The sequence below is a fragment of the Xenopus laevis genome, chromosome 9_10L (assembly GCF_017654675.1).
Source record: "Xenopus laevis strain J_2021 chromosome 9_10L, Xenopus_laevis_v10.1, whole genome shotgun sequence".
Taxonomy (NCBI): domain Eukaryota; kingdom Metazoa; phylum Chordata; class Amphibia; order Anura; family Pipidae; genus Xenopus; species Xenopus laevis.
The window spans coordinates 3,759,412-3,830,592 of NC_054387.1; the positions used below are offsets into that span (position 1 = coordinate 3,759,412).

General features: G+C 40.8%; 4 protein-coding genes across 11 annotated transcripts; 2 read left to right on the forward strand and 2 right to left on the reverse strand.

Annotated features, from left to right (window-relative positions):
* Window positions 1–2,340: 2,340 nt before the first annotated feature.
* Window positions 2,341–18,922, forward strand: pabpc1l.L (poly(A) binding protein, cytoplasmic 1-like L homeolog). Of its 2 annotated transcripts, none has more exons than XM_018234295.2 (15): window positions 2,341–2,490; window positions 4,460–4,676; window positions 6,065–6,258; window positions 6,773–6,888; window positions 6,984–7,123; window positions 7,968–8,062; window positions 9,009–9,146; window positions 9,898–9,993; window positions 11,217–11,483; window positions 12,419–12,506; window positions 12,614–12,736; window positions 14,584–14,717; window positions 16,499–16,592; window positions 17,677–17,807; window positions 18,566–18,922. In XM_018234295.2, exons 2-15 carry the CDS (start codon window positions 4,484–4,486, stop codon window positions 18,644–18,646), a joined length of 1,890 nt encoding a protein of 629 aa, XP_018089784.1. In that variant the 5' UTR covers window positions 2,341–2,490; window positions 4,460–4,483; the 3' UTR covers window positions 18,647–18,922.
* A 2,092-nt stretch (window positions 18,923–21,014) lies between these two features.
* Window positions 21,015–36,690, forward strand: stk4.L (serine/threonine kinase 4 L homeolog). Of its 2 annotated transcripts, XM_018234646.2 has the most exons (11): window positions 21,015–21,267; window positions 24,177–24,257; window positions 25,639–25,767; window positions 27,175–27,289; window positions 28,137–28,301; window positions 28,735–28,902; window positions 31,489–31,626; window positions 32,371–32,499; window positions 33,682–33,868; window positions 34,760–34,911; window positions 36,191–36,690. In XM_018234646.2, the coding sequence occupies exons 1-11, from the start codon at window positions 21,233–21,235 to the stop codon at window positions 36,347–36,349; spliced, it is 1,458 nt and encodes a 485-aa protein (XP_018090135.1). In that variant the 5' UTR covers window positions 21,015–21,232; the 3' UTR covers window positions 36,350–36,690.
* Window positions 36,691–38,561: 1,871 nt separating this feature from the next.
* On the reverse strand, window positions 38,562–45,593 carry kcns1.L (potassium voltage-gated channel, modifier subfamily S, member 1 L homeolog). The gene is made up of 3 exons (XM_041576257.1): window positions 44,650–45,593; window positions 41,635–42,625; window positions 38,562–40,561 (listed from the first exon to the last, which is right to left on the reverse strand). Exons 2-3 carry the CDS (start codon window positions 42,598–42,600, stop codon window positions 40,172–40,174), a joined length of 1,356 nt encoding a protein of 451 aa, XP_041432191.1. The 5' UTR covers window positions 42,601–42,625; window positions 44,650–45,593; the 3' UTR covers window positions 38,562–40,171.
* Window positions 45,594–48,576: 2,983 nt separating this feature from the next.
* matn4.L (matrilin 4 L homeolog) lies at window positions 48,577–70,977 on the reverse strand. 6 transcript variants are annotated; one of them, XM_018234786.2, is made up of 13 exons: window positions 70,905–70,977; window positions 60,395–60,502; window positions 58,681–59,250; window positions 58,348–58,470; window positions 57,712–57,834; window positions 57,253–57,375; window positions 56,820–56,942; window positions 54,935–55,057; window positions 54,509–54,631; window positions 52,703–53,107; window positions 52,170–52,322; window positions 51,494–51,598; window positions 48,577–50,116 (listed from the first exon to the last, which is right to left on the reverse strand). In XM_018234786.2, the coding sequence occupies exons 2-13, from the start codon at window positions 60,471–60,473 to the stop codon at window positions 50,058–50,060; spliced, it is 2,109 nt and encodes a 702-aa protein (XP_018090275.1). In that variant the 5' UTR covers window positions 60,474–60,502; window positions 70,905–70,977; the 3' UTR covers window positions 48,577–50,057. The 6 variants fall into 6 exon arrangements, with proteins under 6 accessions (XP_018090275.1, XP_018090276.1, XP_018090277.1 ...); XM_018234787.2 differs by having other exon boundaries at window positions 70,852–70,976; XM_018234788.2 differs by having other exon boundaries at window positions 60,395–60,526; window positions 70,852–70,976.
* Window positions 70,978–71,181: the final 204 nt, after the last annotated feature.

Genomic DNA, 71,181 nt, shown 5'->3' on the forward strand with positions numbered 1-71,181 from the left:
CACACCTGTATGCACAAAATGGTGGCTCTTTGGAAGAACTAGATTTCACATCAATTTTTTCATAGAATTTACTTTGGGTTAAGGAACATGGAGTGTTTTAGCCCTTAGGATAACTAGGGATGCACTGAATCCACTATTTTGGATTCGGCCGAACCCCGAATCCTTTGTGAAAGATTCTGCAGAATCCTAATTTGCATATGAAAATTAGGGGTGGGTAGGGGAAACCATTTTTACTTCCTTGTTTTGTGACAAAAAGTGTGACAATTTCCCTCCTGCCCCTAATTTGCATGTGCAGATTCTATTCAGCCAGGCAGAAGGATTCGGCCGAATTCAAATCCTACTGACAAAGGCCGGACCCCGAACTGGATTTGATTTTTACCTTTCCGCATGTCAAGGTTGGAACTTGGTGTAGGCAGATGGTGGGGAGCACTATGCACATACATTTTCTGTTGTTCATCTGTCCCTTGTTCCTCCACTGCCTGCTTGAAGTTTACCTCCCCGTAGTACTCCATGTCCAAGGGTGCCTGACTGGCTTGGCCCAGCATTAGGGGTTTGACTGCTATGTCAAACAGAGGTGATATTTGGGGTGAGCACCTATTCACTGTTATATAAATAGATAGAACTTAAGTACTAACCTTGTTTGGATCCTAAGGGGTAGCTTGGTTTCCTTTGGAGAATCCCTGCCATCAACACCTGTAATCTCTAAAACCTAAAGAAGTAAAAATGCATTGAATGTAGGATCCAGTCAAATCCCAGCTCTTTTTCCCTACCCCGGTATTCTGACAAAACCAAACCTTGTAAAATCATGTAAGCTTAAAGCTCTGAATTTGACAATCTCTGGTTTACCCTTAATACATATTTTCATTTTTCTCAGATTTGAATATACACATTTGTTTGGAGACAGGATTCCGCCAACTGCAAAATGTAGGAATTGGGTGCACTTCTGTTATGTTTTGTGAGTCCAGATTTCTAAGTTGTTAGCCCCTAGTACCAAATCCACCACTGCCCCACAAGTTTGTGCATATGAACGCATGTGCAAAAGTGTTTCTTTCAAGATCTGGGGATTTTGTAGAAGCTCCAGAAAAAATGGAGATGCGGCTGGACGGAATGCCGCCCTAGTTCTGCTCCTTTACTGCCTTTCCACAACTTCGGGCCTAGTCCTCCCAATATAATTTTAGGTTGGCTGCTAGTTATTATTTATGATAGAAGGGCTGTAAATTTAGCAGAAAAGGATTCCGGAGGCCCAAAACCTGTGGCTGGAAAATTGTCTTGTTCCTAAAATAAAGGAGGGTATTGATTCTTTTGCTGTGGGGCCCCATGAACTCCTATTGATGCTCCTGACTGGAAAGCTCTGTGGAACAAAGATATATCATCTCGTATAATGTAGATATAGTTGAGGTAAAAGAGACTGGATTTCTCCAATGGAACTGTGTGGAAGAGTTAAGGATTATTATGGTATAATAGAGATATAGTTGAGGTAATTTGGACTGGATTTCTTCAGTATAAGTGTGTGGAAGACTAGAGAATTATTATGGTATAATATAGATACAGTTGGGGTAATTTGGAGTGGATTTCTCCAGTGTAACTGTGTGGAAGACTAGAGAATTATTATGGTATAATATAGATACAGTTGAGGTAATTTGGAGTGGATTTCTTCAGTGTAACTGTGTGGAAGACTAGAGAATTATTATGGTATAATATAGATACAGTTGGGGTAATTTGGAGTGGATTTCTTCAGTGTAACTGTGTGGAAGACTAGACAATTATTATGGTATAATATAGATACAGTTGGGGTAATTTGGAGTGGATTTCTTCAGTGTAACTGTGTGGAAGACTAGACAATTATTATGGTATAATATAGATACAGTTGGGGTAATTTGGAGTGGATTTCTTCAGTGTAAGTGTGGGGAAGACTAGAGAATTATTATAGTATAATATAGATACAGTTGAGGTAATTTGGACTGGATTTCTCCAGTGTAACTGTGTGGAAGACTAGAGAATTATTATGGTATAATATAGATACAGTTGGGGTAATTTGAAGTGGATTTCTTCAGTGTAAGTGTGTGGAAGACTAGAGAATGGCACAGGGCAATGCATAGAAAGGATAATCAATAGGTGCTTTGCTATTAGTAACTGTGACTGGAACAGGAAGGGCCTCTTTATTTATTTAGACCCAGTGACTTTTAGAATATAAAAAGCACTCCCACAAACTGGGGATAAACATGAGTGTAAGGCTTAACAAGAGCCTAAAAAACAGGCTAAAATGATAATGGTAATAACCAGTGACAGCTTTCTGAGGGCCGCCATTTTGTTTGTATTTTTGGCACTTCCTAGTTCCCGGCCCGGACAGTCTATATAAGCAGCAGGCCCCGCCCACCGACTCTCAGTGCCCTATACGGCTTTAGCGTGCTGTAGGTCCGGCTCCTACAGAAGGAGGCGGAGGAGTGAAGCGCGAGAGCCGCGGAGGTATCAGGCGTGAGGGCTGCGGCGGTATGTGGCAGTGAGAGTCGTGTGTCCATTAGCCTTAGCGACGCCATATTGTGTTAAAATGGCGCCGAATGTTGTTTGCCGTCTCTTTCCAGTCAAAGTAGCGGCGTTGTATTTGTTTTGTGGTTAAAAAAAAAGACTGATTACAATCCAGGTGCAGTTTTTATCGGTATTTCTCTGATATAAAGTTAATGTATAAGTGACATCCAATATGGCGGCTCCCATTTATACGACTGGGCCCCACACAATGAATAACCATTTCTATCCTCAAACTACTCATCATCACTAAATATTCCCCCAGCAGCCTCAGGGTCTGCCCCCTGTATACTTGTGCCCCATTGAACTTAAAGGGGTGCTTCGCCTTTAATTTAACTTTTAGTATGTTATAGAATGGCCAATTCTATGCAACTTTTCTATTGGCCTTCATTTGTTATTTTTTATCGTTTTTTAATTATTTGCCTTTTTCTTCAAATGGGGGTCACTGACCCCATCTAAAAACAAATGCTCTATAAGGCTACACATTTATTTTTGTATTACTCGTTTTTCTATGCAGGCCTCTCCTATTCATATTCCAGTCTCTTAGTCAAATCAGTGCATGGTTGCTAGGGGAACTTGGACCCTAGCAACCAGATGGCTGAAATGGCAAAATGGAGAGCTGCTGAATAAAAAGTTTAAAACCACAAATAATAAAAAATGAAAACCAATTGCAAATTGTTTCAGAATATCCCTGTCTACGTCATACTAACAGTTTACTAACAGGTGTACAATCCCAAGGGGAGACTTGAGCTGAACTGTTTCAAGCAATGCCATGGGGCTGTTCGCCTTTGAGTTAACTTTTTGTTTGATGTTTAGAGTTATTTAGCTTTTTATTCAGCAGCTCTCTCACTTGCAGTTTCAGCAATCCGGTTACTAGGGTCCAAATTCCCCTAGCAACCATGCACTGATTTGAATAAGAGACTGGAATACGAATAGGAGAGACCAGCAATAACAATACATTTGTAGCCTTACAGAGCATTTGTTTTTTTAGATGGGGTCAGTGACCCCCATTTGGAAGCTGGAAAGAATCCGAAGAAGCCAAATAATTCCAAAAACTATAAAGAAAAAAATAGTCAATTGAAAAGTTGCTTCAAATTAGTTGTTCTATAACATACTGAAAATGGAGGCCAATTGAAAAGTTGCTGCAAATTAGTTGTTGTATAACATACTAATAACTAGGGATGCACCGAATCCACTATTTTGGATTTGGCCGAACCCCCAAATCGTTTGCCAAGATTTGATCGAACCGAATCCTAATTTGAATATGCAAACTAGGGGTGGGAAGGGGAAAAACTTTACTTCCTTGTTTTGTGACAAAAAGTTACCCAATTTCCCTCCCCGCCCCTAATTTGAATATGCAAATTAGCATTCGGATTCAGTTCAGACGGGCAGAAGGATTTGGCTGAAATCCGAATCCTGCTGAAAAAGGCCGAATCCCGATCCGAATCCTGGATTCAGTGCATCAATACTGAAAATGAAGGCCAATCAAAAGCTTCACATTATTTATTCTATAACAACATACTGAAAATGAAGGCCAATTGAATCGATTTAGTTGTTCTATAACATACTGAAAGTTAACTTAAAGGTGAACTACCCCTTTAAAAAAAACCTGTTTCCCCCAACAGGAGTGTTTGCCTGCACCTCAAGCAGGGGAATCAAATTTTGGGTGACAGTTGTTGTCCAGCAAACACTAGTAACAAGGCAGTGGTTTGAATATAAAGTGGAAGATGAGTAACAACAGGGCTGAACTGAAAGATACTTTACTAATCAAAACAATAGAAATCTGCCCAAATGACACTTTATACACTATAAAAACATGTGCAGTTTTCTGTCATTTGATGTTTCTGTCTGAAAACAAAAACCAGTTTGCGTCTCCCTATAATAATGACATTAATTCTAAGCAATGATGATCCACCCACCTCTTATGTTTTACCAGTAGAGATCCATTACGCTGGCAAACATGAACGCAACCAGAGCCGAATACCCGCTGGCATCTCTTTATATAGGGGACCTCCACCCCGACGTGACGGAAGCGATGCTGTATGAGAAGTTTTCTCCAGCGGGGCCCATCATGTCTATAAGAGTGTGTCGAGATATTGCTACTCGCCGGTCCCTTGGCTATGCCTACATTAATTTCCAGCAGCCGGCTGATGGTAGGTCTATCGTCTAATCGCTACTGCCGTCCGTGTGTCCTTCCATTTTATTCTAGTTTTTAAAAGTGATTCCGTTTTTCTGTGTAATAATGATCCCAGCTACGATATAATTAGGGATGCACCGAATACACTTTTTTGGATTCGGCCGAACCCTTTATGAAAGATTCGGCCAAATACCGAACCGAATTCGAACTCTAATTTACATATGCAAATTAGGGGTGGGCAGGGGAAAATTTTTTTACTTCCTTGTTTTGTGATTTACATATGCAAATTCGGTTCGGCCAGGCAGAAGGATTCGGCCGGATCCGAATCCTGCTGAAAAAGGGCGAATCCCGAACCGAATCCTGGATTCGGTGCATCCCTAGATATAATTCAACCTTATTTGGAGGCAAATCAATACTATTGGGTTTAATGATTTTTCAGTAGACTCAAGGTATGGAGATCCAAATTACTACCAAGAATACTGCAGGGCTGCCATCAGGGAGGCAAAGGGGGTACTGTTGTACTGGGCCTAAAGGGGGGCCTGGCTATGCTCCACTATTCAAAATAGCCCCCCTTGACTACGCTGAAGTTGTGCTGAAGTCCCGAAAAGAAACAAAGTCCCGAAAGGAGCTGAAAGTCCTGAAAAGAGCTGAAAGAGGAGCCGAAAGTCCAGAGAGAGCTGAAGGTCCCGAAAGGGAGAGCTGAAGGTCCCGAAAGGGAGAGCTGAAGGTTCCGAAAGTCCCGAAAGGAGACAAAGTCGAAGTCCTAAGCTCATAAGGGGGCCCTGACCATCATTGGCTCTTTATAACTTGTGTGTGTGTTTGGGGGGTTTACCATTTTTAGCACTGATGTATGTGTGGCTTTTTACTGTGGTGTGGACAGGATCCTTTATCCAGAAAACCCCAGGTCCCAAGAATTCTGGATCTCTTACCTTTAAACAAACAAACCTCTCCCTTATCTAAGCAGCAGCCTTTGAGCAGCTCATTATCCGGGGCTTCTCAGTGGACTGGTCATTTATTTCAGTTCAGTGATTTTGAAGTTCTTTGGGACCAGGAAGTGCGAAAGTGAAAGCGGCTTCATATTCTTGTTTAGAGCCAGAAACCATACATGTTTCTCAATTAAAACCATGGGCAAGACGTATGTTTAGCACAAGCCTTATTCGTTCAGCTCATGTTCGGAGCGGGGTGTATACTGTCCCTTTAATGACCACAAGGTGGTGCTGGGTTTTTGTCTACTGAGATCCCATGAGCTGAGGAAAGCACTATGGCAGTTTCAGCATACAGTATAATATCAGTTATACCATATAGGTACAGTATATAGGTATAGTCTTTTAGCCTGTTTTTATTTACACACATTCTGTGGTTGGTCATCGTTCCTGAGGGTCCTTTTTTTTTTTTTCGTTCCAGCTGAGCGGGCCTTGGATACAATGAATTTTGAGGTTATTAAAGGCAGGCCGATCCGAATCATGTGGTCCCAGAGAGATCCAGGCCTTCGAAAATCGGGTGTAGGGAATGTATTTATTAAAAATTTAGACGACTCCATCGACAACAAGGCCCTCTATGACACTTTCTCAGCGTTTGGAGATATTTTATCTTGTAAGGTGAGTGATGCAGGCTGATGCTTTTGAATGGGAATTGCGAGTGTTGTTACCATCACTGCTGTTCCCCCTTTATTTGCTGTTGGGCTGAGATCGATATTTCTGTTGATAAATTGTTATAAAATGACACTAAAATTACTTCCTTAGAGGGGTCCTGTCATCGGAAAACATGACTTGGGGCAGCTGGGAAATTGACAATATATCTAGTCCCATGTCGGATTTCAAAATTGAATATAAAAAATTCTGTTTGCTCTTTTGAGAAATGGATTTCAGTGCAGAATTCTGCTGGAGCAGCACTATTAACTGATTCTTTTTGAAAAAAATTTTTTTTCCCATGACAGTATCCTTTTAAGATACATACCTTAAAAGATGTTGCCTGTTTTGGACAAATCCTTTTGGGTTAAAAATAAAAATAGTGAATTCTATTTTTCTGAACAACTTCTTAGGTGTTTTTATAACCTGTAGGGTTCTGAAAATACATCTTATTATTTTATTTCTGTCTCCAAACCCATTTCAGGTGGTTTGCGATGAATACGGATCTCGAGGTTATGGTTTCGTACATTTTGAGACCCAAGAAGCTGCCAATCGAGCGATTCAGACTATGAATGGGATGTTGCTCAACGACCGCAAAGTGTGAGCTGACTGCAAAACGTATCTGATCCGAGAACTGCACCCATATGTTTTTTGTATGAAATGTTTTTTTTTTGTTTTGTTTACTTTTCATGCAGGTTTGTGGGCCATTTTAAATCACGGAGGGAAAGAGAATTAGAATATGGGGCAAAAGTCATGGAATTTACCAACGTGTACATCAAGAACTTCGGGGAGGATATGGACGATAAAAGACTTAAAGAAATATTTTCTGCCTTTGGTATGTCTTTAGGATCAATTGTGATTTAAAGGAGGAGTTATACTTAGCTAAAGAAGTAGACTAGAAATGTTGAACGTGATGTTTTTTTCTTCTGTACCAGCCCAAGGCAACCACAGCCCTTTAGCAGTAAAGATCTGTGTCTCCAAAGATGCCCCAGTAGCTCCCCATCTTCTTTTCTGCTGATTCACTGATTCACATGCTCTGTGCTGCTCTCACTTACTGAGCTTAGGGAGCCACTCACAATATACAGTACACATAGAATAGAAATGTCACAATATAAGGCTGATTAGTAATTAATACACATAATTACTACATGGCAGCACAGAAACCAGTGCAATTAGCATCAGAATTGAATTATCAGCAAACCTGTAGCATCAGCTTATATTACAGCCAGGGAAGCTCATTTTCTGCTGGATAATTAGTGACGAGCCCTAAGCTTAGCTTCTCAACAGCCAATCAGAGCCCACTGAGCATGTGAGTGTCACAGACACTTTCCAAGATGGTGACCCCCTGTGACAAGTTTGAAGTCCTGGATCATTGCTGCTATTGACAAGCTGAAACTTTAGCCTCGTGCAATAAGTTCACTATATAAAATAGGACATTTTTAGCCATATTCATTTTTAGGGTTTAGTTCTCCTTTAAAGAATGCCTTTGGAAGGCACTGAAAATGCTTCAGTCCCGAAATCTAGTCTGTATGTCTGCAGCCGGGCCAATCAGTGTTTTTCAGTGCAGACAGAGGAGGGAGCAGAAGCCAGTGGATTGGTCACTGATTTGCCCATGGCCAACATAATTAACCAATGTTGTCTTAAAAACTGATCATCTGCTTTCCTTATTTTTTTTGTAGGAAATACGTTAAGCGTTAAAGTAATGATGGATAATAGTGGTCGATCCCGGGGTTTTGGTTTTGTTAATTATGGAAATCACGAAGAAGCACAAAAAGTAAGATTATTACTACAATTTGCTGCCTGCCCAATTAACAGGTCATGGAGGGGAAAAAAATAATGGTGGACACCCTCACGTGAATTTAAAAGGAACAGTAACGTCAAAAAATAAGTGTTTTAAAGTAATGAAAACATAATGCAGTGTTGCCCTGCACTGGTAAAACTGATGTGTTTGCTTCAGAAACACTACTATTGTTTATATAAATAAGCTGCTGTGTAGCCATGGGGGCAGCCATTCAAGTACAGGATACACAGTAGATAACAGATAAGTACTACTATAGTTTATATAAACAAGCTGCTGTGTAGCCATGGGGGCAGCCATTCAAAAGAGAAAAGGCTCAGGTTACACATCAGATAGCAGATAAGCTCTGTCTGTCTAATGGTGTTATCTGTTATCCATTAGTTAACCTGTGCCATATAGCAATTTCCGCCATTGCTCCCCAGCAGCTTGTTTATATGAACTATAGTAGTGTTTCTGAAGCAAACAGATCAGTTTTACCAGTGCAGGGCAACACTACATGATATTGTTATTACTTTAAAACACTTACATTTTTTGGTGTTACTGTTCCTTTAATCTCTTAATTATTGTGGTTGTCTACAGTGCATTGAAATTCACCTTCCATGGTCATTTCAGTGCTTATTTATTTTGCTTAGTACCTATAAGGCGCTACAGTGAATGCATCACCTCATCAGAATAAATTCACAGGTTTATCATATTCTCTTCTAACCAAGGGTTAATACTGGGTTAAGTGTTAAAAATGTTCTCTTTACTGAAATCACCCCAAGTATACATAGATTCCAGTAAGCGACTGCACTGCCAAATTATTCGTTTGTGAGAACCTAGGTGACGTGTTAGATGGCAGTTGCAGAAGTTTAATAAATGTATCTCCGATGAGACATGTTTAAGGCTTTTGAGAAATTTGTATTGTAAAACTGGTTAACAGGCAGTTACTGAGATGAACGGTAAAGAAGTAAACGGTCGAATGGTTTACGTAGGCAGAGCTCAGAAGAGGATAGAACGGCAGGGCGAGTTAAAACGCAAGTTCGAACAAATCAAGCAAGAACGAATCAACCGGTATCAGGTAAGATAACTCACCAAACTAACAAATCTTCACAACTTGAATGTCTGATGTGGCCCTCGGCCAATTTATAGGGGCACAGACTGTTTTGGAAGAGATTGTAACCATAATATCAACTACCCCATGAGAATGTTATGTATTGGGTAGTGTCTCAGATAATTCGTTTTTTTTTTTTTTTTCCCATATGATGGCACTTAGCTGTGTTTTATCCTTATGAAAAGCCTTTATTGATTAATAAAAAGTGGTGTTTGTCCCATCAAAGTGGAAGGCAGGTAAGATTACAAGCATGTTACTGGCTCAGCTAACGTTGTACATAAAGGATAAAGGCACTTTTATCATCACTTTTGGCTAAAGGAGGCCATAGACGTAACCATTACGATCTTTCCTGGAAAAGATATTTCCAGGAAAGATCGTTCATTTCAATACACACGTGTAGAACTCAACAGTCAGATATACTGACAGAAACAATAGAATTCTACCTGTATCGGACGGGTGCCTTCAAAGGTGCCCGATCGAAATTTTTCGGCCAGCCCGATCGAAGACTTGACTGATATCGGTCAGCTTGTCTCCCACCATACACGCACGAATATCGTTCGAAAATTTGTTTTTTTACAATATTATCGGTGCGTCTATGGCCACCTTTAGGCTTCTGACCTTTGTCGAAAATATAGAACTTAATTGTTTTTAACCAGTCATATCTGGAGTACTTGTGTGATCATAAAGATAACAAGTAAAAAAATTTGCTTCATTGCAGGGTGTTAATTTGTATGTTAAAAACCTGGACGATGGTATCGATGATGACCGGCTCAGAAAGGAGTTCTCGCCGTATGGTACCATTACCAGTACAAAGGTAACATTCAATTGTGGTGCAGGTATGGGACCTGTTATCCAGAATGCTCAGGACCTGGGGTTTTCCGGGTTAATTTGGGTCTTCATACCTTAAGTCTACTAGAAAATCATGTAAATATGAAATAAACCCAATAGGCTGGTTTTGCCTCCAATAAGGATTAATTATATCTTAGTTGGGATCAAGTACAAGCGACTGTTTTATTATTACACAGAAAAAGGAAATCCTTTTTAAAGATTTGGATGATTTGATTATAATGGAGTCTTTGGGAGACGGCCTTTCCGTAATTTGGAACTTTCTGGATAACGGGTTACCCACACAATATACAGTACACATTGAATAGAAATGTCACAATATAAGGCTGATTAGTAATTAATACAGATAATTACTACATGGCAGCACAGAAACCAGTGCAATTAGCATCAGAATTGAATAATCAGCAAACCTGTAGCATCAGCTTATATTACAGCCAGGGAAGCTCATTTTCTGCTGGAAAATTAGTGACGAGCCCTAAGCTTAGCTTCTCAACAGCCAATCAGAGCCCACTGAGCATGTGAGTGTCACAGACACTTTCCAAGATGGTGACCCCCTGTGACAAGTTTGAAGTCCTGGATCATTGCTGCTATTGACAAGCTCAAACTTTAGCCTCGTGCAATACGTTCACTATATAAAATAGGACATTTTTAGCCACATTCAATTTTAGGGTTTAGTTCTCCTTTAAAGAATGTCTTTTCCAATCCTCAATGGCATGGAAATGGGGAGGGCTTTTCTTCACAAAGATGCATACTCCTGTGTTTTCGCCCCGAAATCTACTCTGTATGTCTGCACCCGGGCCAATTCAGGATATAAAATATGGCATTTTTAGCCATATTCATTTTTTAGGGTTTAGTTCTCCTTTAAAACCGTTGACAATTTTTAATCAATGTGAATCGGTAAGTTGCTTAGAAGTATGTTTTCTTTCATTGTGCAGTAAATAGTTTTCGGGTAGAGTTCCAAATTGAGCAATTTACCGAACGCTATGGGTCCTGCTATATAATAATATTATTATGAGATATACTGTTTTTAACTTCCTTCCACTGTGTGCCTATTATTCCTTGCCACTGTCTTACGTAGTATATCATTTCCTTTATTGAAAGAATGAATAAATGATACACATTAGTCTGGCGGTGTCTGTTCCTTACCAAATCTTAATAATTGATTTGCTTTTATGTCTGTTTTAACCTCAGGTAATGACTGAAGGAGGCCATAGTAAAGGCTTTGGTTTTGTTTGCTTCTCCTCCCCAGAAGAAGCCACTAAAGCCGTCACAGAAATGAACGGGAGGATAGTCAGTACGAAGCCTCTATATGTTGCACTTGCACAAAGGAAGGAAGAACGGAAGGCAATTCTAACCAATCAGTACATGCAGAGGCTAGCCACTATGAGGGCCATGCCTGGTCCTCTCCTTGGGTCCTTCCAGCAACCTGCTAATTATTTCTTGCCTACAATGCCACAGGTAGGTTTGCCTATGAGTCTATGATCTATGACAACGGTAGCAGATACACTTAAAGTAGCCAAACAACCTTTAATCTACACAACGTTATTTAACAGGATCAATAATAGCATTCAACCAACCCACACTCAAGCAAGTGAAATCACAAAGATTTAAGCATAAGTAAACCTTTAAAATTAGTGACTGTAGAATTGACGAGGGTGCTATTCCAAGCACTGTTGTAATTTACAATCATTATTTATTTTTTATTCCAAGATATTAAGGGAAATCTGCACTGTTAGTATGAATGCCTTTTGTTTCAACAGCGCCACCTGCTGGTCATTATCCCACCAGTCTGACCACCAAGTAGGGTTGCCACCTTTTCTGGAAATAAATACCGGCCTTCCTATATTCTTGCTGTTTTTCCCTATTAATAACATTGGCATCAAGCATCATTTTTACCGGCCAGGCTGGTAAAATACCGGCCAGGTGGCAACCCTACCACCAAGTAGTCAAGGAAGTTGTCAAGAGAAAGAAAGAGGCTGATGTTCTTCTGCTTAGGAATAAAATTAGAAACCTTTCTCACATCTTTCCTAAGCAGAAGAACATCAGCCTCTTTCTTTCTCCTGACAACTTCCTTGACTACTTGCTGGTCAGACTGGTGGGAAACTGACCAGCAGGTGGCGCTGTTGTAACAAAATTCATTCATATTAACAGTACATGTATCCCTTAATATCTTGGAATGAAAGCATAATACATTTCTTAGTACAATAGTACCCTCATCATTCTACATTCACTTATTTTAAAGGTTTACTTATCTTTTAATACAAATGACTCCATAACTTTGCTTTACGATGATGCAGCATTAGCGAGGAAGGTGCAGCAAGTCTTCAGTAGGTGTATTGTTATGTATGAAAGCAAAGCACTATTAACAATTTTTTAATATATTTTAATTAAAGCCTTCAAACAGAGCATTTTATAGTCCAAATCCTGTTGCTTCTGTTCGTCCAGCTCCTCAGTGGGCTTCCCACCAGTCCAGGCCTCCACGTGAGTATCGCTTAGTCAAATGTTTTAATGCACAAATGTTAGTGCACAAATGTTAGTGTTTGGTTATGTTTGCTAAATCTTCTCATCACTGTTTTACTTTGTGATAGAGTATCAACCACCAGCCCCATTAATGAGGGCGGTGCCACCAAGAAGGATGCATTCAAATATCAGTACAATGAAGCAGGCATCAACACAAGTACCCAGGGTGCCTCTACAGAGTCAAAGAGTAGGTATGTGGCAAAGGATCAAACTTCATTAGGGAATGACTAACAAGTCAAAAGAACTACAACAGCAAAATGTATTTTTATAAGAAGAATGTTTAGTATCTGTGTTCCTTTTAATAGTTCAGGTTCAACACATGAAAGGTAAACTGTTGCAAAACGTACTCTTTATCATTTGTGTATGTTGTGTCCAGTGTCGGACTGGGACACCAAGGGCCCACCAAAAAACCTCAGATCAGGGGCCCACCAAAAGTTTTTAGACCAGGGGCCCACTCTTGGTACTATTTTCTTCCTCTCCTCACTCAACCTCTATTCTCTTAGTCTCTTCTCTTTACATTCTATAATCTATTATTTCATCTAGTTACCCACTTTGTTCTCATAGAAATAGGGAATGACCATGAAATAGGCCAAAAGTTTAGCAGCATGAGGGACCACTGACACCTGGGCCCACCGGGAATTTTCCTGGTGTCCCTGTGGGCCAGTCCGACACTGGTTGTGTCCTGTTATGTTATTTTTGAGTAAATGCCGTGCAACAGGTGGCCGAGACCATGTATTGTCATGGAGCTTTAAAAACCAGCACCTGCAGTGGAAGAAGAAAGTATCCTGTATGGCTTCCCACCTGATTTAATGCCATTAGACCCACCCCTGTAGGTAAATTAAAGGACCAGTTCAGTGTAAAAATAAAAACAAAGGTAAATAGATGGGCTGCGCAAAATAAAAAATGTTTCTAATTAGTTAGTCAAAAATGTAATGTATAAAGGCTGGAGTGACTGATGTGTAACAGAATAGCCAGAACACTACTTCCTGCTTTTCAGCTCTCTAACTCTGAGTTAGTCAGCGACTATAAGGGGGGCCACATGGACATAACTGTTCAGTGAAATTGTAATTGATCCTCAGCATTCAGCTCAGATTCAAAAGCATTAGTTATATACCCCCCCTCTCAAATCACTGATTGGTTACTGCCTGGTAACCAATCAGTAGAAACCAAAAGAGCTGAAAAGCAGGAAGTAGTGGTCTGTTCTGGTATGTTAGACATCCAGTCACTCCAGCCATTACATTTTTGGCTAACTAACTATATTAGATACATTTTTTATTTTGCACGGCCTATCTATTTACCCAGTTATTATTAAACAATTCCTTTTAAATAATGATTAACAATCTGTTTGTCTACAGCTGCCACCCCATCATTTTGGTAAAAAAAAAAAATGCTGCACAACACACACCAAACACGTAGCGAAGCACCCAAGCCATATTTGGCAATTTTCAAAAAGAATTTGCTGACCACCAAAGCAGTCAAAATCGCCGTCTCTCTTGTGGTTATGGTTGCTCAGCATGAGAACTGCCTGAAGGGGAACTGTAGTTAAAAGCTTTATACAGGAAAGCAAAGCTGAGGCTACAGAGTTATTCTAATATGTAAACAAACAGACGCTCCACTAGGTATAATAGATATATAACCATAGAACTGTATTACAGTGCGTGACAAAAAAGATCTTGCAGTATAACATGGTAATAATGCTATTGCAATATCACACTAGACTTATGTCTTCTTGCAATTGCTCCACTGACCCTCATGCAAGGGAAGGGTCTTCTGGTTAATCACCCTGCACTTCCAACACTTGTTAATTGTTTTGGGATTAGGTTGAGTTCTCCATTAGCATGCGCTAGATTTATGTCCCTGATTGGGCAAGCCTTCTAGACTAGGCATTAATAGAATCTGCCATCATCCTGCAGGGCATACTACAACCTCACTACCCTCACCGCTTCACTGCTGTGCATTTGAGATCCTATATTTATTATTTCTTTCTGTGCATTGCATTAAAACTGATTTTTTTTTTTTTCTGTTTTTATTCTTGCAGCAAACATTGGCACTCAAACAGCTGGAGCTCGGGCCCAAGTAAACGCGTCCATAATGCGCGCAATGCCACATTACAAGTATTCCTGCGGCGTGAGGAACGTGCAGCCTATAGGAAGCTCCGCTCATCTGCAACAGGCACAGTATTTGAATGAGTTTCATTTCTCTCATGCTCTCTTCATTGAATGATGTGGGTTTTTTTGGCAACCTCCAAAAACTCACTTTCATTTTAGGAAGAGAGGATAACATTTTTGCAGCTGCGTTTGCGAAATCGATGGCGTTCAGCAAATGTGGGAGCCAGCAATCGTGCGTTTGGACAGCCCATGGGCGTCGGGAGAGTGCTGGTAGTTTAACAGCTGCTGAAGGGTCATTGTTTCCCTTCACTGAGTAGCATCTAATGTAGTGTATGTGTTGGCATTTTTTTTCAAACTACCTGCAATATTTATAAGCTAAAATCAGCTCCGTGTCGGGTCAGGGCTCGTGAGAATCTGCAGTAAAATCTCATAGGTCTGAAAATAAAATCCAGTCTCCGGCCTAAACTTCTGTTAAAGATGAATCTAACTATTGTCCTTATTCAGTTTTCAGTCTGTCTCCATAATTGTTTTTGTTGTAGCAGGGGAACTGTAGAGCCAATAACCTCCGCTAAAAGTAGTTCCTTTTACCATATATTGTATAGCTCCAGTTATCCTAGTACTCCATACTCCAAGTGGGGGGTGCATAGTAAGAGAGTATACATCTGGTTTTATGTTTTAATGTAAAGGAAATGTAATTCCCCAAAACTAGAAGAATGGAAAAGTTGCTCAGAGCACTCTCCTATGGGCTTTTGCAATTGACTTTTTTTTTTTCGTTTTTAAGATACTAGCAGTTTTTATTTGCTAATATAACATTTGAAACAACGACGTCACCTGGTGTATCATCCGTCTGGCTGCAGTCAGCTGAAGAGAACAGGGAACATCTTCTGATATTGCTCTGCTTAGAAAATAAAGTTACTGAGCAGAAAACCATGATCTGATTCTGTCTAAGCAGAGTGACATCACAAGGCTTTTCTTTGCTCACAATCTTAATTTTCAGCCTAGTTGTCTGTTAACACAGCAGCTGGATCTCTTATCTCATTTGCTTGCTCTTGCCGTAGACTTCTTAAGTTTAGATTCATCCATTGACCTCAACAGTAATCCCCCAAACCTCGCTGGCTTGCTCATATCAGTGCTTGCAATTGCCCAATGTCCCACTTCTCTCTACAGCGGCTCCAAGGTATTCTTTATTTAAAGGGGTGTGCAAAGAATGCAGAATGTGTGTAATGAGGTGTTTGCGGCAGTGCAATTTTCCAAGGACTTTATTAGAAAACGTTTGTGCTGTTTATTTTTCACTGCTCCACCTAGTGACGGAATATTTCTATAATACATAGTTAAGGTTAAAATATGTAATTGAATAAAAGTAACTAAGTATACAGATTCGATTTCCCAAGGCTTCTGAAAGCAAATACCCATTGTTATCTAGTTCCGTACACTGCACAGGTGTGGGACCTGTTATCCAGAATGCCCGGGACCTGGGGTTTTCCAGATAACGGATCATTCTGTAATATGGATCTCCATACCTTAAATCTACTAGAAAATCATATAAACATGAAATAAACCCAATAGGCTGGTTTTGCCTCCAATAAGGATTAATTATATCTTAGTTGGGATCAAGTACAAGCGACTGTTTTATTATTACACAGAAAAAGGAAATCAGTTTTAAAAGTTTTAATTATTTGAATGAAACGAAGTCTATGGGATTGGGCATTCCTGTAAATCGAAGCTTTCTGGATAACTGGTTTCCGCATAACGGAACATTTTCATACCGAATGTGAATTCTCGAAATGATCTGATTTCCCCCGGCATAGTTTCCAGGTCGTCTTATTTCTGATCATTTGTTCCCAGGTACTGGAACCTGCAGTTCTGATGCAAGGCCAAGAACCGCTAACTGCATCTCTGCTTGCAGCTGCCCCACTGCAGGAACAGAAACAAATACTCGGTAGGTATAATAATCAGCCAAGATTAAGCCTGTAGTAGTAGTAGAGGTAGTACAGGTATTGGACCTGTTATCCAGAATGCCCGGGACCTGGGGTTTTCCGGATAATGGATCATTCTGTAATTTGGATCTTTATACTTTGTCTACTAGAAAATCATATAAACATGAAATAAACCCAATAGGCTGGTTTTGCCTCCAATAAGGATTAATTATATCTTAGTTGGGATCAAGTACAACCTGCTGCTTTATTATTACACAGAAAAAGGAAATTATTTGGATAAAATGAAATCTATGGGAGACGGCCTTTCTGTAATTTGGAGCTTTCTGGATAACGAGTTTCTAGATAACAAATCCCATACTTATGAGTGGCCAGTTCCTACGGTACTTGTGCCCGCACACACTCCATACACCTTGCAGCCATGTAGTATCGGGAGAATACATTATAGATTATATGTTAGTGGATGCACAAAAAAACATTACATTATGACATAGAGAGGGATATTCTGAGACAATTTGCAATTTCTTTTAATTTTTTAATAATTGGGGTTTTTGAGTTATTTATCTTTTTATTCAGCTGCTCTCCAGTTTGCAGTTTTAGCCATCTGGTTGCTAGGGTCCAAATTCCCCTAGCAACCGTGCACTGATTTAAATAAGAGACTGGAATATGAATAGGAGAGGCCTGAATAGAAAGATGAGTGATAAAAAGTAGCAATAGCAATACATTTGTAGCCTTACAGAGAATTTGATTTTTTTTAGATGGGGGTCAGTGACCTCCCTCTTTGAAAGCTAGAAAGAGTCAGAAGGCAAATAATTAAAAAACTATAAAAAAAAGACAAAATAAAGGCATATTGAAAGGTTGCTAAGAATTAGCCATTCTGTTATACTAAAAGTTAATTAAGAGGTGATCCACCCCTTTAAATCAGGTTATATAAAATGGAGGTTTCTCTGTATGTGAATATGAATATATACTGGTTGCAATACAGCGATGTGGGTCTCCCAGGTACTGCTGAATGGCAGACCCCCAGTATCTGCCGACACCCCCCATGTGTTATAAAATAACAAATTGTTACTTTGCCTCTTTTAACAGGGGAACGTATTTACCCGTTAATACATGAAATGCATCCGACGTTAGCCGGAAAGATAACAGGAATGCTGCTGGAAATTGATAACTCTGAGCTACTGCATATGCTGGAGTCACCAGAGTCTCTGCATTCAAAGGTACCGTGTGTTGTGTGTCCCTCTGTTCTGGGAAGGAGGGAGCGAGTTACTAGAGATGCACCGAATCCAGGATTTGGTTCGGGATTCGGCCTTTTCCAGCAGGGTTCGGGTTCGTCCGAGTCCTTGAGCCTGGACGAACCAAACCCCCGAAACCTAATTTGCAAATGCACATTAGGGGCGGGAAGGGAAACCACGTAAACTAGAAAGTAAAAAAATGTGTTTTCCACTTTTAATCTTCCTGTATTCCGGTATTCGACCGAATCTTTCATGAAGGCTTCGGGGATTCGCCCGGATCCCAAACAGTGGATTCGCCCGGATCCCGAACAGTGGATTCGCCCGGATCCCGAACAGTGGATTCGCCCGGATCCCGAACAGTGGATTCGCCCGGATCCCGAACAGTGGATTCGCCCGGATCCCGAACAGTGGATTCGCCCGGATCCCTAACAGTGGATTCGCCCGGATCCCAAACAGTGGATTCGCCCGGATCCCAAACAGTGGATTCAGTGCATCCCTACGAGTTACACCTGTATCTTTTTTAAGGGATATTAGAGGTTAAACCCCAGAAGTAAGAGTATAAAAGCAGTTTCGAGAGTGTTGGGGGTCTTGTGAACCAATCAGAGTTGAGTTTGTACAGTAACATATACTTGTTAGTCATATTTATACATTTAACACTTTAGTCTTTCCATTTGATTTTGTTTAAGTTCAATTTTTACCATCATGAATGAGTGTGTGATGCTTCTTCCATTTTCCATCGATAGGTGGAAGAGGCAGTGGCGGTCCTGCAAGCCCACCAAGCCAAGGAAAGTGCTCCGAAAAGTGCTCCGCAGTCTCTGATCTGACCCTCTTCATTAAATCTAGACAGGGGACCCCTTGTGCAGTGAAATGCGCTGCACACTGTAAGTTTGTATAGTTTGCACAGGACACACACACACTTCATCTGTATGTATTCACGGGGGTTGATTTCATTTTTTTTGTGTCGTTGAAGTAATATTGTAACATATAAATACATTGAATTACGCCTCTGCTTTGTAGGAGGGTACATTGCGGTAATTACAGAAATTAATTTTGTGGTTGTTGTTGTTTTTGCTTTTCTTTGTGCATTAAAAAAAACAAAATTGCAAACAAAATGTGTTTTTATTTGATAATTGAGCCCATAAATGTGGTTGGGTTACCACATCACAAGTGCTACATTGCACGGTATATTCTGCAGCACTTTCAGTACATTATGCATCGTTCATATCAGTCCTTGACCCATCGATGCACCAGATCTACTATTTTAGGATGCAGCTGAATCATTTGTGAAAGATTCAGCCGAATACCCAACTGAATCCAATCCCGCACATTTAAATTAGGAGGAAAGAGAATCGCACATTGAGTGATCGGTTTATAACATTTTTGGCTTCCTTCTTTGTGTGACGCAAAGTAACGTGATTTTTTTTGCATTGGATTCACCCGAATCCTGGATATGGTGCATCCCCTAATTTATTGTGCTTGAACTAGTTGACTATTCAACACTGAACGCCTGCCATTGTGGATCCGCAATCTCAGGAGGCAACAATAGGACGGGATGCTTTAGATACAGGTCCACAAGCAAATATTACTTTCAATAAAAAGGGTGTCCCAGAGTAACAACTGTAAAGTTGAGTGACTGATACATCTCTTTGAGTGTTGGAAAGGAGAAGACGTTTCCTCAATTTCCACAGCTGGATGACATTTTGCATCTGAAGCAGTTCCACCAAGCCTCATAAATTCCCTCAAACCCCACGCAATGGTATGTTACACGGAACAGTTACCACTGTGGTCTGTGCCATGTTTTTTTGGGTAGAAGCCGCTGTTCAAAAATTTCATACAAAATCCAGCTGTTTGACATTAGAAGACGCGATGAAAGAGAGAGGTATCTGAGGTTTTTTGATAAACCCATGCTGTTAAAATCGAATGTCGAATTATGTACCAGAAAGAATAAGGCCTTGGACACCAATACTCCTTGGCCTAGTTCTTCAGAACGTTGCATCCAGAACCACTCCCGTTTGTGCCATAAATCCAAATGTGCAGGCCATCTGTTGTCATCTAGGTAACCTTAGTGTGAGATATTGGACTGTGAGGGCTCAGGACTTGGAGAAGAACTTGGTGGAACCCTGATAAACCCATGCTGTTAAAATTGAATGTCACCATTATGTACCAGAAAGAATATGGCCTTGGACACCAATACTCCTTGGCCTAGTTCTTCAGAACGTTGCATCCAGAACCACTTGCTTTCGTGCCATAAATCCAAATGTGCAGGCCATCTGTTGTCATCTCGGTAACCTTCGTGTGAGATATTGAACTGTGAGGGCTCAGGCTTGGAGAAGAGCTTAGAGCAGGGATCCCCAACCTTTTGAACTGGTGAGCAACATTCAGTAGTAAAAGGAATTGGGGAGCAACACATGCATGAAAAATGTTCTTGGGTTGCCAAATCACTGTGATTGGCCATTTGGTAGCCTCTATGTAGATTGTCAACCTACATTGAGGCTCTGTCTGGCAGTACATCTGGTTTTTATTCAACTAAACCAAAAAAACACCTGCTTTGAGGCCACTGGGAGCAACATTCAAGGGGTTGGAGAGCAACATGTTGCTCACGAGCTACTGGTTGGGGATCACTGGCTTAGAGGATCACTGCTAATGAGTCTTCATAGGCTCTTCTAAGGAGAAATTTATGGTGCATTGTTGAACTTTCCCACAAGCTGTATCTTGTGGGCAAGAGTGACACCATTGTACCCCCTCAAACACAGCTCTGTTGTCATCTTGGTGCGAGATAATGGACCTTGAGGGCGCAGGACTTGGAGAAGAACTTGAAGGATCCCTGCTAATGTGTTTATAGGCAGACGCCGCATCTTCTTGCAGTTTGTTCCTACCTGGATGAATGAACAGACAGTCTCTTCTAAGGAGAAATTTATGGCGCATTGTTCAACTTTCCCACAGCTGTTTACTTGGGGTGGGGGCAAGAGTCACCCCTGTTGAACCCCCTTCAAGCACAGCTCTTCCCAAGTGTTCCTAAAATACCTTCCTCAGCCAAAGCAAGTCACATACTCCCTGAAGCTAAGCTTTTTCTTACTAATGCCACTCAAGCTTGAAAATAGGGAGGGGCGGCTGCATTTTTTAGGTGTTGCCCTGGGAGTCAGAAATTCCTCCAAGCTGCAGTGTCTCTGACACACTCTGATCATGTTTCACAACCCTTGCACATGTCTCTGTGTGTGTGTGTGTGTTTGTGCACCCTCAGCTTCCGCCTCTGCTTTCCTGCTTCCGTCTGCTAGAGATGCAGCCGCTGTTGTCTGCTCTGCTCTTCTGGGAGGAAATGGTGAGGTGAGACTGCCAGGTGCCAGCAGTTTCAGGAGCCTCCATGCTGTGCTTTTACCCTGCTTGCTGCATTGTGACTGCTGGGCGAAAGCATGGAGACTGTACAGCTAAGGAAGAACCCCAGGAGGTAAGATCTTTACTGCTTACTGGTATAGATATTATTGTGCTGCTAACAAAACGCTGTACCTGGCCCATAGAACTAGCAATCTTAAGTTTTTGGCAAGGCTTTGACCCTCAAAACCCAAGGCACACGTCCAACCTCACTTGTGAAAACCAATGTGTATGCCATAAGCCCTAGTGATTTTGATACGCTGCAGAAAGCTACAAAGTCGCTGGAAGTTCTCACTTCTCACATTCCAGTTTCAATGTGGGCATAAGAGCAACGGGGCTTTTTAATGACCGCTTCTTGGAGCAATGTTTAAACCCCCCCCCCCCCACAAATCGCTTCCCATTTACTTGAGCAGGAAGGAGCATGGGCAGTTATTGCTTAAAGGTCTTGCTTGGTGCCAGGCAATACTAGGGCTAATTGATGCCTATGGCTGTGTACACATGAAGATGCAGAGCCAACGGAATAAGATTCCTTTGGGTCAAAAGCCATATGGATCCTTGTTATATACCCCTAAAGTCCATAGACGCACATCGGACAAGCTACACATCTGAATAGAACCTTACCCACCATTGGTTGGGTATGCACCCACAAATCAAACAATTCTGCACCATTGATCTTCCCTATAAAAAAGCAGAGTAAAGGCGTTTGGTGGGTGCCATCTCACATCAGGAGCATGTGCAAGTTGAATCCAATCTGGACCTGGCATCAACTGGGCATGCTCCTGGTTGGCTATCATTTGTAACAGAAGAGCAACCAATGCAAGATGGCATTGGCCAAACCTGCTGCCAACAAGATTGAGGAGGACACAGGTGGTGTGGCTTGGGAGGGGCATGAGAGTCCTCTCCAGGGGTGCCACAGGATCTAGGTGAATTAGATTGAAGGTTAGGGTTACTTTAGAACCAGTTATGTGCTTCATTCACGAGCACCCACATTAAACAGCACGGGGGTTCATTTTGGAGTCATCTAGACGCCTTTAGTTTGGTGGGTGTTGCTCGCTCCCTAGAGGAAACTGTTGAAAGGAAGTTCTCTGCTATGTAAATGAGCCAGCGAGTGTTTCACAATTCTCAGTGGTGTTTAGTTCTCCAACGTTGTGCAAGGAGCCCCTTCTCCCCCAACTCTCGTTCTGCTTCTTCCTTGGGGATATCCATCCGGTGTTCATTCATTTACAGACCCTGCTGAGTTTTGGTCACTTAAATGAATATAAAAAGTCAGTGTATAACAAGGCTGTGCTAATCATTCACTTTACTTTCACTTCTTGTTTTTAGGCACATGGGCTAAATTACACCAGGGGAGAAGTGCCCAAATCCACCCCATCCGCCTCCTCCTCTTCACCTGCCAGAAAGACATACTAGAACGTCTTTAGACTAAAGAGCTTGTATATTTGGGCCCTAACTTGACCCCTTGAGGGCAGGCCTTGCTTTATGGCTTTGCAGGCATATCTTTTGGAATGCCCAGGTGCATGTAGCTTCTGTGCTATGGAGACGCTGTTTAACCAGCCCTGTAACACAAAAGAATATCTGAAGCATGAAATGAATTGAATGTATTAATCCTTTGTGTATCAGTAATTACAGACATTGTCAGGCCTGATATTCACCTGATATACACCTGATATACACTGCCTCCACTTCCTGCTGCTCCTTTACCAGTTACAGCTAAATTATATAATGCTCAGGGGAAGAGATTCTGACAAATTCAGGTTTAAGACTTATATGTGACCCCCCTACACACATACCACAGCGGTGCAGAGATTAGCATTGCTGCCTTCATACTCTAGAGTCATAGATTTCTTTCCAGCCTGGGCAACATCTGCAGAGTATTTGTAGGTTTCCACCCTCCTCAGTGACTTCTAATATCCTTATCATTTACAGTAGGGGGTACATTATCCCTTATAAAACATGAGTGATACTCAGAGTTCCCTGTATAACTCAGCCTGCAGCCTTGTGTCTTTATATGGTCACAGAACAACCCCTCAGTGACTTCTAATATCCTTATCATTTACAGTAGGGGGTACATTATCAATTATAATACATGAGTGATACTCAGAGTTCCCTGTATAACTCAGCCTGCAGCCTTGTGCCTTTATATGGTCACAGAACAACCCCTCAGTGACTTCTAATATCCTTATCATTTACAGTAGGGGGTACATTACCCCTTATAATACATGAGTGATACTCAGAGTTCCCTGTATAACTCAGCCTGCAGCCTTGTGTCTTTATACGGTCACAGAACAACCCCTCAGTGACTTCTAATATCCTTATCATTTACAGTAGGGGGTACATTATCCCTTATAATACATGAGTGATACTCAGAGTTCCCTGTATAACTCAGCCTGCAGCCTTGTGCCTTTATATGGTCACAGAACAACCCCTCAGTGACTTCTAATATCCTTATCATTTACAGTAGGGGGTACATTATCCCTTATAATACATGAGTGATACTCAGAGTTCCCTGTATAACTCAGCCTGCAGCCTTGTGCCTTTATATGGTCACAGAACAACCCCTCAGTGACTTCTAATATCCTTATCATTTACAGTAGGGGGTACATTATCCCTTTTAATACATGAGTGATACTCAGAGTTCCCTGTATAACTCAGCCTGCAGCCTTGTGCCTTTATATGGTCACAGAACAACCCCTCAGTGACTTCTAATATCCTTATCATTTACAGTAGGGGGTACATTATCCCTTATAATACATGAGTGATACTCAGAGTTCCCTGTATAACTCAGCCTGCAGCCTTGTGCCTTTATATGGTCACAGAACAACCCCTCAGTGACTTCTAATATCCTTATCATTTACAGTAGGGGGTACATTATCCCTTTTAATATATGAGTGATACTCAAAGTTCTAGAAAATTTTGAGATGGTTGTAGGTTTTTTTTTTTTTTATTAAAAAGGTTGATTAAACTCAGGGCTGTTTTTCTCGTTAGACATCTGAAGAAGCTGAGTGAAGAAAGTCTCAATAAGCAGCCGGAAGAAGTGTTTGATGTCCTCGAGAAACTTGGGGAAGGGTAAGTCCAGACAAACGAGAGAAAACTAAAACATTATCACCAGCAGCAACTGAACCAACATTTCCTACAGTCACACAATATAGGAACTTTATACTATGTTGGCCTTACTTTGTGCAAAAAGCAAACAAACTTGGTTCATAATGGAGAATTTGAAGGAACCACCATTCTCTGTGAGTGAACTGAGAAGCCCTTAATCTCCTATATACAGACCAATTAAATCTGCCTTGGCTCCTCCATTCCATGTTGGCCTTTTATTGGCCTATGAAAGAGGCCCTCTTGATGGACTGCCCAAGTATCTGTCCAAGTATCTATGGGGCAGGTGATCCAGTGCTACAACCAACTCCTAATATTTATTTAGCCTTTGTTCTCCCAACTGCATTGTTCTGAGACACTTCTGCTTCTCGCCATTTCTGCAGTCTAATACTTTTTATATCTCCGTCTCCAGTGCGTGGCCTCTTGTTTTCACCTTCCTCTTTCTTGGTTGAGTACTTCCTTCCTGATTCTTCTTAATCACTTTATAGCAGTGGTACAACAGTTATACCATTATTCTTGTGACTATTTCTATACGTGGAGGCTCTGGGGTGGAGGGGCCCCATAAGCAACAAGACCTAAATGAAACTGAAAATGTACGGCATTGCGTTCCCTTTCTTTCACAGAACAAGACTGTGTGTTAATATTTGCCCTTTCTTATTTATATCATTGGTGGATTTATTCCATCACATTCTCGGCAGGGTGTGGCTCTAATTTATCTAGTATTTCCGTTTTGTGTGTACTTGTGTATTCATGTCTTACAGTGATATGTTTGATCTCCAAAAATGAGCAGAATAGCCACATAAAGCATAGAATATCCATAATCAAATGTATTAATGAGTTGGATACAGACTCGGACTGGCCCACCAGAGAACCAGGAATGATCTGGGTGGGCCTGGGTGTTAGTGGGCCCTCCTGCTCACCCAACTGTCTTGCTTTGTATGCATGTACATGGCGGTGATATGGCTGGAAGGGTAGATGTGTGTAGGTAACGTGAATAAAGAAAGTGACTGAAGAGATGATAAAAATGAGTTGGACAATGTGACTGTGGTCCATGGTTTCCAGGTGTGTTCCAGGCCAACACTGGGGGGGATACACCAGTGTCTCATGGGGCAAACCCTATAGTCCTAGCCTTAACAATTAATTATGGCCTTGTGGTAGAAGAACGGTTGACGAGAATACAACTACTGTTGGTTCTATAGCAAGTGTTTTAGCATAGCCATTCGTCTTTCATCTAAACATGCTTTTCTCATGGAAACCTAATGAAGATGTCCCTGAGGTTTGAGGGTAACGGGCAAAGTTTGAAGACATCCTCCTGTATGTGTATCAATATCAATGTCTCCAACGACAGGTCCTATGGCAGCGTATATAAAGCGAGCCACAAAGAAACAAGCCAGATTGTTGCCATTAAGCAGATTCCCGTGGAGTCTGACCTTCAAGAGATTATCAAGGAAATTGCCATCATGCAGCAGTGTGATAGGTAAGTTACATGACATGCTGTGTTGATAGATCAGTTCTTGAGCTGCTGCTTTCTTATATACATTGATGAAATGTCCTACTTTCACTGACCATGGCCATCACTTTCATGGTTCACAAGGAAATGGAAATGGTGGAGATATACACAGATTTAAGATATAGATGTAGTTATATAGAATTAGATACCCCTCTACTGGAAGGATCAGTGCCAACCCTGTAACACTTAAGTCATAGCTGGTGTTGACCAAGAAGTCATACACTATTAGAGCTTGAGCTGATGATAGCTTGAAACACAAGAGTGTCGTCCACAGATACTTACATTAAATAATCCTCCTTAGTGCTTGACTTTGAAGATGATATCTATTTATTCAACTACAACAGTATAGCGAAGTTCTATTTTCTTTGGTGCTTGTAACAGCAGCATAAGAAAGCATTCCTTGTTGTAGAAGAAACACCATGAGATGTAGACATATCATGAGATGTAAACCATATCATGACATTTAGGCCATATCATGCTTTGTAAAACATATAATACGATGTAGACCATATCATGAGATGTAGACCAAATCATGAGTTGTACAGCATATCATGAGATGTAGACCATATCATGAGATGTAAACCATATCATGAGATGTAAACCATATCATGAGATGTAGACCATATCATGCTTTGTAAAACATATAATACGATGTAGACCATATCATGAGATGTAGACCAAATCATGAGTTGTAAAGCATATCATGAGATGTAGACCATATCATGAGATGTAGACCATATCATGAGATGTAAACCATATCATGAGATGTAGACCACATCATGCTTTGTAAAACATATAATACGATGTAGACCATATCATGAGATGAAGACCAAATCATGAGTTGTAAAGCATATCATGAGATGTAGACCATATCATGAGATGTAGACCATATCATGAGATGTAGACCACATCATGCTTTGTAAAACATATAATACCATGTAGACCATATCATGAGATGTAGAGTAAATCACTCATGTCTGATATAGAGGAGTGCAAAGTCCATATCTCATCAAGTACTATCATATCATAACACATCAGTCCATTCATTTGTTGAAGCCCCTGTGCCCGATAAAACTTATTTGATACTCCCTGTAGGTGCTGGAGTGATCTTTTTCGATAACTAACCAATATGGAGTAGGTAGATCCAAAATAAACTAGAGGCATAGTTGGCATCCAGTTAGGGGTTCCTAGTTGTATTTGTTTGGATGCAATAGCTCTGTGAAAGCCTCAAGGTCAAAACTTTTGAGTAGGTGTAGAAGGCAACCCCCTCTTCCCTGCCCCCCCCCCCATTTGGTCATTACTGGCCGACTTCATCTGTATTCTTTGTAGCACTAATGGCAAAACTGAATTATTTATGATTTTTTCCCCCCTCAGCCCGCATGTGGTGAAGTACTACGGGAGTTATTTTAAAAACACAGATCTGTGGATCGTAATGGAGTTCTGTGGAGGGGGATCCGTCTCTGACATTATCCGACTCCGGAAACAGACGGTAAGTTACCTTTCAGGCTTCTCACCTTAAGATACAATGCCTGCTCCCCCTTTTACTATCTGTTGGTTAAGTATTCATTCTTGGGGTACAGTTTAATTAAAAACACTGCTTTACTGAACATAAAATGATGGCTGAAATAAATGCACTTGTTGGATTGGAGCTCCAGTAGCTGGAGCCTGGAAATGCTTCCATTTTATAGAACTAATGGGGTTGAGAAGCCAAATATAAAGTTATTTTTCCACTTTCCAAAGGTGTGGGGACATCAGGGAGCCAGATTCCATATTTTTGGGCATGCTAATGGGATTTTTGGTTTTTTTTTGCTGGTGGGAGCTCTCCCACTCTGAGATGTGCTCATGTCCTTTATCAGAAATGTTTCCAAACCCATAAAACCATATGAATGTAACCCAGAAGTAGACGTGCTGTTCCTTCTGACTTAGATCCCAGATCACTGTAATGGGGGGTCTTATAATGGATGGCCTTTAAAAAGCTCCTAATTGAGTTATTCCAGATGCCTATATCTTGGAAGGGGACCCCAGGTAAACTTAGAACCTGCCAGAGGAATTGGAGAGCAATTGTGGGCAATTGAGCGCAACTTCTCCCTGTTATATTACTTCTCTATATCCCCTAGTTGACCAGGGAACATCTGGAGATGATCTTGAGTCTGTCATCAGGTAAAGGAACAGGGCTAGAGGACGTTCCCAACATTGTGGGTAACTAATATTTCTCATCAACCCGCAGCCCAACAACCTGATCCTTTTTAACTAAAACAAAATGTTCTTCAACTTGACTTTCGCCCCCTTGTTGTCTGGATTATCTAATAATACTTTCTGTTCCCTTTCTCTGATAGTTAAAAGAGGATGAAATTGCAACTATTCTGCAGTCGACCCTCAAGGGACTGGAGTATCTTCACTTTATGAGAAAGATTCACCGAGACATAAAGGCTGGGAATATATTGCTGAGTTCTGAAGGCACCGCCAAGCTGGCTGACTTTGGAGTGGCTGGGCAGCTCACAGTAAGGAAAAGTCCCTTCCCTACAACGAGATCCCTCTTGTAGTTGTACTCACCGGCTGAAAGCCAACCACATTGAATAATTTACTTGTAGCAGAGCAGGGAACGTGGTCTCTTATTTCTGTGGTGGGAATGTGTGTTGGATGTTTCATAATGTTACCAAAAAGAAAAATTCTTAAAATTAATATGTCATCCCCTTCCTAATTTATAGTTTTAGATTGGTTCTTCTCATTTAATTGCAGAAGACCTTTTACTTGTAGCTTATGCACAACAGATAATGGGGTGGACTTAGGGTCCAATCCATCCATCTGTTTTCTATCCAGGGGCCCCTATAATATATAATGGAAGGTGCTGGGGATCATTCCATATAATAATGTTCTTGGTACGGCTGATTAATAGTAATTGTTGATATCCAGCTGGGGTTTGTTTTCTTCTAGGATACAATGGCAAAGCGCAACACAGTCATCGGGACGCCATTTTGGATGGCCCCAGAAGTGATCCAGGAAATCGGATATAATTGCGTGGCTGACATCTGGTCCCTCGGTATCACCGCAATTGAAATGGCGGAAGGAAAACCCCCATATGCCGAAATTCATCCAATGAGGGTAAGTCGTGGACTCATCAACTTCTGTGCCTCAAATCTATGGATAGCACCCAACAACATCTTTAGTGGAGGTGGAGACTGGAGTGTCACGGTGGGCGAGAATACAGAATTTGAGGAATTGGGGATCAGTGGAAACAGGGATTTGGGAGTGAAAAGATTTTATGGGGTGAGCAAAGTGATTTGGAAGGCTTTTAGTCTCCTCTAACTTCTGTGGTTCACTGCTGGTGATTTGGTCCACAAGTTCTCATCCAAAAAAGGTTTCTGCAATTTTGCACAAGGTTTTGCCATACACCACAATGCAGGGAATGGCTGCACTGACTCTGAATGTAGCACAGCTCAGATATATATATATATTCCCTTTTATTTACATTCCTATTTCCTTCAGTTTCCACAAGAGGGAGACATCAGCTCACTGTTCAATGTCAGTTCATTGGGATCAGCACAGATTTCTCATGTTGTAGGAAGGAGACCCCTGTACTGCCCCAAACAAGACATTGACTCCCAAGTGGAGAAGAAAAAAGAATAGTGATTAGATATTCTATGTTGACTTTTTCAAGGAGTCTTCCGCCCCCAGGTCCCTTCTTTTGTAGATTCTGTTGAGGAATTATTTTGCTTCTAACATCCTGCCCCCCCCCCACCTATCTAAGGGCCAGTTTAAGGGAGGGCATTTGTACTTGGCCTCCAGTATCACACCAAGGAGGTTCCTTCAGGGGGTGGTGTCCATTGCTGCTGTATTACGTATATAGGACAGTAAATACTCTCCCCGTCATGTCACCTGCTGATCAGAGCGCCCCCTAGAGGACACGATGCCTAAGAACAAATAAGGCTCTCGGGTCCCTGTCTTTTTAACTGATGAGTCACATTAGGGATCTTAATGCAGTGCATGCCCAACAGTTCAGGCCAATTAAAAATTAATCACATATTGTATTATTGATTTATATCTACAAATGCACTTCTAATTTAACCCCATCCTTCCAGTGTTGCTTTCTCCTGTGATATCAAACCCACTGTTCTAGTCCTGAAGGTTTCATAATTATTCTATGATGTATCTGGTGTGCATTCTGTATGTACCTATACATTCACTTGGATAAAACACTGGCCTCCGTATCCAGTAGGGGGTACATTATCCCTTATAATACATGAGTGATACTCAGAGTTCCCTGTATAACTCAGCCTGCAGCCTTGTGCCTTTATATGGTCACAGAACAACCCCTCAGTGACTTCTAATATCCTTATCATTTACAGTAGGGGGTACATTATCCCTTATAATACATGAGTGATACTCAGAGTTCCCTGTATAACTCAGCCTGCAGCCTTGTGCCTTTATATGGTCACAGAACAACCCCTCAGTGACTTCTAATATCCTTATCATTTACAGTAGGGGGTACATTATCCCTTATAATACATGAGTGATACTCAGAGTTCCCTGTATAACTCAGCCTGCAGCCTTGTGCCTTTATATGGTCACAGAACAACCCCTCAGTGACTTCTAATATCCTTATCATTTACAGTAGGGGGTACATTATCCCTTATAATACATGAGTGATACTCAGAGTTCCCTGTATAACTCAGCCTGCAGCCTTGTGCCTTTATATGGTCACAGAACAACCCCTCAGTGACTTCTAATATCCTTATCATTTACAGTAGGGGGTACATTATCCCTTATAATACATGAGTGATACTCAGAGTTCCCTGTATAACTCAGCCTGCAGCCTTGTGTCTATATATGGTCACAGAACAACCCCTCAGTGACTTCTAATATCCTTATCATTTACAGTAGGGGGTACATTATCCCTTATAATACATGAGTGATAGAGTTCCCTGTATAACTCAGCCTGCAGCCTTGTGTCTTTATATGGTCACAGAACAACCCCTCAGTGACTTCTAATATCCTTATCATTTACAGTAGGGGGTACATTATCCCTTATAATACATGAGTGATACTCAGAGTTCCCTGTATAACTCAGCCTGCAGCCTTGTGCCTTTATATGGTCACAGAACAACCCCTCAGTGACTTCTAATATCCTTATCATTTACAGTAGGGGGTACATTATTCCTTATAATACATGAGTGATACTCAGAGTTCCCTGTATAACTCAGCCTGCAGCCTTGTGCCTTTATATGGTCACAGAACAACCCCTCAGTGACTTCTAATATCCTTATCATTTACAGTAGGGGGTACATTATCCCTTATAATACATGAGTGATACTCAGAGTTCCCTGTATAACTCAGCCTGCAGCCTTGTGCCTTTATATGGTCACAGAACAACCCCTCAGTGACTTCTAATATCCTTATCATTTACAGTAGGGGGTACATTATCCCTTATAATACATGAGTGATACTCAGAGTTCCCTGTATAACTCAGCCTTGTGCCTTGTGCCTTTATATGGTCACAGAACAACCCCTCAGTGACTTCTAATATCCTTATCATTTACAGTAGGGGGTACATTATCCCTTATAATACATGAGTGATACTCAGAGTTCCCTGTATAACTCAGCCTGCAGCCTTGTGCCTTTATATGGTCACAGAACAACCCCTCAGTGACTTCTAATATCCTTATCATTGTGATATTTTGTGTTTTACAGGCAATATTCATGATACCTTCCAACCCGCCCCCTACATTTAGAAAACCCGAACTCTGGTCCAAGGATTTTGTGGACTTCATTAATTTATGTCTTGTGAAGAACCCTGAACTGAGGTCCAGTGCCACGGAGCTACTGCAGGTAACAGAGACCAAATCCAAATCCACTATAACTGTATCTTGTTCTGTATATCACTAGCAAACGCTTTGCCAGGGTCGCTGACCCCAGTAACCAGAAATCAATTTTCGATGAATTAATTAAAATCGATTAATAAGCCGGAGGCTGGGTATTTATTGTTGTTTGGATACTGAAATCTGTTGCCTGTAAGCGAGGGAAATGGTGTTTGTCCTTTCTTAAATCAGTGAATGTGCCCGAGGAAAAGTAGGACACGGTGAGATGGGAATTCTCAGCACTAGAAATATTCTGCTGAATAATTCATTGGCCTAAGAGGTGCCGCAGCCCAATAGAACACAGGCCAAGTGTAAAGGAATTAAAAGTAAGTGGGAAGTGATGTTGTGGCAACACTATTCCATTAAAGGCGAGTTAAGCGGCTTCACTAGGTGCGGAAATGTTGTGTTTATAGTGGAGGAGCTTCTAGTTGCCTGGTCACAGGACTTTACTCTAATGGGGACAACAGTGATCCAATTATTTTGCTTGTGCGGGTCTGGAGAGCGGGAGGACACTGGAAACCCATAAAACATACAAACCCTTGACAGATAGTGTCCAGTCAAAATATCTAAGTGGGGTGCAAAGACGTTCGTTTGCCTGCAAATGCTGCTTTGTTGCACCCCATTAAAACGAAGTCGCCCCAGCTTTCACCTCCAGGTATACAATGAATGTGGGGGCTCACCCGATTGCTAAAATGTGGTTTTCTCTTGGCCTCAGCACCCCTTCGTCAAAACAGCCAAAGGGGAATCCATTCTGCGTCACTTAATAAACGAAGCCCAGGACGCGAAGTTGAAGAGGACGGAGCTGAAACAGAGAGAAGTGGAGCCCGAAGAGGAAGAGAATGTGGTTAGTGGTTAGGAGTTTTTGTCACGATTTTATCGTGACTTTTCTTGAATCAAATTTTTGGTTTTGTTTTATATTTTATTAATAAATAAGGTAACATTGTGGATGGGAGTTTGGTTGTGGTAATTGAAATTATGAGAAACATCTGAGGTTTTGTAAATAACTAGGGATGCACCGAATCCAGGATTTGGCCTTTTTCAGCAGGATTCGGTTTCGGCCAAACCGAATCCTAATTTGCATATGCAAATTAGGGGCGGAGAGGGAAATCGAGCGACTTTTTGTCACAAAACAAGGAAGTAAAATATGTTTTCCCGTTCCCACCCCTAATTTGCATATGCAAATTAGGATTCGGTTCGGTATTTGGCCGAATCCTTCGTGAAGGATTCGGGGGTTCGGCCGAATCCAAAATAGTGGATTCGGTGCATCCCTATAAATAACCCCCTAAAATGACAGTCTTCCCCCTGACCTGATTGACCCACCTCTGGAGTCACATCACTTTCTTCCTCCGGTGGCGTCACTTTCAGCTCGCATAGGTCCTAGGTCAGGTTACAATTTTGGCTAAGTTCGGGTAGATTGTGGGCCAGTGGATTTTGTTTTTTTTGTATGGGTTGTATGTAGCAGTTCTGGGGTGGGACATGAGTCTGCCCAACTAGACCTGTGTAGGATTCTAACAAGGGCCTTCATTTTGAAACCACTGTCCTAAAGTAATATAGAACTCTCCTAGTCTTCCTTATGGAATTTCCAAATAAGCTTGGGTAGAGTATATGGCGACACTAAGGGGGTTTTTTGGGCAAAAACTAGAATTTTTTTGAGGGAAAAAAACTCACATTTTTCAAAATTTATTAAAGAACAAAGCTCGAAGTTTTCTTGCTTTTAAAGGGAAAAACTAAAATTTTTCCAATTTGAAGATATTCAAATGGGTTTCTTCAGAAATGTTTTAGGCGATAACCCAAAAAAATCAAGCGATTTGGGCATAAAATCTGAAAAATTTGTACAATTCGGGGTTTCGCTCAATTTTATAGAGTAATTTCCTGACCCGACTTTTTCAAGTTGATTGATAAATAATATAAAACCGTGGATGGGATTTTGGTTGATAAAAATATGAGATAAATTTGAGATTTTACTAAATAAAACCCTAAGTCTGTACCTGTATTGTTTTTAAAAAACATGGTTTTGATCATTCAGGACGAGGACGAGGCGGACGTTGGTACCATGGTTCAAGCAGGTGCCAAAGATCTGAACACAATGAAAGAGTTCAGTACGATGAGCGAAGGAGCAGATAGCACCATGGTGGAAAAGGACAAGCTGGAGACCCAGATGGGCACCATGCTGATCAACGATGAAGATGAGGAGGAAACGGGTACAATGAAACGTAGGTGTTTGTCTCCATTCCTGAGCCTGGATTTGTATTCAGCTTTGTACAATCAATGGACGTGTACACTGAATATACTTAACATTAGTTAGAGTCGACAAGATGTCCTTCTAACTGAGGTTAAACATCCTTCTAGCTACAGCAATATGTTCTTATGGTTTTTAGCAGTAGAAGGATTCTATTGTGGTATATTATTTAAGGCTAAACCTTAAACAAAGGCAGATGAAGGTCAAATTGGTCATTGATTGGGCCAATTGCCTGACTATACTTCCTCTTCAGTACCCAGCTTAGGTTTGCTAATAGCTGTACACAGATATGCTGTAAACCACCTATGTCTAACACTGATATTCCCCTACGGCAGCACAATGCATTAGGCTTCCCTCAGCATTGGGAATAACCTCTCTCTGCTGTCAACTCCAGGAAAATACCATATACCTACCAAACATATAATATGGTCTATTATGTTCCAAATTTCCACTTACATAAAGCAATTCAGTTAACAACTTCAGGAGCCTTTTCCTCTCACTTCCATTTCTTTAATCCGACTGCCGTTTCTCATGGTGTATTGATTTTTGGGATCCCCCCAGAGATGGATGAGATTTCATGGGGGATGATGTGGAAGCCAGTGCCGTTCTAAGTACCGGTTGGCTACATCGTAACCCAATCCCACTGCAATCCTTCCATTGTTTATGTCAAGTCCCCCCACTCCAAGAATCCGAAAGAGAATCCTCCCAGAGGAACGCCAGCATCTTGCTGCATCTCGCAGGATAGCGATGCACTTTGTCTCTATCACAGCTCAGTCAAGGCCATTAAAGACTCGTTCAATGGAAGGCAAATGAAAAGAATATTGATAATAATTATATTCATTATTATTCACTTTCTAATTGACAGAATGTAGTGAGCCTGCAGAGCCAGCCAAACCCTCATTCCTGGAATATTTTGAGCAGAAGGAAAACCAGTTTGGGACACCAGAAAAGACAACTCCAACCCCATCTACAGACCCCTCAGAATGGAAAATACCACTTAATGGAGACTATAGCTTTGTAAGTGCACAATCAAAAACTACATTTGTGCCTCTGTGTCCCCATTCCTGTCCCGTAAAGTGGTGTCTGAGGAAAGCTCCTTCAGGGTTGAAATAGAAAAGATGAGGAGAAGGGGTAACATTAAAATGCAAGTCTTGTCGTCAGCCTGTTTTTTGTGGTTGCTGAGGTGAGTGACCCACATCAAGGGTTAGACTGGACCAGTGGGGCACTGGGAGAAAACCTGCCTAATCGGGTTCTTAGGGGGCTTCCCTGTCATTTTGGTGCAGCCACAAGATGATTGGAGGTACACGGAGGGGCAGAGTTGGGTAGTTTGTAACAGGTGTCACTTGAGGACCATATGTAATTAGGAGCTACGTTTCTACAAATGGAAATAACCATCTTAGACATAGGGTCGTATTGTTAGAAATACTTTGCCTTTACTGTTCAGTATTAAACCTATGGTGCATTCATTGTTTACAGGTATAGGATCTGTTAATCGGAAACACGTTATTTAAAAGGCTCGCAACTACAAAAAGGCCTTCTCCCATAGATGCCATTTTAATCAAATAATTCCCTTTTCCCTGTTATAATAAAACAGTCGCTTGTACTAGACCCAAACTAAGATATAATTAATCCTTATTGGAGGCAACATCAGCTTATTGGGTTTATTTAATGTTTATATGATTTTCTAGTAGACATAAGGTATGAAGATCCAAATTAGAGAAATACCCCTAATCTGGAAAACCACTGGTCCTGAGCATTCTGGATAACAGGTCCCATGGCTAACTCCAATCAACCACAGCCTGTTACTATTCAGTGAGACTGCTGAGGACTGTACTTGACAGAAGCTAGGTTCCATAGGCATGACTTGGGTTTTAGTGGGATGTGCAGTTCATTACCAACTGGAAGGATGTGGGATGGACATTTGTTGCTCTAAGAGAGAAAGTCAAAGTGGCCGGATGTTCAGGTATCTGCCAATCCTTCCTCAAAATCAATGCAAAACCATCTAACACGTTTAACTGAATGATTCAATAGAGTTTGCACTTTGGAAGGGAATGATCAGAGGAGAGACGGGATCAATGGAACTCTCTTTAGCTTCAGATTATTCACTTAATTGATCAGGTATCAATTTTACATCCCAAACACCCACCAACCCACCCAACATCAGCAACTATACAATTAGTTCATCTCTTATTGATGTTGTCATTCATCAACACATTTTAATCATATTATTTTGCCTTTATCATGCCAACATTGAGTTTTATGACTCTGTCCCCCCCCCCAACCTATTATTTTCCAGCTGAAAGACTGGAGTGTAGGTGAGCTGCAGCTGAAACTGAATTCTCTGGATCCCATGATGGAGCGGGAAATCGAGGAGATCCATCACAAGTACCAAGCCAAGCGCCAGCCGATTCTGGAAGCCATCGACTCCAAGAAACGTAGACAGCAGAATTTCTGAAAGTTCTGACATATATGGACCTCTGATACACATTCACCATGACATTAACTCAGGTTATATTGCTGTGACTTGCCATTACATGGATTAGTACTTGATTATTATTTTTTTAAAGACTTGGTACGTTTTCCAGTTGTTGTTTTTTAAGCAAAAATGTTATTTGAAAAGGCCGGTACAGAATTTTTTAAAAAGTTCTATATTTTAAAACAAATTACGTTTTCTATAGCCCGAATAGCCGAAGAGTTTTTACGCCGATGTAAATAATTGTTTTGATGTCATGATATTTTTGGAGTATCCATTGTAAAATATGTACGTCCTTTGTTAAATAAAACAATCGAATAAGAGATATGAGACGTAAAACGGGCCCTGCAATATAAAGATACTAGATAAACACAAGTAGTTGTTGAAAATGCTGTTAAAAATGCAAGTTACATGATGGGAATGCTTAGGGCTTTCAATGACATTTTCAAAGAAATTTGAATGAGCATTCAAGTCTATTGGAAGAACCACCTATGGTTACATAGTGGACACTAAGCTAAAAAGTCAACTCCTAGGCCAAACCTCTCATGGGGTTCCAAGGTGTTGGTCCATTATACTGAACACATTGATGCAACCTCTACTCTGGTTTTTTAGTTGTCAGTTGGTATAAACCCTGTCCAGCTGGAAGAGGTGTCATAAATGACCATAATTCCCTGAAATAATCCTGGTAGAAAGTCTCGTTGCTTGGAATTCTGCAAGTGTCCACATTTGGGCGCGTTCAGCTCTAAACCTTCAAGATCAATATCTGAACAAGTGTTACTTAGTGGTGCTATGGCCTTTTCAAGCACATTGGTGGCTTCTTAGCTCCAGACCATTTATGTTGACCAATAACCAATAAGTTCTTTGCCTGTGACTCCTAAATGCAACATGGCTGCCGTAGGTAATTGGATATGTAAGACACTTTCCACCTTTTTTATATAACCCTAATGGTGTGAACTTCAGGAGTATCATGGGACTGTTGTACCACTAGGCATGTTATCACCCTAGGGCACCAAGCGTACATCCACCTGTGAACTGTTGGTTTTGCAAACACAGAGCACTTAAGGTTTTGTAGGGGGTTTCCTTAATAGCGGGCACTCAATACACCATTTGAAAACGGGCCTTCTCCGTTCTAAAAGCTTTTACTGATCAGCCTTGAGTATCTATTACCTAAATTGAAATATTGCTAAACCACACTTTGTACCCAACCGATAACACAATTTACTTGGGAATAATAAAATTATTCTGGTGATCTAACTTTACACCCCATCGCTATTCCCCAGACCATGGAGGCAGAGAGCTTCTGCTCTTTCAACTGGAAATGTGTCAAGAAGTCTGTTGCTGAAAATCAAAGCAGAGGGTTAATGTACTCGGCACTTTAGGAGCCACGTATTGAACCATGTCTTCATCTGTCTGCAAGAAGTGGAATGGAACTCTAAATAATGAATTATTTGAGCCTTAATTAGAATAATTCTATATATATATTTCTAAGTTAGAGGTTACTGGTTGGTTGCTTTGGTTTTGGTGCAGAGCTAATTCATTTCAATGAGACACTGCAAAACACGTGGATAGGTAGATTGATGTTATGGGGCCATGTAATACCAGGCACCATGTTTGGTTCTAGTCACATGACACCTAACAACTAATCAGACCTTTTTCTTTGAATGTAATCATTTTGTTTGTTGTAAAGAAAAGTCAAGTTTTCCATATTAGAACAATTGAGGTTGATCAATTAAAAAAAAAGTCTTTTAGAATTCCAATTGAAAAAATTGACCATGAAAACCTGGTGAGCTTCTATAGAAGTCAACTAGAGGTGTATTTTCAACATTCAAACTATTTTACTTTTTGAGTTTTTTTTTTTAAAGGAGCAGGAAAGTAGAAGATGTTCCAGAAGAAGAAGAAGATGATGGTTGAATGGTGCTCCTACAGTAGTGGAGAAACCATAGGTGAGTTCTTTATCTCACCTAAAACCAGCTTATTATTTTTTGAAAAAAACATTTTGGAAATGAAATAGAAATTTAAGAAAAGGTTTTAAAAAAACATTTAGTACCTATGGAACACTAGGATCGGGATACTGAATGCCAGAAAAAAACAAGTTTCTTCTCTCACCTAAAACCTGGCAAACGTGTTACTGTTGGAAAAAACTCAAAAATGAAATCGGAATTTTAAAACAGATTGTAGAAAACAAAAATCCAAACCCCCCTTGCTCAGTTAGTAATAAATATGTCCTCCTGAATGTTACTCGTTAATCGGTTGGTATTTGGTTATTGGAAATGGGGGAGACTTGGAGGCCATATAATTGCCAATCAATGGTTGTACTGATGTAACATGTTTTTATGAATATTTTTGAGTCTAAAATAACAATACACTTCCCCAATCACATGTTACGAATATCAGTTACGTAAATTTAACCCTTCTTAATAAGGCCACTTGCCCTTGTCTGTTCCACCGGTGTATTGTTCCAAAGAATAAAAAGCCCGGTGCCTTTATACACATTTATTTTAAGCTGCACCGACTACTGTGGAACACTGTTCATTTGACCTTGGGGGGGGGGGTATAGAAATGGAAAATGCTTGTAGACAGGAAGCCTCTCACCGGTGCCCAGGAAATATCTGGCAGGGGTTCAGATGATCAAATAAGAAGACAAATCATTAACAAGCTGACACCCATCTTAGAAAAACATTAGAGGTGGAACATTTGGACAAAGCAGGTAATAATATTAGATATGGAATTTTGGATATCAGTAGGTTGGGCTTGTAGTATAATATGTTCAGTATTTGAAAGGAGAGGCTACAAATGTTGTTGTGGACACCAAAAGCTCCTTCTCATGACTATTAAAACCCTTCATTCCTCTGCACCTCATTACATCTCTTCTCTTGTGTCTCTGTATGTTCCTGGCCGACTCCTCTACGACTCTCATAGCAACCACTACATAAGATATCATTTCTCAAACTCTAAACACCTTTGGAGTTTGGTCAAGTTTATTCAGGCAATATGTGACATTATGCATCCATAATAGCATTCATTTAGTATACAATACATTCCATCATCATCCCATGCAGTGGACACTATGAATCCACTTCTTCTTTGGGTGACACCTGTGTCTATTCTTTGGCATAAGGTAGTGACTGGTAAGGGTCGGTGAGGGTGCCACTGTCGAGCAAGATGAGGAACAAGCTGTTTGTGTTGAGCATTCAGTCCACCATTATTGTCCATTAAACTTCATTATAAAAGTAGTATTCGATTTGCTTTTCATTATCACATGCAAATTGACTTATTTTGTCCAGTAACTAAAATTTCCGAGATCATGGCCTTTCAGAATTAATTTGATTTGGGTGCCAAAAAAATCTGCATGCTCTCAAAATCGAGTGCGCATGGCTTAGCCTACAGCAGAGTTGAAGTAGAGTAGAAATGTTTTATTGGTAGGGTAGGACAATAATAATTATTCCTCGCCAAGATCATTATCTCTGGCTCTGGAAATATTATCAGGATATTAGAATTTTTCTATAGTGATTTTCTGAAACTATGAGGCCAGCCTCCTTTCTTTGGTCCATTTGCAGTCTTAGGTTCTAGTGGACCCCATGTTCTCCATACCTTTTCTTCTAAAGCACCATTTTCCTGAAATGGTTTTTGGTTCAATACTGCAATGTGGAGTCCAAAAGACTTTTCTTTGTGTTGTAAAATAAGATTGTTCTAGTTCAGTATTGTTGCATTTTTTTATATAGTCAATTATTTTATCTTATTACTGCAGGCGTATTTGATTTATGTTATATATGCATAGAAAGGACACAACTAGTCTCCGAATCCTCAAAGCTCTTCAGACTGCTCTGAGTTTTTGTCTTCAGTGACGTTGCTGTCTTTTCTGGGTATTCTATCACTGTTCCTCACCGCATTCTCAAGAGCTTTTTGTCTGCGGTAGAAGTGTGAGAACTTGTTGAATATGATCGTTATAGGCAGTGCCACCACTAATATCCCACCTAAGATGCAACCAGAAGCCGCCAGCTTTCCCGCAACAGTCCCCGGCACAACATCGCCATAGCCCACCGTGGTCATGCTCACAGTGCCCCACCACCAGCATGAAGGGATGGTGTCAAAACCAGTGTCTTCATCCATTTCTGCAGTATATGCCATTCCGGAAAACACAGAGACCCCAACAGCCAGGTAAAGAAGGAGTATTCCAACTTCTCTGTAACTGTGCTAAAGAGAACACAAAGATATTTGCCCATCAGCTGTCTGGTTCCTTTTTAGAGTATATATCAGAATGAACAGCAGAACTATAGGTATAATTTGATTTACATTTCTAGGAGGATGTCACACATTGTGCCTTACATCAGTGGGGATCATGCATGGTCTTTGTTCCATCCCTTGGTATTCTTTAACCTTTCTTTTCGGGAATTTATTGGCAGCAAGGTTGCGTCCCAAAGACCTAAATCATTCAAGTGTCTGTATTTTGGTGAGGGTATTTATCAGGATCAGAGCTAGGTGGTAGGCTGAAAAGGCATGTGCCTAGGGTGCCTGTTGTCTACAGTCCCCTAGTTCGATATGGAGCCCTTCCACAACTTGGTGGCATCTGAAGAGGCTTTTAGGATTGTGAGGGATGTCAAGAGTGAGCGGGGGGAGGAGGTGATGTGTAAGGGAGTTGCAAAGGGAGTGACGATAGAGATGAGGAGGGGGCGATAAGGGGCAGCAGATGGCCTGGGGAACTCACTCTACTTAGCCTGGCCCTGGTATTCATGTACCACTCAAAGACTAAACTGTTGGGTTTTGTTGCTTCATCCCGTATAGTTCCCTGACGTCCCTAAATTTACATCCAGTTCTTTGACATTGTTTAGTACAACCATGTAGCTCTGGGATGTAAACAAATGATGTTGTAGGCACTCATCTCTTCTGTATCTGCTGAACTAATTCTCAGAAGATACAGATGGACACTGATAGCATGAACACTTATTTCTGGTGATAGGGGTATGGTTGAGACTTACAGGTGCTGCTACAAATATGGACTTGGTCCTCACTCTCCTGTTTAAACCTGTTCATAAATACCATGCATAATATAGTGTCCCCTAAGACATATAAGTGGTAGTACTATGCCCAAGCAAAATATATTTAGTTAGCTCCCTGTGTCACTGTTTTACACCACTTTTATTACTACATTTGAGTGTATTGTCTCTGCAGTACAATGGATAGCAACCATCATTCTAAAATGAATTTCTAAGGTGAAAATCCACGTGTTTTCTTCCTAATTACTTTGGAAAGTTCACATGTATACGTACCTTAAGAGTAGCTCCAAGTGAACGCAATCCAGTGGAGTGTCGGGCCAGCTTCAGAACTCGGAAGATCCTCATCAAACGAAACACTTGGACAACTTTCCCCACATCCCCCAGCTCGTAATCGCTGCCAACGGTCACGTCTATTAAAAGGGTTAGATAAAACGGCAACACCGAGACAATGTCAATGAGGTTTAATGGATGCCTGAAGAACTTCTTCAGGTTGGGTGTCAGAATCAGCCGTGAGGACACCTCAAAGGTAAACCAGGAGATGCAGAAGTATTCCAGTTTGTGTAAGATGGGGTCATCTACAGGCGCCATATCCTCGTCCACTTGCTGGTATTCGGGCATGCTGTTGATGCACATGGTAGATATAGAGATGATAACGACACAAATAGAGATAAAACTAAATATTTTGCTAGGGATTGAGTAGCCTGGGTTTTCCATGGTGAGCCACAGGCGTTTTCGTAAGTTCCCACACCTTAAGTTGGCAAAATACATGAGGTCCTGGTTAAAGTCAGAAATCTCATCCACAGACGTCTCAATGCTGCTGGCGTCACTATCCTCGTCCCAGTTGCGTCGCCTGCTTTCCAATTTGCGTTCGTGGTAACGGTAGCTGCAACAGGAATCCAGGAAAAACTCGCTGATTCCCCAGTATTCAATCTCTTGGGAGAAAGAGAAAGCGCACAGGTCATCCATCATGTGGAGTTTTCCAGTCTCATAGAAGTACAGGACGTAGGGGAAAAGGCCCGGGTTCCGGTCAAAATAAAACTCTTTGGACACCAAGTCATAGTCGTCGCAGATCTGGAGAATGGACTCTTCCGACTCGCAGGAAAGCAACCGCCCCAGCCTCGTGTCTGGAAACTGAGACAAGGTGATGGGGCTGACCCGTTTTTTCATTCCGCCCACGTTTATGTTAATGGCGTGATCTTTGAAATTGCCAATCCAAAATGGCTTGCTTTTGTGTACCATGGTCTTCAGATATACCCTTGTGCTTCTGAAACAGAAAACCACAGAGAATTTGGTTCTTATCGACAATCGTGCACATTTGTATGTTTCAGTATTCAGCCAACTCTTTTGTGGGGGATTCAGTATTCAACCAAAGCTGCTAATATCTCAAACATTACTAAATACACAAAATTAAAGTAAATTACAAAGTTGCTCAAAGTCAAATGCTAGGCCAGGTCTACTACACTCCCCTTTGATACTGCTATTAGCAATACCCAGCCAGCAAGATCACTGATCTGTGTAACTTGTTTACATACAAAGAACAAGCAAATACATTTTCAATACAAGTCCTATTTAGTGGGCTCATGGCGGACTTGCCCATTTAACAAACATTACATTTGAGAACATCATTATTTTTATTTTATCCGATGGCGGTGACTGCATGGACAAAAGAATACATGACAGGCGTTATCCAGCAAGGTAAACATCTTAGTGCAAACATTTACTATGTCCAAAGTTTATTCAAGCAAAAAAAAACCAGTAAGAACAGGGAAAGCAAAGGATTAACCGTAAAGTAGTATTATAGGGAGCAAAGGTCATTCCATGAGACGGTACGGTAGGAATACATCACTACGGGCAGGGGGAAAAGTGCTGGGGCAAAAACTTGCTCCCCTTAGAATCCACACTCAAATCACTTGCACCCCAACCCACAGCAAGCAAAGACTATGCTCTTCCTCACCAAGCCTGGTTGAAAACCCAGACAAGGCAGCCTAACATTTAATGCCTTCCCCTAGCAGGAGTTATGTATAGGGGTCTACAGCCTCCCTGCATCTCCAGGTTCTCCTTCATGATGGCAGGAGTCACCAACTTCCCACCACTTTTATATGCACTCCATATACAGATGGGACTCAAATCCTTGAACCCCAATGATAGAGAATCATACAAAATTCTCTAGAAAATGCAAGCAGTAGTTTTGAAGGGTCCATGTCAAATGGAAACACCTTGTATTTGGAACTCCCCATGAGAGGTTTTCTGCACATTAGCAGCACATTAGCTTAGGGTCTAAAGGTGGCCATACATGTGCAGATCCGCTCATTTGTAGAGGTTGTCAAATGAGTGGATCCTGCCCTGATTTGCCCACGTTGAGTAGGCGAGATTGGGTTGATCTGATCATCGGCCCTAATGCTCAACAATCAGATTGCAACACTGGGAATGCAACTGGTCAGTATGAGAACCACATCAACAAAGCAATGGGCCCTCAAGCCTACTGAATTTTTAGACATGCCTGATCAACATCTGGCTGATTTTTGGCTAGATGTCGGGAAGCCTGTCAGAGGTCCCCAAACACTGGCCAACATGCTGCCGAGTTGGTCTGTTGACAGTTTTTAACTCATGGAGAGCCGCTTGACCCATGTGCATAATGATTAAGCTGGGGTGCGCACTCATTATATGCATGATGTGCCCCAACATGGCCACCCAGGCTAGGAGCTCTCTTCCAATACAAGGGGGCCCAGCACTGGCCCAGGGGTCTTTCTTGCAAAAAAGACCATTCTTTCCCCCTTCTGGAGTGTTGGCTCTCTAGTGGGGGAAATATTTAATGGGATATTATATGGTGACTTGGATTACAGAAAAAACACCAGGTTCCAACCATTGTGGATAATAAATCTAATTCCTCTAAAATAAAAGCAAAAATAATGATAGAAATCCTGGTGTATATTAATTAAAACATCATAAAACCATATACTATTGTGTCTAATTCTAGCACTGGAAGAATAAAGTCCACCCTGCTGTGGGATAGGGTAAGTCAATGGCAGTTATTTTAAGGATCCCAGTTCAACAGAAACATTGGGGACCACTTATAAAAAAAAATCCTCTTCAAAGACCAAACTGATTGTGTGATCTTATATACAATCGATTTGCATCGAGCTCAAGAACTTGCATTTATTAGAAGATCCCATCCACAACCTGGCAAACTGAAATGATTCTGCGCTGACTCTACAGATACAACCTGTGTTCATATAGGCATTAAAGAGAAAATCTGATTTTTCTTGTCTCATCTATTAAAATTCTTACCTGATTCAGAAAAATTCACGGATGAATTCTCCTCCTCGCCCGGCTGGTAGCTTCATGGGACATCAAATATCAAGTGCGCTTTATAGACGAGATGAAAGGAATCCAGTTTAAGAGAATGAATTGCGGGGACTTAAGGGCAGTGCCGTCAGAGGAACATCATTGCATGAAAAAATGTAAGATCTCTGACAGAAGGAAAGATTCTAAAAGGATTGTGCGTGCCCCGAGACTGCCTATGTCGTCTCAAGCTCCTTCCAGCACACTTGGTCTTGTAGTGAGATCCAGTTACTTAAATATTGATGTACTATACACACATTTCCAGGCAGCTGCCAGCAGCAACTCTTTAGGTTGTAAAGATGAACAAGTAAAAGCCGTTAACCTCTTGAGTGGCTGCTCTGCAAAGTTTGGATGGAAATAGCCCCGTCCATCGGATGTGTCAAATGAGGTGGTGTCACGACATTATAACCGAGAATTTAATCCATGCTTCTGAGACAAGCCTAAATGATAGCGGTGACTTGGCACATGTTTACAATTGGGGGAAAAAACTAGAGATTTTCTAAAGATTGCCCAGTTTTTTTAATTTCATGAATTGATCAGGCTGAGCCAATCAAGTTCAGTCTTTCCATTCTAGAAGAAGTCCTTCTTGTTGGCATGAAGAGGGTTTGGAGATTATTCAAACGATATGGTTCAACCCCCTTCTGTATAGCATATTGTACTCCCTATATAAGGATATTATAAGTCATTGAGGAGTTCTATGACCTATAGTAATGGGGTAATGACCACTTGTACTGCTAGTAGGGCATTATCAACCATGTCCATCAAAACTGGAGTCAAATTCTGCTATTGCCCCTCTGGTCTCTTTTTGTATCATTTCAAAGTGTCTCCTGTTCCCAAAGGTCAAATAAAAAAATGGGAAACACGAATTGTATGCACTGAAAGAAGGGACTTTATTGGGCCTAACCCACACTCATACATTATTGATGCACAACCTTATTTCAGGTTCTGTTTGTGCGTGTATCCAAAGCCTTTAGAACTTGAATTATTAACTTCTGCTTGCTGGTGGGTGTATGTTCCCCCATAGCACTACTCCTGTGCCAGGGTTTTACATAAACAGAATAGCTATACATTTTTTAACAGCATGCTGAATGTCAGTGCAGTCGTGCATGAGCTGCTGTATGCTTAGTGAATGGGGTCAAGTAGGCTTTGGATTGAGTCATGGAGTCTGTTGGGTTATAGTTGGCTGCTTAACCAGGTGCTAAGTAAGAAGGGATTCAGGTCACCCTATTTTGCAGTTATTATTCCCTTTATTGTACTTAGTGCTGTAGAATACACATGCTAACATAGTTCAATGGTGTCTCACTCTCCATAGGTTATAAGCAAACATCTGTGAGACTGCACAGTAGCTGTCAACGATGCCCCATGTTGGTGACCAACTCTGGCCGAATTCCCTGTTTGGAGGCCCCATTTCTCTGATCTGAGCGAGTCTGTCATGAAACAGCATCGCATATGCATGTCTCGTAATGAGTTCCATTCTGAAGCATGTCTCTTGAAAAAGAGAGCAAACTGTAGGTCAGACTGTCTCAAAGAATGGCCACTTTGCAGGGCCCTCTGCCAGTTCAGTTGAGTAATGTATGTTGTTTTGTGCCTGGTGATCCTTGTGCTCCCATTTTGCACTGTACTATTGTGGTTATAATGTGGTTATTAGTGTGATTCCATATGGTACATTGGTCTCCTAACCAATGTATCCAGACCAGAGTATCCAGATTATCGTATTAAGGTGTAGTCATGGAGGTGGGAATTAATATTTTACCATTAGATCTCTGCCTAGTGATCTCTGATATTTTACCATTAGATCTCTGATGCCTCCTTGTGCTGAAAGAGCACGCCTTACCTAGAGGTTTCCACTGGTCTCATTTTAAGGTCCTGGTTGACCACAGAGATATGGACGGCTCAAACCATAAAAAGATGATGGTGATCTCGGTGGCTAAAACAGCTGTCATTTGTTTGATTTAAAGAATAATCCATTATTAAGCCACTTGTCTGAATGTAAACAGTCCTATATCTAGAGGCAACAAAAGCAGTGACAACGAGTGCAATCTATTGGAAAGTAGAACTATTCGTCCATAAGTATTACCACTAGATGTCTCTAGTGCTATGTGACAGTTACTCTAATATTTAAAAGCGTGGAACCCTGTTAGCCGGCCAAAAAGTAGCAATTTCAGCTCCTTCCTCAACTTTTGAGGAATGTTTCCAAATCTTGAACTGAATAGCCAAAATAGGCAGTGCTTGACTTCACTATTGCTAGACTAGTAAGGACCTGCACTATAACTTGTGTTACATAGGACTGTTTTATGGTTTGTCCATCCAGGTCAGCAAATTTGGTTTTTCTTAGTCGATATTTGGTCAGTCCCTCCATAGATTATAAATCAGGAAAACGATGTCATTGCAAGGAACCAGGGCAGCAAATAAGCATTCACCATAGATCTTTCCCCAGTTTCTTCTCAGTTGACCACCGACATCTACTATTTATAGAGCGCCAACATATTGTGGGAGGACTATTCAAAAACAACACATGATAATTTGTATTAGTTTGGTTAAAACCTTTAACTACAGGTATCAAGAAAACACATGGATGCTCCCCAGTAGAACCATAGGGCCCAGATACTCAAGCCCTGAACCTTCAATTAGGGAAGCAAAAAACTGTATACATGGAAGCAGGCAAGCACACCTTATAACTCAATGAGGCCAAAAGCTAAAAAACAAATGGTTTTATTCCAAAATACAACCCCGTAACCAAAAGCCTTACACATTTCATGCCTTCTGCCACTTAATATATATATATACAGTATATTTGTATTTACTGATAAAGAGCCAGAAACACATAAGGCTTGAAACGCACAAGGCTCTGAGTTAAAGGGATACTGTCATGGAAAAACATGTTTTTTTCAAAACACATCAGTTAATAGTGCTACTCCAGCAGAATTTTGCACTGAAATCCATTCCTCAAAAGAGCAAACAGATTTTTTTATATTCAATTTTGAAATCTGACATGGGGCTAGACATATTGTCAATTTCCCAGCTGCCCCTGGTCATGTGACTTGTGCCTGCACTTTAGGAGAGAAATGCTTTCTGGCAGGCTGCTGTTTTTCCTTCTCAATGTAACTGAATGTGTCTCAGTGAGACATGGGTTTTTACTATTGAGTGTTGTTCTTAGATCTACCAGGCAGCTGTTATCTTGTGTTAGGGAGCTGCAATCTGGTTACCTTCCCATTGTTCTGTTGTTTGGCTGCTGGGGGGGAAGGGAGGGGTGATATCAGTCCAACTTGCAGTACAGCAGTAAAGAGTGATTGAAGTTTATCAGAGCACAAGTCACATGACTGGGGGCACCTGGGAAACTGACAATATGTCTAGCCCCATGTCAGATTTCAAAATCGAATATAAAAAAATCTGTTTGGTCTTTTGAGAAATGGATTTCAGTGCAGAATTGTGCTGGAGCAGCACTATTAACTGATTCATTTTGGAATTTTTTTTTTCCCATGACAGTATCCCTTTAAGGACTTGTTTTTTGCATTGGTCTTTTTGGGGGGGTGTGTCTGACTTTATTGAACTTTATTGAAAATAGTTAATAAAATTAAATGAAGAAAATGTTACTACTCAGTTATCGAGAGCTTTAAAGTCACTTTACTTTGGATTTGGTTTGCTGAACAATCTGGATGTGTCTAAATCCTGCAAAAAGTGTTAAGTTTCGACCTAAACCAAATCTTGGATTTAGTAAATGCCTTCAAGTTATACTGATATATTTTGTAGTTTATTGGTGAAAAATTATATTTACATGTGTGCATATTTAAATTGTTAAATGCATTTTAATCTTTACACAACTTTGGCAAAGGTTGCCAAATTTTCGAACACCAACAAACACATTCAAATTTCTAAAAAAAAAAAATCATTTATTTTTTTCTCTTAAATGGGACCAGTCACACAAAATGTTACAAAGGTCGTTAAAGAAAACATATTGGTTTCTCACAAGCGCATTGTCATTACCGTTGTAATCCTTTGGCAAACAAGTCTTGCTATATCTAGCGATACATGTCAACATTTTCAAACAGGCCGTTTCAAAGTCCACTTCCCACATGGCAGTTTCGATCATTCTCTTGAGCTATATACATAGATAGGTAGTTTCAAACATAGGTTTTGTATGGGAACTTGGGCAATTGTTACCATTTAAGGGTTTGTTTCGAGCTCCAAGCCTTGTGTCTAATAAAAGTGCCATTTTTATTATACATACGTCTGTTTTACATCTTCTAGCAGCTTCTGCACTGACAGTGGAGCAAAGGGATAGCCAATCCAAGGTCTACATCTAGCCCTTGTGTTTATACATTGGGAAGCCATTTCTCTCTACCATTGTTTCAACATGAAAGACCAGAAACCCAAGTGAAGATGTGGTCTTCCAAAACAAGCAACGGTAAAGAAACCTTCTCCAGAGAGAAGGCTCTTCAGCTTGTCCATACTTTATCCAGGTAGGAGATTGATGTGGAGATTATGCTCCAAAGGGTCCAATAGCAATAAACAGTAAATGTGGTCTCAATTTGGTTTCAGTAGTGAGTTAAAATGGTTATTTAAAGTTTAGCACAAGTGAAGAACAGCCTTATAGTTGTGTAGAAGGCACTCGTTTTGAAGGAAGCTCAATGCCATAAGGCACTGTTGGCATTACTCCAAGGCATGTCTTGTAGATAATTCAACAGAAATTTATAAATGTAAATTTTCCAGCTTTTTTAGTACTTCACATTCTGCTCTTCTGTAGGACATCAACTGCTGCTCATCAGACTTTTCGTCATCCTTCATTTTAATGCTTTGTTTTGAGGTCCCTTTTGCCTCAATACAGAACATTAAAATTCTCTTAAAATACTTGGGGGTTTGGTTATTCTGGACTAGTTTTTTTTTCTATCCCTACCATTTAATCGAATCCATTTTACAGAAGAAGCCATTCATTGTCCAAACTACTCAATATTAGACTTCAGAGCCTTGGATCGGATTTTTATTTTTGAAATTCATTAAAATGGTTGTAGAAAAAAATCCCTTGCTTAGCTTATTTGTTCCACAAAGAGGCATTATTTAAATTTATATATAAAAAGAAAAGTCAGTTTCAAAGTAGAAAAAAGAAATACCCTAACACTATATACTACTATAAATTCACCACCTTTCGGGCAAAGCCTCTACTAAAAGTAGTAACAATATTATAATAATATTAATAATAAACAACCTATTCACATTTATTTATAATATGGATAGTTTTACAACTTGGACCTGACTTATACTTGGATGCCTTCTTCTGAGGGTTACTATGGGATGTTGCTCGACCTCGAGAAAAATCACACGGACTGACGTTGGTTAAGGTCTTCGCCTCGGTTGCTTCATTTTTTGCTGACCAATTGGTTTTCCAGATCTTCGAGTCTTGCAGTCAGCTGAGCCAGTGAGGGTTGTTAAAGAAGGCAATATCAAACAGTGTAATTAATAAATATACCAAATGGAAATGATGAGCTGTAGCTCTCAGATTTATTAGAAGTGAGGTTCTCAATGGAAACCATAAAACCAAATGGAGGTAGGTTGACCAAGGTGTTTGTTAACTCTATAACATTTAAATGTCCAGGCAGCTGCCATTAAGTTGCACAATACATTTAGTAGGTAAATACAAGCCGCTGTGCCTTTCACCCATTTCTGTACCCCTTGATACTGCTCATCTAAACAACCTCCAGGACAACCTCCAGGATGCACATCAGTGCTCATCCGGAGCAGTACATACTTGGACAGCAAAAACAACAGGTCCCATTATTATGTTGACCAGTGATGATGGTTCTGGATCTTTTTCTGAGTAATGTGGGAGAAAAGGAGTCTAGCAGTAATGGATCATAGTTGCAAATATCATTGTTGGGGTGGAAAAAGTGGGGAAAATGATGTGGCATTTGAATGAAAATGGTGGGAAGTAGATGGAATATACAGTATATTATTACAGAAACATGAATAAAATACAGGAATTGTTAGACAAGAAGAAAAAGGTTTTAAGGGTGTAGGTTAACATTTTTACCTTGTGGCTTTGGGTCTCTTTCTTAGTTTGGTACTGGCTACACAGATTGTACGTTAGTTGGTTTCTGGTTTAATTGCATTTTGCATAGGTTTCTTGGCTTGCACTGAATTATGAACAATATTTATAAAATAATGGATAGTCGGGTGGCATAATATAAATGAAGTATAATAATAGGCGCCTAATGATAGGGTTCTTTCATATCATTACACTCCATTGGTCCTACAAACCCAGTGATACCCAACATGTTGCTCACCAAACCCATTGGTTGTTCCTAGTAGCCTCAAAGCAGCTGCTTATTTTTGAATTTGTGGCTTGAAGGCAATTTTGAGTTGCATAAAAACAGCAAAACAGAGTCTCTTGTTTGCTGCCAGTCCATATAGGAGCTACTGATAGCTGGTGGGTTTTGGAACTTCTACTGATAGCAAGCCAGAACCCATATCTGGCATCCTCAGGAAGATTTTACATGCGTATGTATTTGAATGTGGCTCATGGATAAAAAATATTGGGGACTCCTGTACTAACCTTAAGCCATTCCACTAGGTAAGAGAATATTGATATGTGTGCAGCTGATGTAGGTAGAAGTACCGTCATGATCATTATGGCTACTCATAGCGCAAAAGGCAATGCTTGGTGGCATGCGGCCAGAATCATGTACCCATCAGGAATTCTTCTCAAATTTCCCTATAAAAAGCAAATGGTTGGCTTGTTAGTAGCTTTCCGAGAATTTTCACTCTTTGAAAGAAAATGGCAAGACAGAAAGGATATGTTGTTCTGAAAGGCTCTCAAGCTTTGTAATGGTGCTTGTCTGGAAACTGACGAGGTGCTCGCAGTCACAGGGGTTCTTTGTCTCTGTTGTACCTTTAATCTCCTCTGAAAGACAACTTGGGTCAGTTCTACAAGCGGCCATATTTACAGATAGGAGGAAGCAAATGGATGGGAAAATGGAATTTCATTTCCAGAACTCATTGACATTTTATGGTATTATTTCTATATGGTCAGTCATTCAGAAACCGAGTTTACATTGTGGCAATTAAAGTCTATTGATAATTCGTCAGCGAAATCTCTGTTTGTTGAACACAGTTGTTTATTTCTCCCTTTCGGCATACAGGCTCATGCACCCGGCTCTAATCCAATGTATTTTTTTCAAGGCCCAGCAGTCTTTGAGGGATCTAAATCATCTGGAGCTTTTCCAGTAACTTTCTCATAACCAGCCTTGGCCTGTCCCCTGACGATTCTTTGCTTCCTAACTGCGGGCCATGGTCTGATGCCTTGCGCAAACATGGAAGCCTTCTTTTAAACATTTTAAAGCTGTTAACAAGCTTTACGCTTGAACAATGAATAAATTATTTCAGACAGGCAAAGATTTCACGGTCTAGAACGAAAAACGGTGCTAGATACCCTTAAATCAGCATTCTGTGATTCTAACCAAAATGGCTCATACCTGGACAAATGTTAAGTTTAAAATCTTCAGCGATAAGATTCATTGTGCTGAAATCCGCCGTGTAAAAGGAGTGTTTATTTACAGGATCTGAAGCAATTTCATTTAATTCATCTTCGACAGCCTTCCCGACGCCCACAGCGTACATGGTGATGCCTGCAATGCAAACAATGGAAAGAGTATGGAATTCTACTGAATATTTACCCAAGCTTAGATATCCAGGCACCAGTATCAATTCATCAAATTTAAAATCCAGGGCTATAAAGAACACACAACTGGAATCCAATAAACTTTAATGGAACGATCCTTCAACCATGGTAGATGTTTGTTGCCTGAAATCATGCACCAATGCCTTTTTATGGGCAAAAATCACCTTCCAATGACTACTTGGCACTTTTCTACCCATGTCTATGAAAGTGATCACTGTTGTTTAAAGATATAAAGAACTAGGTCATTAAGAATTTCATTGTCTTAAATTCTTTGACTCAAAATCATGGTTTAGCAGAATTATTTATCTGTAGATATTGTTTTCTCACCAGCCTCCTTTGCTATTTTAGCCCATTCAGAGATATCATCTTGAGAACGTCCATCAGTGAATACCAGGCCAATTTTGGGTACATTTTTTCTGGCTCCTTCTGCCTCAGAGAAACTTTGCTCCACCATGTGTTTTAGTGCCAGGCCGGTCATGGTGCCTTTCTCCATGTACTGGATATTTTTCACAGCTGTCTTGATATCTTGGGCGTTTTTATACTGATCGAGGGAAAATTCTGTTCGTACACGACTGGAGTACTGGACCAGGCCAACGTGTGTTCCTTGTGCAGAGATGGCCAGGGAATCCACTATGTTTATTACAAACTCCTTTACCAGCTCAAAATTTTGAGGTCGGACACTCTTGGAACCATCAATGACAAATACTAAATCGATGTAACCAGTGGAGCATTCTGTAGAAAGACAAATAGCACATTAATGGAGTTTTTGTGTACAGGACAAGATCATTATCTGGAAAAACTCAGGGAAAAAATGAGCCTCGTATCACAACTGAGATGCACTACCAACATTGCTGACCATAGCAACAAATGGCATTCACCTTCTAGTTTGAGAAAGTCTGTCTAGATTGCTAAACACTGGCAAAACTGAGGTTGGCCTCAAGGTCTGAGATATACAGTTTAGATTTCAGGCCATGGGAAGGAATATGGCTGGACGTTGTTTTAACAAAACCAGCTAAGTTGATGATGGTAAGAAGAGACACAATAAATATTGTTATTTTGATGACGGACATTACAACTTCAGAGCCATTAAGCTAAAAAAAAATCTGAAATTCAAAAACCTTTCATTGTTCATGAAAGGGTCACCATATAAATGGGTAAATGGACAGAACTTATTACTGGACAGCTTCAGTAGACTGAGAATGATAGTTAGCACCTCCAGGTTAGCAAACAAAGGTCCACACTATCTAGTAGTGATAAGACTAAAGGTGGCCATACACAGGCAGATTAAAGCTGCCGATATTAGTCCTTTAGACCGATTTGGCAGCTTATCTGCCCGTGTTTGGGGGCTCCCGACGGGTTCTCCTGATTGATATCAGGCCAAAAATCTGCCAGATATCAATCGGTCAAGTTTGATTTTTTTCAGCGATCCAGGACCGCATCGGTAGTTGATGCAGTCCTGTGACCCGTCGGTGACCCAGCTGTTAGTGGGCTTTTCGGGTTAAGAGCCACTCGTTAAGAGCCGCGACCTTGCTAAACGAGCGGATCTTATAGTGTATGGCCACCTTAAAGCTTTTGTAGTCCAGGTGGCTTTTTCCTACAACTTAGGGCAGAGACAAACGCTCAGATTCAGGGGGAAAGGTGCGCTTAGTTTTCTGAAGTTGCCTCACGAGGAAATTCTGGCGACTTCGGAAAATGAAGTGAAATTGCCCGCCAGCAGTTTACATTCTATCCGGCAGGAGGCAGTTTGGGGAGAGTCGCCGCAAAGAAGAGGCGATTTATCGCCAGGCGACTAAATCTCCCCCGAATCTGAGCGTTAGACTTATCACTAATAATTAATGTATGCCATGACCTGGATGAATGAAAATCTTCACTGACATTGCTCAGGTGTCCAGGTTTTATTTAACCTGCACACCCAGCTGTTGCTTCCAACATTCAGTTTCCAGAGTCCCAGAGGTCACTTCTATACTTCTAGGCTAGAACTAGAGCCAACAATAAAACCATTTTAGTCTTAGTAGGAAATAAAATTGATTTATCTCTAAACTGAGTGTGTGTAGTCATTAATTGTCGGCAGCGAGCGAAATTTATTCCGATTATAAAAACTTTCCTGCTTCTAAGCATTTTGGGCCAACTTACTGTTACAAGTCTTTCCATCTGCCTGAAGTTCCTGGCCCTCTGGACAAATGCAGTGGTAGGATCCAGGGGTGCTGACGCACTTAAATTCACATCCATGGTCCACGATGTTGCACATGTCATCAGCTGGTTTTACAAGAAGATAACAGTTTAGTCAAGTATAATACACAAGCCATGATTAAATAAAGGTGTTATTTTGCTAAGGATCTTGACATTCCGTGGCTGAAAAATGGCCACCTCCTCATAACTAGATGTACTTTCTCTTATCAAAATATGAATATCAGTCCATATGAATATATATATGCCTACTATATATTTACACCTATGGCAATTAATGAAGCCAAATAATAATAATACACAATGTTTATAGTTGGGCGTCGCTGCATTTATACGATATTAGTCTGCTAGGGACGCATTATTAATACTCACCAACGCAGGTTTTGCCTTTAGCTTGTAGAGTGTACCCCTCATTGCAGCGACAATAATATCCATTCAGAATACTCACGCATTCATGCTGGCAGCTGTGATTTTCATATGAACAGTAGTCAATCACTAGAAGATAGAATAAACCACCGTTAGTGACTGAAGAAGAGCAGGTCAATGGAGCTCTACTCAACATGATGTCTTATCAACATTGACAGTAAATGAATGTCAGCATGATGTGGTTAAATGATGTCCATTCGGACGTCCATCTCCAAGGCTGTCACTATGAATTCCAACATCCTATATAACAGGCAGATCTTTGTCCAGATCTGGTGACAAGTGGTACCACAACAAATATTTGTATTCTCTAATATTAACAGAGAATAGGGGTCATATACTTTTGACCTGGACAGTGAAGTGGCCATTGTCATCATCCAACCCAGACGATTGCCTCCAATGTGAATAATAAGTGATTCTGGGTGTTTTGGATGTTTTTTTTGAAAAACAGCCTAAATGTATAGTAGTTGTAGTACCCCTTTTCACCACTTGAGGGGTGCAAGAGCACAAAGGGCCATAAAATTCTGCTTCTTATTGTTCACTCACTTAGCATGTATTAATCAATTCTATGTGAAATTAAATGAATGTGGTTACTTCACTCAGTTACTTCTCATAGAGTGTTCCCTGTTCTCTTAACCAGATCTTCATCGTTTTCCCAGACACCGGTGTTGATAAAGAGTTAGACTATCTGAATTGGAACAACATAAAAGTTCATTCTTTTTTCGATAGCGTTTAATCAAAGCCACAACGGTATCTTGTTCAGACAAATATTTCATGTTGGACAGGAATGAAAGGTGCTTGGGGATCTTAATTCTCTTGTGCCCAGAAATTGAATGAAGATGCTCTGTGGTCTTGAAAGATTCTGATTGTGAAGAATGTCTGCATTGACTAAGTGAACGGTATTCCAGCCAACTATCCTAGACCTCAGAGCAACGTTGTCCTGCTCACACTCTCTACACTTAACTCTTTGCCATGATGTGTGTGATATCATTGTGTATCTCTCATGCGAAATGGACAATTTAGCCCAAAATTGAGGAATTATTTCCTCCTGTGGAAGGGTAGCTATTATCCTTGCAGCAATAGTTGTTTAAAGGCATTGTTTAAAAGATGTAGGTGGCACGAAACCTCTAAGCTGGCCATACGCTGAAAGATCTACTCATTTGTCAAGGTCGAGCTGATTTTCCCCCAAAATTGGGGTGAGGGCCACATCTCAAGCCAATATAGTCATTGTCCAACGTGATTTTTAAACCAGTCTGATCGATATTTGGCCAATTTTTGGCCAAAAAAGGTCCCATGCTAGCCTGAAATAATAGGTTAGGCTCCTGTAATTTCTTCTCCATTCCTCAAGCCAAGAGAGACAGAGGCCTTTAGTAGGCATTAGTTGGGGTGATCCCTTGATCCTCACCCTTGAAGGCTGGCAGATACTAGGGATGCACCGAATCCACTATTTTGGATTCGGCCAAACCCCTGAATCCTTTGATACCAAACCAAACCCTAATTTGCATATGAAAATTAGTGGTGGGAAGAGGAAAAACATTTTACTTCCTTGTTTTGTGTCCAAAAGTCACGCAATTTCCCTCCCCACCTCTAATTTGCATATGCAAATTAGGATTTGGTTTGGCCAGACAGAAGGATTCGGTGCATCGTTGCCAGATACCCATAGGCTTTTTATGCCATACCCTGCCTACACCCACACAAAAAACCTAGGCACAGATATATCCAGCTAAAAAAGTATAATGTAGAAAATTCCATTAACTTAATCCTGTAAACTCTCTTGGGGATAACCTGGCTATCTATAATACCCTAGCCCTGGTAGAAAACAATGGCAACTTACTTGAGCAGGTTTTTTTATCATTGTTAAGTTGGTACCCTGCACGGCAAGCACAAGAATAGGAACCAAGGGAGCTGATGCACAATTGCTCACAGCCATGATTTCCTTGCGAGCAAAGGTCTATCACTAGTAAAAAACAAAAAAATCAGAAGATAATCATTTTACACTGGAGAAATAGTGCAGAGTGTTTCAGTTAGTACTGTTGTTCCGGCTCCATGGACAGGGTGGGGGATGAGGATTTCTCCTTAACCCCACCCATGATGAATGTCTGCAATGAAATATGCTATACTGATACATATCAAGATGAATAGATTGTTAGTTACTTTCCACTTAGTACACCCCTCTATGGTGTTGTGCATTATAGTGAGGAACTAGGGATAGCAAGCAATGCAAGGAATCATCTTATAGTGCCTTTATAAAGCATACTTGAACATACTTGAGCAAGTCTTTTCATCCTCGTTGAGTTGGTAGCCTGCCCGACATGCACAAGAGTAGGATCCTGGGGAGCTGACACAGATCTGTTCACAGCCATGATTTCCTTGAGAACAGAGGTCTATCACTGAAAAACAATGTATTGAATAAGGACAATTGTAGAGGTGTAAGACATGGAATTCAGTTTTTCAAAGTAATTTTAGACGTGTTAACTGTGGCTTGATAAAGAGTGGTTAAAGTAGCAGGGAGCACAGGACCAGTCTAGGTCTAAACTAGGACAAGTTACTCTTCCAGTGTAGGGTGTTCTTTTGTGTTTATGGAAGAAGTTGCCTCAATCAATTCTCATATTGCTAGTTATTTTACACTCCAGTCGTAATGCTGTGCACTACAAACTGGGACTGTAGAGAGCAAGAAACTCAAGGTATCATATAAAAATGGATTTATGAGGCCATGGAGAACGTACGTGAGCAAGTCTTCTTATCTTCGTTGAGTTGGTAGCCTGCCCGACATGCACAAGAGTAGGATCCCGGGGAGCTGACACAGATCTGTTCACAGCCATGATTTCCTTGAGCGCAGAGATCGATCACTGAAAAATAACGAGTTTCAAATGGGCATGAGTGTAAGGCTATACAAATTTCTCTGGGGCATCATAGAAAACTCTAGCTCATATGACCACTGACCACTATATATATATGTATTTAGATATTTAGATATACAAGTAATTTTTTTACCATCTGAAGAAAGAAGTCCAACATGAGACACAGCTCCACTAATGACTAAATTAATAGTTGTTCCTAAGTTTATCTCACTGTTTATCAAATTTTCTTGGTGGGAAGATGAAGTTTCTGAATGTGATGGAATTCAGAAACTGATGGGTATTGGTGTTTACTGGTAAAAAGTAGAAGCATTTCGGTAGTAGGTAGGTTCTTAGTTAAGCTTCTGGAACCAGTTGAGGTTCATCCGCTTTCTGCATTAGAAATTCATTGAAATGCTAGTAAAACAATGTTTTTTTGGGACTTCGAAATGCCTTCATTATACATTGCCATTGGGCAAGAGCAAATCTGAGCGTCAAGTGAAAGGAAGATATATTTGTACTTACAAGAACATGTTTTCCCATCTGCATTGAGTTTGTAGCCCTCGTTACATTCACAGTAATAGGAGCTAGGGATATTAACACATTTATGCTGACATCCATGGTCCATTTCAGTGCACATGTCAACACCTGTAAAAAGTAGTATCTAAATTATAGACCGAATTTGATTTAAAAAAAAATAAATAAAAACATTTGCTGTAGGAATAAGGACCCATGATTTCTCAACTGATAGAAAAAGGATCCGTGTTTTGCCTATCCATTAATAAACAAGCAAGAATTACTAGGTTGGGTGGAGAATCCAGTACATATAAGAAAAGGAGCTGTTTTGCTTACACTTACATGATAATTTGTCTTGGAACTGAATTGACAAGTGCTGTATAAGATCAAATGATTCTACATGGAAGACATGGTCATCAAGAGGATGTGAGGCCATCGCTCTCAGAGAAGATACATCGGCTCTCTGTACTCCAACAGCGTAGATTTCAATTCCAGCTTCCCGAGCCAGAACAGCCACTTCTGTAACGCGATCCTGAGGTCTCCCATCGGTCACAATGATGGCGACTCTTGGAATATTTTTTGACAAGGGTCGGGCTCCTTCCTCTTCTGTAAAAGCAACATTCATGGCGTATTGTATTGCCAGGCCAGTCATGGTTCCTTGCGCTAGGGGAATGATCTCGTTGATGGCCTTTTCCATGTCGGACTTGTTGGAGAAAGTTTTGAGAGAGAACACATTTTGCACTTGGCTGGAATACTGAACCACCCCGATTCTGGTAGTGCTGAGGCCAACATCTAATGAATTAATGATGTCAATCATAAACTTTCTCATGGTTTCAAACTCAAATGGGCGGACACTTCTTGAGCTATCGATTATGAAGACCAGATCCATAGGACCAGATTTACATTTTTGTACTGTTAAAAAGAAAATAAGAACATGTAAATGCATAATATGTTGTTAGACTCATTTATAGATGTAGACTAATTTTTCAGGGATAGCCCTTGATAAATGGAGCCTGAGTGCCCGATTGCCGTTTGTTCATAAATTTCTGAATTCATTCTCCAATGAAAAGTCTTGTTTCAGAAGTGGTTCCTGCTAGCTACTGACCCATAAAGCTTTTTCCACTATGGGGTTAGTAATGAGAATTGTATGTTAAGTTACTGAGCTTCATTCACTGGATGGCGGTTTAAACAACCTAGCACAGATGACCCTTTATTTGAATGTACTATGAATTCCATTCCTGCTATAATTAGTTGACCCTAATGGAAGGGTTGTAAATATTTTGGCAGTAGCTAAACATCATTATTCAACCACATCTGGGGCAAAACAGTGAAAAGGTTCTAGATGGCTGTGATTATTGACATGATTATGTTGACTTCTGGATTATATGGGCATAGGTGTAAATGCAAAGTGACTCCATCCTTATTGAAGGAGCCAGTGATTTTACCATAGTGGGTCTATTCTGTACATGAAATCCTACACTGAAAAGTCTTTGTCCTTGTAAAGTACTTACTAGGCTCCATTGCTGGACAGGGGCCACCCATAGTGTTGCTTGTGCCATTGGTGTTGGCTACAGCGTATGCTACTGCCAGGAGGAGATAAACTTATATCACCATTACCCCATTCCCTTATTATCCCCATTAATTTGAGATATTACAAGTTCTTTGTGGGGAGGTACCTGGTTGACATATACACTAAGAGGTTTCTGGTTTAAGAGGTTTCTGTATCATATTGAATACAGAATGCTTTGCTTCGTTACCAGGGGTGTAACTATAGAGGAAGCAGACCCTGCGGCTGCAGGGGGGCCCAGGAGGTATAGGGCCCCCACAAGGCCCTAATTCATATACAATTTCAATAAATATTGGAGAAACAAGTCAACCTCTAAACATTTTGGGGGCCTGAAAAATAATTTGCTGTGGGGCACAGTAATATCTAGTTACGCCACTGTTCGTTACTCTTGGCAGTAAATGCATTTGGGAGAAATGGTGCAAGATCTTGGAGCCAACAGGAGCCAGAAATGGTACCATCAGTTTCTCAGTGACCCTATGGCATCCTTACCTACGCCTGCTGTCTGTGGCCTGGCATCCAGGGTTGCAAGAGCGATCAGAAGCAGTGTTGATATGTAGAGCATCTTCATCTTCGATCCGGAGATTTGTTCTAAGCCGTCTATTGTGAGGAACGAGAACAAAACTAAAAAAAGGTTGGGTTTCATTTTTGGAACGAAAGTATCTCAATATGACAAATAAAATCATTTTATGTCGTCTTAGGCATTCGTCTCCTGTTCTGGGAGCCTGTGAATTTCAGATATTTCAGTGGGTGGAATAAGTCTTGTATTGAACCGAATAGAAGGCATTATTGTGTGCCACTCGTTGCCATCAGAGTGGCATTCTCTCAGGGGCACTAAAAAGGATAAACAAACTCTTCTGATATTAGAAAACACCTTTGTTGCATGGAAATATTTTTAAAAAGGGAACTATTTATTATAAAGGAAACATTTTAGCTTCTGTTCCAGGATTTGATCATTTACTTGGCCAAATTAACATTCCCTAATCACACGCAGCTCAGGCTCTCGAGACGTCCTGCAGATTTTGTGTATCCATTAATCTGATATACCCCCCCTCCCCCCCCGGCACCTGACAGGTCGGCTTCAGACCAGCACAAGTTATGCATTAGATATAAAACCACAAGCCCTTATGCATTGATACGAGCTCACAGTCCAGCTTCTGTATTCTAGATTGAAAGATGAAAAAATATGGCGCCTGGTTCCGATTAGTATGAATACCCTTAATTCATTTCCAAGGATGTATGAATTAAAAAAATATATCGAGAATGAATAGATTTCATAATGTTTCACAGTTTTATTTCTTAAGGGACCCTAAGAAAATGAAAAGATGTATTTATATTCTTGTATGGTCCTGCTACATTTTCACCTGGCGTCTAAAAGAGATACCACCGCTACTCAACAAATGACTAGGAAAAGACCATCATGCTTTTAGTATAAATAATCTCAATACGCTTCCATGCTTCGAGAACTCGTGGGGCACAGGTTTCTGTTTAGACTGGCTCGGATCCATAAAATGTACAGTAAACCATGCATATGTACCGCACATTATAGTGCCTCAACACTGGGGTCTCTGTTTAGTCTAGAAGACCATTATCTGTGTATTTACATCTTCTAGAATTAGCCTACCACATACCCCACTGTCAATTGTATATGGAGTGAAGCTTTAAAACCTTGCCTAAACTCATTCCATACTTAGCTAGCCAAACACACAGACAAATCCTGCCATTCAGTGAAGCAGCTGGTTGAGTGGACCCATGGCATCAGAAGTGGAAGACCTTTTGGCTGTTGTTAATGGGGCTTTTTTTGGGCAGTAGTCACATCCTATCCTACCATCCATGGCTATGATTATAATTCTAAATAGACCATACATGGTCAGTAATTTTGACTGGTAATTGTCATGTGCATGGTTGTATGGAATTGTTCTAGGCATTGTATTGGAACATGACCATGTTTGCTTTATTTGGCCCTTGCTATGATTGAAACTTCCTTTGAAGAAGGTGATGTCCTCAATAGTATGGTCAGCTGAAAAAGTGTCACAGCCAAACTAATGTATGTTGGTTTCTGCTCTATAGGGTATATTATTTGGACATTTTCACATGTATTTATCCAGGTTACAATAGTGAAGGGTTTCTCTCTTGATTCATTTCAGTGTGTGTAATGCTCTTTGGCTTAAGATATTTAGAGTGGGTGGTGGTCAAGGCCTAAAGTTTTTTCACCATAACACTGTGGGTGTTTGGTATCTCACTATACCTTCAAGGATACAGGCACCACTAGAAACTGTTCTATAAGAGGTAGAAAACATCCTAAGATGTTGGGTTTTGATGACCTCCCAGCCAATGAGGTCCTTTGAAACATGCTAGATTCTTTGGTTTATTTCTTAAAATTCAAAATCCATCCGCATATCTCAATGTTTTCACGAATACAGCAGCCTAGGTCACACAGCTCTTTTAGACACAATTACACGAAATCACGAAGGTCACCTGGGGCAAATCCTAACCCCTCCAAACAGTAATAGCCCCTCACGGTAATAATACTTATTATGAAGACAAAGTTAAAAGACAAATTTTAGTTGTTTCCTACGTTGAGGGAAAAGAAAGAACAAGCTGAGGACATGGGTTGTCCTCTCTATTCACACATTCCTCTGGATCCTGTTCTGAATGGATGAAAGGAAGCAAAACTCGTGCACTGCCCTTCCCAATTAACTGGCATGAATTCTGTGCACTCAGGTTACATGTACTGTTCATTTAGACTCTTACTTACTCAAGTATAGGCAGCACATTGCTCCGCAGATGATGAGGAACCATCCATGGAAACATGGCAACATAGCTATCAACAATTTCTTGCTGATTCAAGTAATTTATCAATCATGTACACACATATATATATATATATATGGTCTCCTATTAATTACATAGCCCAAATTCTGTATATAATGGGGATTTCAGTTCTCCTAAACACAAAAGTGGTCTCTGTGCCCAAATGAACAATCAAGCAGAATGTTTTACTCCCAGCAAGTCTCAGTATAAATAAGCCAATATGGCCTCCTGTAATTAAATCAAGAATACTCTGCTATAAAAAGTCCCCATGGAACCATCTAGGATATAATTTAGAATCCCAAGTGGGCCTATATAACCAAGCCAAACACGACTTTTCAGCTTCATTGAGACCCCATTTATCCAGCATGAGTGAGGCCCTAATGTAACTAACCAAAACACAATTCAGTCTCTGTAGCCGCCCTATGTATCCAAGACAGAAACGATTCAGACTTAATGAGCCAGTTGTGCACTAAGGACAATAACGATTCAATGAGGCCCTCTGGAAGCAGCTCATGCACAACATTATACTCATATTACACACGTATATTCAGGTGGTAGTGTAAAGTGACAGAGGCCTATTCAATGGGCGTGATGTAAAGACATACCAATAAGTGATATCAAACTAAAATTGGTGTTGATTCTTTGGACACTAGAACTACATGCGCAAAAAACTAAAAAAAAACTCCATTCTAATGCCTGCAAATACATTGTTATAGCCCACGGATTGAGTTTACATGAGTTTTATAGAGTCGTTTGCAAGTACCTCGTCTGTTCCATTGACATTCAACAGGAAAAGGGATATGGCCACCAGAAGCATGTTCTCACAATGGCTTTCTTTGTAAGAGTTTACCTTGAATTACGGAGCTACTGCTACTGCAGAGAGAGTTGTGTCTTATTTGGAGATGGTGGTTTCATGCCCTGGAAAGGGATCCTCGTGCTGGAATTAAAACCCTCACCTTTAACTGACAGTATGTTATTCCTTATAAAAATACCACATTCAATTAGTCACATGACACATTCCATCACTAAGGACTATTTCTAAGGATAAACATGATTTTTGCTGTCACTAGAGACCCCCAAAACCATCATCCAACCATGTTTCTTAGGTTCCATTAATCCTTCCTTTTGTTCCTCGTTATTTTTACATGTCATAGTATGAATTAAACCAGACAGTAGAACAGTAGCTGTGTGTGCATAAGGATTATATCAGTCCTTCAGGGGCATAGAAGTAGGTGGTGTAGAGGATGATGACCTCACTTGGGGACCAAACCATCATCCTATATGCTGAGGTTGCAGGTTACAAGTGGATGGAGTAGGTGGATGCAAGGGTGGGAATCAGGGCCCATGGACCTTGATATAAAATATAAAAAAAATAGCCTACATAGGAGAAGACAGAGGACTGAGCTCATGAGTTAGGTCTTGTTTTCTTACTGGAGGTTCTTTCTTCACCTTGATGGGCTATTTTTTTGTATTATATACTGTTGTGTCCCCTTGGGGCTCCTTGTCCACAGAGTGGGCTTTTTTTGCAATTGTGGGCACATGATATACTCTGTATAGGCACCTGTGCATAGGATGGCACAGGGGGTGGCACATGGGTGCCTACATAGAGAAAATGCTTTGAAAAGAATAGTCCCCAGTCCACCACATAGCAGAGGAGTGGAGGGGGGTACCCCACTCTTCCCTAATAAGTCCACACTCATAATTTCCAGTGACTAGGGCAGCACCAGACGTAATACAACCCTGATTATGATACCAGATCAAAACAATTACACCAAGTTGCATCTATACCAGTCAGAGGTGTAACAATAACTGAGCCATGGACACTGACCCAACCCCATGTCTGGGAACTCTAGATGAACTCCATCGCAACCTAGAAGCAACTAAAAGACCTGACAACTAACAAGACCTGCTTCTGTATTCTGGAGCCACAAACAGTGTCGGACTGGGATACCAGGAAAATTCCCGGTGGGCCCAGGTGTCAGCGGCCCTCGTGCTGCTAAACTTGGCCTATTTCATGGCCATTCGCTATTTCTATTAGAACAAAGAGTCTAAATAGATGGCATAATAGATTGTAGTATGTAAAGAATAGAAACTAGGAGCTTAAAGGTTGAGTGAGCAGAGGAAGAATAATAGTACTGAGAGTGGGCTCCTGGTCTATGGTTCTTGGTGGGCCCCTGACCTAAGGTTTTTCAGTGGGCCCCTGGTGTCCCAGTCCGACACTAACCACAAATGGATTATTTTTCAAGGGAGCCTTTAAAAAACAGAAAGCAGCAGGTCTCACACTAGGAACCCAGGCCATAAAGTCAAAAGATAATCAATCATCTGCAATAAAAAAACAATGTATAGACTTGTGTAGGAAGAGTAAAAGCCCCCCCTTAATCATTGAACAGTTAATGTATAAATCAAGAGGCTGTGCCATAGTGGTAATAAAAGTGGGTAAAACTCTGACACATTCCAGCAAGTCTCGTAAAATTAAATAATCTGTTCTTGCACTAGGTACAACATCCATCCAGAGTTAACATATTTCAGCACCGAGATACGGGTACCTATAAACCCAAGGGTGAAAAAAAGCTTGATATTGGACCAATATCCAATAGCAGCCAAACAACAAATTTAATGGTTAGCTTATTGGTTTTTATGGGTTACTTTGCACCATTTCTTACATTACATGTGGTTTAGCCAGTAGACCCAATTAAAACTTAGCAGCAAGATAATACTGGCTCTTCTTCTAATATCTGTACAGTACTACACCTACTGTAAGGCGATGTTTAGTTTCCTGGCAGGTGGCATACCAAATTGTTGCTGATTGCCGACTTTAGGCACAGTTGTATTTTATTGAGTCCACAGAAAGACAAATCCTAGAAGCCTCAATGGTTTCCAGTCATGTACTGGTCTATGTATTTAACTTCCTGTCTGTCCAGTACAATGTAATCGTTTTGTAGAACCTTGGCATGAATTGAGGTGTAATAAACTCAGCCGCAGGAGTACTGTGAGGAGGGGAAACGCTAGCTCTGATTAGGTAGGTGTGCTGCTGAGACTGTCACTTGACACTCGAGAGGAATGCGTGTTTATCCCAACACCACAATGGCTCCATTCTTATACGATCAGGATTGGCCTACAGAGGAAATGCTAATGTGTCCTGGGAGAGGACTGCTTATTTCTAGTGTTCTTATTGTTAGCGATGGTTAAAAATCTAAATATGTAGCCTCTCCTTTACAGCAGGGTGTGCAAGGCTCACAGATGCACCTTGGTTCCTGAAATTTGCACCCAGTTCCTCTTTACGCAAAAAGTTGTATCTGTCTCAGTATGTGGTGCTGCCTATACTTGACCTTGCACATCATTCAAAGCAGGAGTACAGAGGGCCTCAAGGTGCGAGGACCCTCCTTATGCCTGTCAGCAGTGTCCTCCATGCCTTGACTTTCAATGGTGTACAGAACACAGGCAAAGGAACAAAGTCCAAGTGTATCAACTCTAAGGGATGCAAATTTGTGCTCTTTAATGCTCAATGGACTTTCACCATGTCCATAGTAAATCAGCGCTATAGCCCATTAATTTATATCTGCTGCCTTATTCAAATCACAGTATGGAGATTTAAATTAAGAGATCGTGGGACTCATCAAGCTTAGAGCATATATATATATATATATATATATATATATATAGATATCATTTTAAAATCATTAAGATCTTATGTATAAAGTTAAAAGCCTTGGACCAACCTTCATCTGGAAGGCCTGTGAGTCTCTAAGGCTTCACTAGTAATACATTGGACATACTTGATATGGGCTTAGGTTGCACCTACATAGTGAAATCCCCTTAAGTCTGGGTAGATACAAAATATATAATAGACTCATATGATGTCTTCTAAGGCTTGCGTTATTGTTGCATGACATTCAATGAGCTGTACAGTTATTCAGTAGTCAAGACCTCAAGAAAGTAAGATTCATTACCACTGAAGTTCCCATTGGAAGCAGTGGCCAGGCCAATCAACAAAACAAACTTCTAATTTTTAATTGATTGTTCACAGAAGCATTCGGGTGATGTATTCATGGTTAGAAATTATATATATTTCTTTTTAAACAAATATATGGCTCTGGTAATGCTTACCTACCCCACTCCCCTCACTTGGGAATCGGTGCCTTTAACCCATTGACCTTGGAACCTTTACTGAGATGGACACGACTCCTCAGTTATACAGACATATCTAGTTACTGAGGTTAGAAACGATTTATGTTCTCATTCAGCATCAAACTATTCATTCTGTTGATTGAGAGGAAGAAAAAGCCCTATGAATAGCTCCCTGTGTTGCTTAAAAAAATATAGCTCCCTAGTCTACCTTCATATTTGTTTTAAAAATAATTGTCACAGACCACGTTGGTCTTAAAAGTCATTATGCCCACATATATTGAATGTGTGAACTCTTTATGCCTTTTCTACTGTTCATTTCCTTAATTCAACTCCCCACAGCCCACTATTTCTATCAATCTCCAAGAGAACTGGTAGAAGTGGAGGTTTCAATTTCAGCATATGTAGGTTTCTCTAACTTAAGGAGGACAAATGAAATCCTACCAAGAATGGCAATGATGACTTCTGAGGGGATCAAAATGGGTTCCATAACTTTTTAGTGTGAAAGAGATATTAAGTTAAGGGTGCGAAACAAAAATCTAGAGTCAATCATCGAGTCATTGATTGGGTTGGTATCAATTTTCGATGGTAGGGTTTGGGGAGAACTTCTCCCCAATAAAGTTGACTTGGCGCCTGGCCTCCTAGATTTCCCGCAGACATCTGAAAATACATGATCAGTTAGACCAATATAAAACAAGTCATCCCCTTATCATAATGATTGACACCAAACTCTGCTTTTCTCACTGATTCTATTCTAATAAACCGACCAGTGGTCCGCGTATAGGAATTTGAGCCATTGAAGTAAAATATGAAGAATTTATTTACTGGATCATTATGGGCAATTTTATTTGCTCATCATGCTGGTGTAGAAAATAATATATCATTCAGCAGAAGGGCATCTTTATCTATGGTGAAACACACGCTTTGGAATCTTAAAAAGAAGGGAAAAAGCCCAGTAAGACCTTTAACAGAGGGTCCTCTGTCACAAAAATTGCCGAGACACAGACATGTCTTGAATACCTTCATTCAATATGTCTTCCCTGGGAGCAAAATAGATCTCCAGCTCCAACATTCCACTGTTATCCAACAATCACCCTTTCTACCCACACCGGCTCGCCTGGCTATTTTTAACACACTCAATAAAACCGGACTGTTCTGTAAATCACCTGAACAAACAAAATGCGATTGACTTTCGGCTTCACAAAACTAATATTCTAGGTCAGAGGCTTCACATTCATTTACAGCAAAATAGCAGGGAAACCCAGGAGTAGAGATCTGCTGCTTTGTGCCTTTATATGGTCATGGAATGTTCTTATTTTTGGGGCATGGGACCAGCACTTGCCCTACTTGAAGTGCAAACACAAAATATAACATCTAAACGAAGGGACGGTACCTACAGCCAATGCTGAGAAATGCTGAGCTCTAACAGCCGTCTGAATCGCTAATCCCTGATGCAAATTGCAAGCGGGGCTACTGATCCAGACAACTCTTCTTCTACCAGATGGGCTTTCACCACCATAGTTTCCAAAAATAGTTGGACATGGAAAGGCTTAATTATATACTGAACTCCCATTTTCTTCCAGAGCTGCATACATGACTTAATCATGACAGCCTTAGTCATGATCACCATCTTGGACAAGACATTTCCAGAAGATGTCAATTGATGCAATACAGTCAATTACCAGCTGAATTGTTGTCACTGTCACTATTATAGAGGAACCAGGTCACGTAAGGTCAACAGAACATAAACATTTACCACCCACACAGAAAACTCAGCTTCTCATCTCACCTACAAGAACAGCTATATCCTTTTACATCTCAGTTTTCTTAGAGGGATACCAATAATATTCTCTGTGAACTCACAGAAAGACTCTTTTACCGGAGGCCAAGGTTGGTTCTCTACAGCCCACTGTGTTTTACACATCCACACAAATGGTCTCAGACCTCCTATTTGAGAATTCTAATTGACTTTTTATATATTTATATATATAAAGAGGGACCTTCAATGGAAGCCCTGGCCAAAGGCTGGACCTTCAGGTGGGGCTTGTCCAATCAATTTTTGTTCATTCCACCAAATGGATGTTTTTTGGTGGGGGGAGGGGGGCTAAGACAACCACCCTGCTGTGTCTGGAATGAATCCAACTCCATGAATCTGTGTGGGGGGCCAACCTACAGCACAACCTGCTAGTGAAATGTCTGTGAAAGAGCTGCACATTCAGTTGTGTACGTTTCACACGGGGGGTTATTCCAGGGTCCTTTGTGTGATTGTTCCCCTCGTAAAGATTGTTTGCTTTCTTATTCATCAGCGTCAAATAAACAAACAGCTCCCGTGTGAGCCCACTAACCAACCAGAGCCAGAAACCTGTGCACACAAATGCAATGCTTAATCCCTCGAGAGCACAAGGACATCATTACTGGCCTGGGGTTCAGGTTGCAACTTGCCCACTGTCAGGAGCAGGTATGGGCAAGTACATGGGCACCAGATCATCTAGAAACATGTTTCCAAGCACCCCCTTAACAGCCTTTTGGGCATGAACAAGAAAAACCCTTTGCTCCCACTCAGCATAGTTACCCCCAGAAGGTACGTTTCCACTGCCTGGGTAGGTGACCATATCTCAGGAGGCTTTGAACAGCAGTTCTATGTCATGTAGGTATGGGCTAATGGTACCCTGGGGACTGTGACTACCACTGTAATCAGATGGGGTCCAATTACCACTGTCAACATGCCACTGCTTTGCCGTAGTAGGGACACCCAGCACCCCATTATCAGGATCTGCCCATTGGCTTCATTTTTGGGGCTTCTGCAACCCTTAAAATCTAGCGATTAGAATGCAAAAAGTGAAATCCCATAGGATATCTGCAAAATCAGTGTCAGGATCACTTTAAAGGAGAAATATATATTTGCCCCATCAATGAAACTAAATGATAAGGAAAAGCCAACCATGGGAAGTCCCCCTTGATCATTATTACATCTAATCACACGAGAGAGCTGCCATACTAATTCAGCATTCTCAAAAGAACACAACACCCTTAGTGGTCATGTAAAACATGCTGCTTTCTATTGGCAATACCTCTGTGAAGGAAAACAACATGGCAGCTCCCAGTTCTGAAGAAGCAACCGATTTATCTATTTACACAAACACTTCACTACCATGATAATAAATAAATACAGTATATTTCCCTTCTAATCCCATGCCTGGCTGGCTCCACTCCATACATATATTTATACGGTTATTTATGATACTCAATATATCGATGCATAACAACATACATTCTCATATAAGAAAGGCGAGTGTAAGCCTCAGTGCATACATTACAATCATACTGGTACAATCCATCCAACTCCCAGAATCCCCTGACAGCCTCCAGCTGGAGGGCCCCACCAGTTCTACATTCATTCCACCGTCCTCTACATTTGCTCTCAACAAAAAGGCCATTGTCATGCAAAGAGCCAGGGAACCCGTCAATATCTGCCCAAATAATTGTGAGCTCTTGAGTACAATGCAAACAGAGTTCTATCATATTTAGAGCGTCAGCTCTTCCGCTCAGGAAAACTTGCTTCTAACATTTAAACATTAACAATAGTCATTGCTATATATAAATATGGGTTAAAAAAAAGACCAAATTGTATCTGGAGTCAAGTGTCAGACAAAAGTGCCACCTAGGCATGCGGCGGATACTCACTGGGATGCTAAAAGTCTCACGTTGGATAAAGGTTCGCTATTTGTGCTGGGGAGTCGGCGCCTGACAGTACACTATCTCGGCTCTCACCAGTTTGATAGAAGTCGCAACAGAATTCGGAGGAACCTGTCAGACGTCTCTCACCTGGGTGAGTGCCCACAAGAGGGGTCGCTCAGGTGACTGTGACAGACACTAATTGAAATGGGTGCAGAGCGAGGGGTCCCATATACCTCAATAAGATGCACTGTGCCCATATCCAAAAACAGGAGCCCCAATTACACCCAAAAATGCAAAAACCTTGTTAGTGAAATATATGAATTTAAAGGTACCTCTGTCCAGTTCTGAGCCCTATACACAAGCAGCCACGGGGGGGGACCCTTACCCTGGAGCAGCAGATGAGCTTTCAGGAGAGAGAAGAGCTTTGTGTTAGAGTCCTGTCCCCCCTCTCCCCCAGCATTGGATTGAAGAATACAGTGGGGCCGTGCAGGTTTTTAATTGTGGGAGGTAAATGCATGCCCCTCCCATGCTGAAATTGGAACTGCTTTGCTGTGCCTGATGCATCACACTCATTAGCTGTGGGATCATCACCCCATTTGCCAAGAGAGGTGCCCCACTCACTCCCAGGAGCCTGTCTCTAGGGGTGCAAAACTTCTCCCTTT

What these genes read in the sequence shown, in the direction of transcription:
- pabpc1l.L (XM_018234295.2), top strand. Translation starts at nt 4,484, where the DNA reads ATGAACGCAACCAGAGCCGAATACCCGCTGGCATCTCTTTATATAGGG. An exon ending in TTTCCAGCAGCCGGCTGATG is followed by an intron (nt 4,677 to 6,064) that starts GTAGGTCTATCG and finishes TTTTCGTTCCAG; the next exon opens with CTGAGCGGGCCTTGGATACA. An exon ending in ATCACGAAGAAGCACAAAAA is followed by an intron (nt 8,063 to 9,008) that starts GTAAGATTATTA and finishes ACTGGTTAACAG; the next exon opens with GCAGTTACTGAGATGAACGG.
- stk4.L (XM_018234646.2), top strand. Translation starts at nt 21,233, where the DNA reads ATGGAGACTGTACAGCTAAGGAAGAACCCCAGGAG. An exon ending in CTAAGGAAGAACCCCAGGAG is followed by an intron (nt 21,268 to 24,176) that starts GTAAGATCTTTA and finishes TTTTCTCGTTAG; the next exon opens with ACATCTGAAGAAGCTGAGTG. An exon ending in GGAAACGGGTACAATGAAAC is followed by an intron (nt 33,869 to 34,759) that starts GTAGGTGTTTGT and finishes TCTAATTGACAG; the next exon opens with AATGTAGTGAGCCTGCAGAG.
- kcns1.L (XM_041576257.1), bottom strand. Translation starts at nt 42,600, where the DNA reads ATGGTACACAAAAGCAAGCCATTTTGGATTGGCAATTTCAAAGATCAC. An exon ending in CACTTGGAGCTACTCTTAAG is followed by an intron (nt 40,562 to 41,634) that starts GTACGTATACAT and finishes TGTTCTCTTTAG; the next exon opens with CACAGTTACAGAGAAGTTGG.
- matn4.L (XM_018234786.2), bottom strand. Translation starts at nt 60,473, where the DNA reads ATGAAGATGCTCTACATATCAACACTGCTTCTGATCGCTCTTGCAACC. An exon ending in TGATAAAAAAACCTGCTCAA is followed by an intron (nt 55,058 to 56,819) that starts GTAAGTTGCCAT and finishes TCTATCTTCTAG; the next exon opens with TGATTGACTACTGTTCATAT. An exon ending in TAAAATAGCAAAGGAGGCTG is followed by an intron (nt 52,323 to 52,702) that starts GTGAGAAAACAA and finishes TTTGCATTGCAG; the next exon opens with GCATCACCATGTACGCTGTG.